Source organism: Oncorhynchus kisutch, linkage group LG19, assembly GCF_002021735.2.
Source record: "Oncorhynchus kisutch isolate 150728-3 linkage group LG19, Okis_V2, whole genome shotgun sequence".
Lineage (NCBI taxonomy): Eukaryota > Metazoa > Chordata > Actinopteri > Salmoniformes > Salmonidae > Oncorhynchus > Oncorhynchus kisutch.
In genome coordinates this window covers 21,132,971-21,185,476 of record NC_034192.2, presented here as the reverse complement: position 1 = coordinate 21,185,476, position 52,506 = coordinate 21,132,971, and the positions used below count along the sequence as shown (strand labels likewise).

At 42.2% G+C, this 52,506-nt stretch overlaps 1 protein-coding gene across 1 annotated transcript; it reads right to left on the bottom strand.

The window, feature by feature from the left end:
* Nucleotides 1-4,424: 4,424 nt before the first annotated feature.
* Nucleotides 4,425-36,460, bottom strand: vtnb (vitronectin b). The gene is made up of 9 exons (XM_020468598.2): nucleotides 36,184-36,460; nucleotides 35,700-35,816; nucleotides 35,187-35,402; nucleotides 22,847-22,986; nucleotides 22,031-22,187; nucleotides 6,295-6,450; nucleotides 5,909-6,155; nucleotides 5,421-5,521; nucleotides 4,425-4,807 (listed from the first exon to the last, which is right to left on the bottom strand). The coding sequence occupies exons 1-9, from the start codon at nucleotides 36,239-36,241 to the stop codon at nucleotides 4,647-4,649; spliced, it is 1,353 nt and encodes a 450-aa protein (XP_020324187.2). The 5' UTR covers nucleotides 36,242-36,460; the 3' UTR covers nucleotides 4,425-4,646.
* Between the last annotated feature and the right edge of the window lie 16,046 nt (nucleotides 36,461-52,506).

The window sequence follows — 52,506 nt, the reverse complement described above, 5'->3', positions numbered from 1 at the left end:
GCTAGGTTTAGGGGTGTGTCTAGTTAGGCTTGGCTGCCTGAGGCGGTTCTTGATCAGAGTCAGGTGCTTCTCGTTGCCTCTGATTGGGAACCGTATTTAGGTAGCCTGAGTTCGCTTTGTCTTTCGTGGGTGATTGTTCCTGCCTCTGTGTAGTGTTCACCAGATAGGCTGCAATTAGGTTTCACGTTCCGTTTGTTGTTTTTTGTATTTATTAGTTATTTCATGTATCATCACTTTTTCTTCATTAAAGATCATGATTAACCACCATGCTGCATTTCGGTCCGACTCTCTTTCGACAAACGAAGAACGCCGTTACAACCTGTTTCATTGTTAACTGCTCAACACAGAATAGCTGGATGTATTTGTTATTTTATTCAGCTATGTACAATTTTATTTTTCATACTATAAAATGATTTTTAAAAATTATGCCACGGAAATCTAAACAAATAGCAAGTACAACTCAGACCACACTTTCTTCATATCATGTTCCTTTAGACCTGTCTAAAATAAATAATGGATGTATTGTGATGGTGTAGGCTTTGGATTTATTAGACTTTTAAAAATGTAGATGCTCCGAAGGTGTGTAGGAAGACGCATAGCCTACAAGCCATCAGTGGCTTGTAGGCTATGCGTGGAAGCCAGGAGATGCTAAATGTGTTTATGTTATTTAACTGTCAATTACCATGAAACCGGCAGTTATTTTCTTGACAATCACCTGCTGACAAAATGTCATACCAGCCACAGCCTATCACATTCTCTTGCTCGCTTGAGAAAGGCAATTTGGCCCTGTCATGCAAACTAAATCTCTTGCGTCATTTGTAAATTATTGTCATTTGTGAATAACCTTGTGAAGTACAGTGCTATCTGAAAGTATTTGTAGTCCTTAACTTATTCCACATTTTGTTGTGCTACAGCCTGAATTCAAAATGGATTAAATATATATTTTTTAATCATAACCATCTACACACAAAACCCCATGACAAAGTGAAAACATATTTTTAGAAATGTTTGCAAATGTATTGAAAATGAAATACAGAAATATCTCATTTACATGCAGTATCAGACATTTTTCACACACCTTTTACTTATTCCACATTTTGTTGAGTTACAGCCTGAATAAATTTAAAAAATCAATTTAGATGCTGTGTCAGTGGCCGACACACAATACTCCATAATGTCAAAGTGGAATTGTGTTTTGAGACATGTTTCTTTTATTAATAAAAAATGAAAAGATGAAATGTCTTGAGTCAATAAGTTTTCAACCCCTTTGTTATGGCAAGCCTAAACAAGTTCAGGAGTAAACATTTGCTTCACAAGTAATAATAATAAATTGCATGGACTGTGTTTAATTTTCAATACATAAAAAAAGCTTTAGGATAGAGGAAACAATAAATGCAGGTGTTTGTAAATGTCACGACTTCCGCCGAAGTCGGTCTCTCTCCTTGTTCGGGCGACGTTCCACGGTCGACGTCACCGGTCTTCTAGCCATCGCCTCTCCACCTTTCATTTTCCATTTGTTTTGTCTTGTTTTCCTGCACACCTGCTTTACATCTCCTCATAATTACTATGTGTATTTAGCCCTCTGTTCCCTCCATGTCTGTGTGGGGTATTGTTTATTGTCAAGGTTGGCACGCTTCCGGCTGGTTTACGCCGGGTTTGGTTTTGTACCTGTGCTTTGTAGCAGCCAGTACTTTGTGCTGCCTCACTTGTTCTGTGGATATTAGTTTTTGTGACGAGGTTGCATCTGTTCTAGTAATTGCCTCAGTAAAGTGCTTTGTCCACTCATCTCTGCTCTCCTGCGCCTGACTTCCATGCACCAGCAACACCCACCGTTTGACAGTACACATGCATACACACACACTCTCATTCAAATAAACACATACAAGAACACACACACATACACGTAATAGTGCCAGACATGCACACAAACATATACAGTTGGCATTGCTGTTATGATTTTAGTTGTCCTTGATGTCCTTTGTTTGAAATGTATTATATATATTTTTTGCATTGTTGTTGTTTTCTTCTGCCTTTTCCTTTTTTCTCTTTAGTTCATTGTCTTGGTTGTTGGTGCATTGGAGGGGTTCTTGGGGGTGGGGAATTGAATTAATTGTATTTTTTACTTTTTATTTTTCTTCCTGGGGGGTCTGTGGGAGGTGTCTCGAATGGTTGAGGGACAGCTATTGGGGAACTGTGGGGGGGGGATCTTGGAGGGTTCGGGTTCATGTTTTTTGGCCTGGTGGCCCTGGATGCTTCTGTGTGTCGCTCTGAATGGGAATCTGTTGGATGACTGGTATGATGTAGTTGTTGAGCGGCTTCACTGCAAGTATATAGTATATTTTGATTATTCAATAAATACATAAAAAAAAAAGAAAAAGACAAGGATATGATTGTGGACTACAGGAATAGGAGGACCGAGCACGCCCCCATTCTCATCGACAGGGCTGCATTGGAGCAGGTTGAGAGCTTCACGTTCCTTGGTGTCCACATCACCAAAAAACGATCATGCACACCAAGACAGTTGTGAAGAGGGCACGACAAAACCTTATCCCCCTCAGGAGACTGAAAAGATTTGGTATGGGTCCTCAGATCCTCAAAAGGCTCTAACAGCTGCACAATTGAGAGCCTGGTTGCATCACTGCCTGGTATGCCTGGTATGGCAACTGCTCCGCCTCCGACCACAGAGGATAGTGCGTATGGCCCAGTACATCACTGGGGCCAAGCTTCCTGCCATCCAGGACCTCTATACCAGGCAGTGTCAGAGGAAGGCCCTAAAAATTGTAAAAGACTCCAGCCACGCTAGTCATAGGCTTTTCTTTCTGCTACGGCAAATGGTACCGGAGCGCCAAGTCTAGGTCCAAAAGTCTTCTTTATTTTTTAAAATTTAAAGCTTCTACCCCCAAGCCATAAGGCTCCTGAACAGCTAATCAAAGGGCTACCCAGACCGCTCTTTTACGCTGCTGCTACTCTCTGTTTATTATCCATGCTAACTCTACCTACATGCACATATTACCTCAATTACCTTGACTAAACAATTACCTCGACCGCACATTGACTCTGTACCGGTACCCCCTGTATATAGCCTCACGAATGTTTAATTACTTGTTACTTTTATTTTCAATTATTTACTCATGTATTTTTTTTACTTACCTAACACTTATTTTTCTTAAATCTTCTAAAAGAATAGTTGGTTAAGGTCTTGTAAGTAATCATTTCACTGTAAGGTCTACACCTGTTGTATTCGGCGCAGGTGATTTGTTTTAACAAACTTTCAAAGGAAAGATACTTCTTGGCAGGGAAAAAAATCATTTGAATATATGTTGGTTTTGACATGTACCTGTCATAACCAGCCATAAAATAATGCAATATGTGTCACAACAAGTGTAAATATGTGGGTCATGACAGTGTTATGACAGATTATGACAAGTTATGTCTGCTGTTATGACATGGTTAAGGGTGTCAAGTAAAGTTTTACTAAAACTGAATTTAATACATTTTGAATTCAGGCTGTAACACAACAAAATGTGGAATAAGTCAAGGAGTATGCATACTTTCTGAAGGCACTCTAGCTCTACCTCGCCCTCCCTGAATGAGAGAGGTGCACACTGAGTCAGACAGGTTTAGGTACTTTAACAATTTTCCTAAATTTGCCGTTGTTCCACTTTAAGGAGACCAGAGTATTTTCCAGGTATCATAGGCATCTTAGTGCACGTTCCCACAACCACCTATTTAAATGTCTTTACAATGCAGAGGGCCAAACAGAAAACAATTGAGATAAAGCAAATCTTCAATCTCTCACATGACCTCTACATTAGGTTCCCTCCTATGCTGCTGTCACCAATCAAGCCCATTCACATGATTTAGGAGATGAGGAAATAGGAGGCAAAGAAGGAAGGACGATGTTGAAGAGAATTGGAACGTAGCCAGAGCTAAACTGGTTCTGTGCTGCCACTTTGATACTTTGACCAGGGACCTAAAATAAACAAGCCCAATCTCTCTACTTGAGGTAATTTCTTATAGTGTGTCTGAAATGACACCCTATTCCCTACATAGTGCATTACTTTTGAGCAGAGCCCAATGGGCCCTGGTCAAAAGTAGTTGACTATATAGAGAATAGGCTCCTGAGTGGGGCAGCGGTCTAAGTCACTGCATCTCAGTGCTAGAGGCATCACTCCACAAATCTGGAATCAAACCAGGTTCTTTCACAACTGGCCGTGATTCGGAGTCCCATAGGGCGGCACACAATTGGCCCAGGGTCGTCCGGGTTAAGGTTTGGCCGGAGTAGGCCATCGTTTTAAATAGGAATTTGCTCTTAATTAATTAACTGACTTACCTAGTTAAAGGTTAAAACATTTGTAAAAAAAAAAATAGGGTGCCAAAAACTGATTAACCATATATTAGAAAAAGAGAGGACACAAGGCAACTCAAAGATACAAATCATGAATATTTTATTTAATCATGTCAACCTAAATAGACAGTGTAGACCGATGTATCAGGTTGACCATCTTTAGTCAATACAAACAATGCAAGAATGACTACTATAGTATGTTTTTCATTGTGCGCTACCATTATGATTAGATCATCTGTATTGAACTTATGTAACTTTGTAATAAAAGTAATCATCAGCTTGTATTGTCTATCGCTTTTCATTTCTTTTCTGCCATTGGCTCGTAATGTCTGTCTATCTCTTCTCTGTCCGGGCCAGACTCCTGTTTGCAGCCCAGCCAGTACTTGGCAATGGATCGTGGGTAGGGAGGGCTGGCAAAGTCAATGTGTTTGGTCTGGAGATCCACCCTGTAGTATTTATCTGGTGGCAGAAAACAATCAAATAAACTGATGATCAGAACAAGAAGGTGTGTGTGTGTGTGTGTGTGTGTGTGTGTGTGTGTGTGTGTGTGTGTGTGTGTGTGTGTGTGTGTGTGTGTGTGTGTGTGTGTGTGTGTGTGTGTGTGTGTGTGTGTGTGTGTGTGTGTGTGTGTGTGTGTGTGTGTGTGTGTGAGAGAGAGAGAGAGAGAGAGACCTGGGTCCACATATCTCAATTACTTTTATATCCATTTAAAAGGAAGTATTCACATATTTTTTATTTTGAAAAACAAATAGTTGAATACTGGAATGTATTTGGAAATACGATATTGGTATGTATTTGAAAATACTCACACTGTGCTCTGCCTCACATGCATTTAACCCATGCATTTGAAAAAAGTATTTGAAACAAGTATTTCAAAATATTTTCACATTTTAGGCTATTTATAGAAAACTATTTGAAAATACTTTCAAATACTTCCAATAGAGGTAGTTGATTCGGGCCACATACACATGTATTTGAACCCAGGTCTGGTGTGTGAGTGTGTATGTAAGTTTGTGTGTGTGAGTTGGATGCCTATGTTTGTCTGTGTGCGTGTGTGCATGTGTACTGTTACCTTTCTTGAAGAAGTAGACGTTCTGGACAGGCAGTGTCTTGTCGTGTGTAGTGTGTGTGTAGTCACTGTAGTCAGAGTCATATGTGAAGCCTCCTCCCATCCTATCACACACACACACACACACACACACACACACACACACACACACACACACACACACACACACACACACACACACACACACACACACACACACACAAAACCACAGCTTAAAATCTCCTTTATGGTCCATATCTTTACCCCTCACTAATGTGTGGACAACCAAACATCATCAAATCATCACATATAGAGATATTAAGATAATTGGCCTTAGAAAAGACTTGGTAAAAAGCACTGAGTTGGGCAGGCTTTTATTCCAGCCCAGGTCTAACACACCAGATCAGGTGGACACAGTTGCTGCTGTGTGATATGAGTTAGTACAGTACCAGTCATCAGTGCTGGGATGGCACAAAAGCCTGCACTGCATTAGGCTAGAGTACTAAACCTACCAGTCGTGGTCATCTAAAAAAAAATCCTCAAAGTACGCTGAGCGACTCTGTCTGGCCCTGCCTCTCTGACCCCGCCTCTTATCCTTCCTCCACCTATTGGCTCGTCTCCTGGGGATGGGGGATGGGGAGGGAGTGGGAGTGGGTTTAGGGCTGATGTAAAGACGGCCCACCATGGCAGCGTCTATGGGGGACTTGATCCCCACCCAGTCTTTATTGATGAACCGTGGGCCCTTTTTGTGGCCATGCACTGCAAAAAGAGACAGTAAGAGTTACTTTAAATTAGGCAGAGTTAAAGACACTTTGACAAACACACACAGACAAGCATGCATGCACACACGCACGGAGACACGCGCACACACACACACACACACACAGCTGGGTCTTACGGCCTTGGAAAAGCATTGTGAAAAGGTTCTCCCAGGTATCATCACAGTACAGGTCAGTGTAGCGCGTGAAGAGCACAGAGGGGGACGACTTAGTCAAGCGCACACACTCTTCGTGAGACGGCTGGTGCTTAAACTCATACTGGTAGTACTGGTCCCCTGTATAGGGAGAAAATAACGGTTATATCAATTCAAGTCTATTAAAGCAATTCAAATCATTTAGTTAAATAAAGGTTAAATAATAAATAAATAAATGTAAATTGCAACCCAGAAATCCGGGAACATATCCAGTTCTGTGAATATAACATTATACAATGTTTCTTTTACAGTGCCAAAAACATTCACCTGATGTTACAAGAGCATTCCAAGAAAATAACTTTTAAAGAACATAAAAAAGTTTAACACATTTATTTAGGTTGTGGAAACATTATGGGAACATGACAAGAGATATGTTCCCAAAACACAAAACCTGTTCACTTGAGCCGATCATAACAAGGTTTTTATTAGTGTGCGAAAATTAGGGTGGTTCCCAGAACATTTAATTAGGTTGTGGGAACAGTGTGGGTACATTACAAGAGATAGGTTCCCAAAACACAAAATATGCTCAGTTGTGATGACCTTCATACAATGTTTAATCTAGGTTGCACAGGAAATTAATTTAATGCCTGGTCTACATTATTTAAAGGTTTCCAGAAAATCATGACAGAAATATACAGCATGACGGAAATATGATGCCAAGTTTTTGAACTACCAGTAATTGTTTTGAGAAGATATCATTTATAAAGCGTTCTATGCATTTGAACAACAGCATAAATACACCTATTTCTGCTGCACATGCTGCCACTGTTTTGAACAGATTAGATTATACTATTTTTTATTTATTTATTTCACCTTTATTTAACCAGGTAGGCTAGTTTAGAACAAGTTCTCATTTGCAACTGCAACCTGGCCAAGATAAAGCGTAGCAATTCGACACATACAACAACACAGAGTTACAGGCTATTTTATAGGCTATTTTATAGATGACATCACCGAAGTCGAGGATCGGTAGGATGGTCAGTTTTACGAGGGTATGTTTGGCAGCATGAGTGAAGGATGCTTTGTTGCGATATAGGAAACCGATTCTAGATTTAATTTTGGATTGGAGATGCTTAATGTGAGTCTGGAAGGAGAGTTTACAGTCTAACCAGACACCCATTTGTATTTGTAGTTGTCCACGTATTCTAAGTCAGAGCCGTCCAGAGTAGTGATGATGGACGGGCGAGCAGGTGCGGGCAGCGATCGGTTGAAAAGCATGCATTTAGTTTTACTTGCGTTTAAGAGCAGTTGGAGGTCACGGAAGGAGAGTTGTATGGCATTGAAGCTCGTCTGGAGGTTAGTTAACACAGTGTCCAAGGAGGGGCCAGAAGTATACAGAATGGTGTCGTCTGCATAGAGGTGGATCAGAGAATCACCAGCAGCAAGAGCAACATCATTGATGTATACAGAAAAGAGAGTCGCCCTGAGAATTGAACCCTGTGGCACACCCATAGAGACTTTCAGAGGTCCAGACAACAGGCCCTCCGATTTGACACACTGAACTCTATCAGAGAAGTAGTTGGTAAACGAGGCAATCAGGCGAGGCAATCATTTGAGAAACCAAGGCTGTCGAGTCTGCCAATAAGAATGTTGTGATTGACAGAGTCGAAAGCCTTGGCCAGGTCGATGAATACGGCTGCACAGAAATGTCTCTTATCGATGGCGGTTATGATGTTGTTTAGAACCTTGAGCGTGGCTGAGGTGCACCTATGACCAGCTCTGAAACCAGATTGCATAGCGGAGAAGGTATGGTGGGAATCGAAATGGTCAGTAATCTGTTTGTTAACTTGGCTTTCAAAGACCTTAGACAGGGTAGGATAGATATAGGTCTGTAGCAGTTTGGGTCTAGAGTGTCACCCCCTTTGAAGAGGGGGATGACCGCGGCAGCTTTCCAATCTTTGGGAATCTTAGACGATATGAAAGAGAGATTGAACAGGCTAGTAATAGGGGTTGCAACAATTTCTGCAGATAATTTTAGAAAGAGAGGGTCCAGATTATCTAGCCCGGCTGATTTGTAGGGGTCCAGATTTTGCAGCTCTTTCAGAACATCGGCTATCTGGATTTGGGTAAAGGAGAAATGGTGGGGGCTTTGGCTTGTTGCTGTGGAGGGTGCCGGGCAGTTGACATTTAGAATGAGCAGCCATCTCATGAACGAAGGAGTGCACCAAGGAGAACTCAACAGGCATGCAGATGCAATAAGTGAAAATACAATCTAAATGAGATAGCTAATATAATGTCACAAAGAATGATGCGCTAGCCAGTTAACTTTCATTCTGAAATATCTTCATATTTCCGAGTTAGTAAGACATTCATTTAGATAGACTTGAAACTGGCACTGGAACTAACTAGTGAGCAAGCTACCAGGTAGATAACTGGTTAATTTGACCCCAAAAATTGACCAAATTATTTCTCAATGTTTCTCAATATACAGTAGCTGGCTAATTCATTTGATCATGCTTTTTGATACACCAGGTTTTTTTCTTTTTTTTTGTCCTGGATTGCAGGAAGTGATTTACTGGGCTGTTCGCACTACCCTCTGTAGTGCCTTGCGGTCAGAGTCCGAGCAGTTGCCATACCAGGCAGTGATGCAACCAGTGAGGATGCTCTCGATGGTGCAGCTGTATAACCTTTTGAGGATCTGAGGACCCATGCCAAATCTTTTCAGTCTCCTGAGGGGGAATAGGTGTTGTCGTGCCCTCTTCACGACTTTCATGGTGTGCTTGGATCATGTTAGTTTGTTGGTGATGCGGACACCAAGGAACCTGAAGCTCTCAACCTACTCCACTGCAGCAATGTCGATGAGAATGGGGGCGTGATCGGTCCTCTTTTTCCTATAGTCCACAATCATCTCTTTTGTCTTGATCACGTTGAGGGAGAGGTTGTTGTCCTTCCACCACACAGTCAGGTCTTTGACCTCCTCCCTATAGGCTGTCTCGTCGTTGTCAGTGATCAGGCCTACCGCTGTTGTGTCATCGGCAAATTTAATGATGGTGTTGGAGTTGTGCCTGGCAGGACAGGAGGGGACTGAGCACGCACCCCTGAGGGACCCCTGTGTTGAGGATCAGCGTGGCAGATGTGTTGTTACCTACCCTTACCACCTGGGGGCAGCCCATCAGGAAGTCCAGGATCAAGTTGCAGAGGGAGTTGTTTAGTCCCAGGGTCCTTAGCTTATTGATGAGCTTTGAGGGCACTATGTTGTTGAACGCTGAGCTGTCGTCAATGAATAACATTCTCACATAGGTGTTCCTTTTGTCCATGTGGGAAAGGGCAGTGTGGAGTGCAATAGAGATTGCATCATCTGTGGATCTTTTCGGTTGGTATGCAAATTGGAGTGTTTCTAGGGTGTCTGGGATGATGGTGTTGATGTGAGCCATGACCAGCCTTTCAAAGCACTTCATGGCTACAGACGTGAGTGCTACGGGTCGGTAGCCATTTAGGCAGGTTACCTTAGTTGTTCTTGGGCACAGGGACCATAATGGTCTGCTTAACTTTTTATGGCTGTAGGGACAGTATTGAGTAGCTTGGATGAAAAGGTGCCCATTGTAAATGGCCAGCTCCTCAGTCTCAGTTGCTAATATATGCATAGTATTAGTAGTATTGGATAGAAATTACTCTAAAGTTTCCAAAACTGTCAAAATATTGTCTGTGAGTATAACAGAACTGATATTGCAGGCGAAACCCTGAAGAAAATCAAAACAGGAAGTGGCTTCTATTTTGAAAACCCCATGTTCCATAGCATCCCTTTGCTGGATTTAAAGGGATATCACTTCCTCAAGGTGTCAACAGTCTTCAGACATAGTTTCAGGCTTTTATTTAGAAAAATGAGCCAGAACGATAACATCAAGTGGTCACATAAGTTTTGCTCGCGCAACAGAGTTTGTATAGTTATTGCTTTTCCCTCTCCTACTGTGAAAGACATTTGCACTTGATATATTATCGATTATATATTTTAAAAACAACCTGAGGATTGATTATAAAAAACGTTTGACATGTTTCTGTGGACATTATAGAAGCTATTTGGAATTTTCGTCTGCGTTGGCGTGACCGCTCTTTCCTGTGGATTTCTGAACATAACGCGACAAACAAACGGAGGTATTTTGGATATAAAAATAATCTTTATGGAACAAAAGGAACATTTGTTGTGTAACTGGGAGTCTCTTGAGTGAAAACATCCGAAGATCATCAAAGGTAAACGATTAATTTGATTGCTTTTCTGATTTTCGTGACCAAACTTCCTGATGCTAAGTGTACTTAATGTTTTGTTGTGCGATCGATAAACTTACACAAACGCTTGGATTGCTTTTGCCGTAAAGCATAATTTCAAAATCTGACACAACAGGTGGATTAACAAAAGGCTAAACTGTGTTTTCCTATATTGCACTTGTGATTTCATGAATATACATATTTGTAGTAATATTTATTGAATGTAGCGCTATGCTATTCAGCGGTTGTTGATGACACTTATCCCGATAGGGGGATTGCAGCCATAACAAGTTAAAACATATTGGTATTACAGACTTGAAAATGTCAGTGAATCCACTTGCTAGTTGGTCAATGCATGCTCGCAGTACACGTCCTGGTAATCCGTCTGGCCCTGCGGCCTTGTGACTGTTAACATGTTTAACACCTTAGTGTTTCTCCACCGTATGTGCAACAGGAACCAGCGCCTTGTGTTGGGCACTTATTGTGCAAATGTATAATTTGGAGATCCGCCACAAAAAGGATTCTGATAATGTATTGGCAGATGCTTTGTCTCGTGTTTAAAAATGTATGATTTTTGTATGTCTCGTTATGTTGCCTTTGCTCATTGAACTTGTTGGTATTCGTTGTAAATACTTTGGTCGCAATCCTTATAGGGTTGCTCTTTTAAGGGTGGGAGTGTTATGGATACATGTATCCTGTGTGTATTTGTTTTCTCTCCTTCTGGCCTAGTCACAGGTGGCAGTCATCAGTTGCCAATCTGAAGACACCTTTTCCCTTACCCAATCACAATCACAATCAGTTGTCTCTTGTCCGCTATCATGTGAGTATGTATTGCTGTGGTGTATGGCTGTTTGTTTCTTGGTGGGAAAAGGGGATACCAAGTCAAGTCACCCTTGGGCATACATTACCCGTAGGAAAACTTTGTCTAAGTACCCAAGTTAGAACTGGGCGGACCACCCACTGTATTTTATTGGTAAGTTAGCTAGCTGTTCTTTACCCAGTAAGATTAGCTTAGGGGCTTTTTCGCATTACCGTGTGTTTGAAATAAACCTAAAGTGTTTGACGGTAGGTTTAGGTTGTCTGTGAATTTCTTTTCGTTCTCACTATTCCTTTTCACTATTATTATTTGCATGAGATATGTTACGGGTCTCGTTTCCATCCCCCCTAGACTGCAAGGCCTAAGGGGTTCGTAATATAATTAAACCAAAAATACATGTAAAACGTCTGCCTTCTTCTCCGGTGCCATCTCCTTCTACTCTTGCTGGATGTAGTTTATTGGTTTATCAGGTCATACGCACCCATGACTGTTATTAATTTATAAGTTAATTACAATAAGGTTTTTGCTTTAGCGCCATCTGTAACTGACAGAGGAGTTCCAGTCTCACATGCGGAAGTAAGCCGTCTGGTGCAAGAGACTCATTGGGAGGGTGACTAGAGCAGTCCCAGAAGTTCTGACTGAGCACATATTTGAGCGCCCCAGGACGGTCCATTTACTTTGTGCTGTTAAAGTGCATTCAGAAAGTATTCAGACCCCTTGACTTTATCACATTTTGTTACGTTACTTATTCTAAAATGGATTAAATTGTTTTCTTCCATATAAATCTGCACAAAATACCCCACAATGACAAAGCAAAAAACGTTTTTTAGAAATGTTCGCAAATGTATTTAAAGAAATATCACATTTACATAAGGAGTCAGACCCTTTACTCAGTACTTTGTTGAAGCACCTTTGACAGCAATTACAGCCTTAAGTCTTCTTGGGTATGACGCAACAAGCTTGGCACAGCTTTTGGGAGTTTCTCCCATTCCTCTCTGCAGATCCTCTCAAGCTTTGACAGTTTGGATGGGGAGCTTCGCTGCACAGCTATTTTCAGGTCTCTCCAGAGATGTTAGATCGGGGTCCAAGTCCTGGCTCTGGCTTTGTGCTTAGGGTTGTTGTCTTGTTGGAAGTAGAACCTTCGCCACAGTCTGAGGTCCTGAGCGCTCTGGAGGAGGTTTTCATCAAGGATCTCTCTGTACTTTGCTCCGTTCATCTTTGCCACGATCCTGACTAGTCTCCGAGTCCCTGCCGCTGAAAAACATCCCCACAGCATGATGCTGTTACAACCATGCTTCTAATTAGGGATGGTGCCAGGTTTCCTCCAGACGTGATGCCGGGCATTCAGGTCAAAGAGTTAAATCTGGTTTTCATCTAACCAGAGAATATTGTTTCTCATGGTCTGAGAGTCTGTAAGTAACTTTTGGCAAACTCCTAGTGGGCTGTCATGTACTGAGGAGTGGCTTCCCCCTGGTCACTCTACTATAAAGTCCTGATTGGTGGAGTGCTGGAGAGATGGTTGTCTCATCTCCACAGAGGAACTCTGGAGCTCTGTCAGAGTGACCATCAAGTTCTTGGTCAACTCCCTTACCAAGGCCCTTCTTCCTCGGATTGCTCAGTTTGGCCAGGCAGCCAGCTCTAGGAAGAGTCTTGGTGGTTCCAAACTTCTTCCGTTTAAGAATGATGGAGGCCACTGTGTTCTTGGGGACCTTCAATGCTGCAGACATTTTTTGGAACCCTTCCACAGATCTATGCCTCGACACAATCCTGTCTCTGAGCTCTATAGACAATTCCTTCGACCCAATGGCTTGGTTTTTGCTCTGACATGCACTGTCAACTGTGGGACCTTATATAGACAGGTGTGTGCCTTTCCAAATCATGTCCAATCAATTGAATTTACCACAGGTGGACTCCAATCAAGTTGTAGAAACATCTCAAGGATGATCAATGGAAACAGGGTGCACCTGAGCTCATTTTCGAGTCTCATAGCAAAGGGTCTGCAAATTTATTTAAATACGTTTGTTTTTTTATAGATGTGCAACAATTTATAAAAACCTGTTTTCACTTTGTCATAATTCCATGTAAATTGATGAGGAAAAAATGAATTTGATCTATTTTGGAATAAGGCTGCAACATCACAAAATGTGGAAAAGGGGAAAGGGTCTGAATACTTTATGAATGCACTGTACGTAGCCTTAGAAATAAGTTTAATGAAATAAATAACTTCCTAGCATCAGATAACATTCATATATGTCACTCACCACCTGGATTCAGTCTCATGTAGCAACATTTGAAAATTGTGTTTTTACAATGAATAAAAGTAGAGACTCAAAATTTTATATTATACACTGCATTTGAGGAACAACGGGAAAGTAATTCTGCTTTGAAAGTTGATCAGCTTGTAAACTCTCTTTTGAAAAAATGGCCTTTGAATGTTTTGGTATCTAGTGAAGAGCTCTTCTTGGTCTACACCCATTCAGTATCGTTCACACTCTTAAGCTTTAGCCCCCCCCCCCCCATCTTGTTTCACTCTCGTAGTGCACACTTGACGCTCTGACCGATAATTTGTTTACCTATGGATAACAGGAAAACAGCCTAACCAGCGCTGCTGGCAACAATTTCATTATGCTTTTTTGCAGACATTTACTGACACTGGGCATATTCAACCGGTGTTGTACATGCGTCACATAACGTTAGCTAACGAGCCAGCCAGCTAATGTTAGCTAGTTAAATAACAATGAACACAGTGCCAACAATGCCACAGTGCTGGGAGCTAACCAACCAGGTTCAATATCAGCTAGCTAACATTAGCCTCTAACTAGAAAAGCAAACGGCTCTGGGATATGAATAATAACGTCAGTAAGGGAGCCAGCCAACTAAACATACTGACTAATTTCTAGCCACTTTAATAATGAAAAATTGATGTAATAAATGTATCACTAGCCACTTTAAACAATGCCACTTTATATCATGTTTACATACCCTACATTACTCATCTCATATGTATATACTGTACTCTATACCATCTACTGCAACTTGCCTATGCCGTTCGGCTATCGCTCATTCATATATTTTTGTATGTACATATTCTTATTCATTCCTTTAGACTTGTTTGTATGAGGTAGTTGTTGTGAAATTGTTAGGTTATATTACTTGTTAGATATTACTGCATGGTCGGAACTAGAAGCACAAGCATTTCTCTACACTTGCATTAACATCTGCGAACCATGTGTATGTGACAAATAAAATTTGATTTGATTTAGATAACAGCACACTTGAGCTTGAAATAAAACCAATTTTTCAAAACTAAAAATGTGTAATATCTGAAAATGTAGCTAGCTAACGCTAGACTGCATGATGGACACGTCTCCCTGTCAGGAATGCCATACCATGGTTGCCCTTAGTTTGAGGATGTAATCCAGAGACAGGTGTTTTCTCCATCTCATTAGCTCTAATTCCACTGATTTCAAAACTTGATCCTCCAGAAAGTGGAGAGCAACACTCATGCAGCTAAACTACACAATTGTCACGTTCGTCGTATCGGGGAGACCAATGCGCAGCGTGATTGGAATACATTCTTCTTTTATTTAACGAAGAACACTTAAAAAAAACTAACAAAACAAACGTGACGCTATAAACAACTAGTGCTGACATACAACTACACAGACAATAACCCACAAAACCAAAATGGAAATGGCAACCTAAATAGGATCCCCAATCAGAGACAACGATAAACAGCTGTCTCTGATTGGGAATCATTTCAGGCCACCATAGACCTACATTTACCTAGACAATACCAAAACCCCATTGATATACAAAACCCCTAGACAAGCCAAAACACACAAACCGCCCTCGTCACACCCTGACCTAACCAAAATAATAAAGAAAACAAAGATAACTAAGGTCAGAGCGTGACAACAATACATTTAAAAAAAGACGCGTTCAACAGGATTACCAACACAGACTGACGAGCTCAAATAGAGAGAAGCCCTCTATATGGCAGACCAAGGTTGTTTACTTTTTCTGTGGTTTAACCAACAAGGCTCGTAATTTAACAATTGTATTTGTATTTACAGATGGCATACAAGTTTGTTACTAAGGCACATGAAAGTTCATATGTTCAAGAAGGCATTCCTGCCAAAAAACGCATTATGATAAAACATATATTTTTACACTCAAATGGCTCTCCTGTGAAGTTGTGACTTGCAACATACGCCTAGTTTCCTGAATCGTGTCACATATTAGCCATTTCTCAGACTCACTTAAATAATTCATTTGATGATACAGCAGTACCAATACAATGATATATAACATCTATAGAAGAGACAGGAATGCTTATGGGGTAGGTGTTGCTGTTTACACAATCGTTTAAAAGTTCGGGGTCACTTAGAAATGTCCTTTTTTTTTTTTTTTTTTTTTTTCACCTTTATTTAACCAGGTAGGCTAGTTGAGAACAAGTTCTCATTTGCAACTGCGACCTGGCCAAGATAAAGCATAGCAGTGTGAGCATACAACAAAGAGTTACACATGGAGTAAACAATTAACAAGTCAATAACACAGTAGAAAACGAAGGGGGGGTCTATATACAATGTGTGCAAAAGGCATGAGGAGGTAGGCAAATAATTACAATTTTGCAGATTAACACTGGAGTGATAAAAGATCAGATGGTCATGTACAGGTAGAGATATTGGTGTGCAGAAGAGCAGAAAAATAAATAAATAAAAACAGTATGGGGATGAGGTAGGTGAAAAGGGTGGGCTATTTACCAATAGACTATGTACAGCTGCAGCGATCGGTTAGCTGCTCAGATAGCTGATGTTTGAAGTTGGTGAGGGAGATAAAAGTCTCCAACTTCAGCGATTTTTGCAATTCGTTCCAGTCACAGGCAGCAGAGTACTGGAACGAAAGGCGATGATCTTTAGGGATGATCAGTGAGATACACCTGCTGGAGCGCGTGCTACGGATGGGTGTTGCCATCGTGACTAGTGAGCTGAGATAAGGCGGAGCTTTACCTAGCATAGACTTGTAGATGACCTGGAGCCAGTGGGTCTGGCGACGAATATGTAGCGAGGGCCAGCCGACTAGAGCATACAAGTCGCAGTGGTGGGTAGTATAAGGTGCTTTAGTGACAAAACGGATGGCACTGTGATAGACTGCATCCAGTTTGCTGAGTAGAGTGTTGGAAGCCATTTTGTAGATGACATCGCCGAAGTCGAGGATCGGTAGGATAGTCAGTTTTACTAGGGTAAGCTTGGCGGCTTGAGTGAAGGAGGCTTTGTTGCGGAATAGAAAGCCGACTCTTGATTTGATTTTCGATTGGAGATGTTTGATATGAGTCTGGAAGGAGAGTTTGCAGTCTAGCCAGACACCTAGGTACTTATAGACGTCCACATATTCTAGGTCGGAACCATCCAGGGTGGTGATGCTAGTCGGGCATGCAGGTGCAGGCAGCGACCGGTTGAAAAGCATGCATTTGGTTTTACTAGCGTTTAAGAGCAGTTGGAGGCCACGGAAGGAGTGTTGTATGGCATTGAAGCTTGTTTGGAGGTTAGATAGCACAGTGTCCAAAGACGGGCCGAAAGTATATAGAATGGTGTCGTCTGCGTAGAGGTGGATCAGGGAATCGCCCGCAGCAAGAGCAACATCATTGATATACACAGAGAAAAGAGTCGGCCCGAGAATTGAACCCTGTGGCACCCCCATAGAGACTGCCAGAGGACCGGACAGCATGCCCTCCGATTTGACACACTGAACTCTGTCTGCAAAGTAATTGGTGAACCAGGCAAGGCAGTCATCCGAAAAACCGAGGCTACTGAGTCTGCCGATAAGAATATGGTGATTGACAGAGTCGAAAGCCTTGGCAAGGTCGATGAAGACGGCTGCACAGTACTGTCTTTTATCGATGGTGGTTATGATGTCGTTTAGTACCTTGAGTGTGGCTGAGGTGCACCCATGACCGGCTCGGAAACCAGATTGCACAGCGGAGAAGGTACGGTGGGATTCGAGATGGTCAGTGACCTGTTTGTTGACTTGGCTTTCGAAGACCTTAGATAGGCAGGGCAGGATGGATATAGGTCTGTAACAGTTTGGGTCCAGGGTGTCTCCCCCTTTGAAGAGGGGGATGACTGCGGCAGCTTTCCAATCCTTGGGGATCTCAGACGAGATGAAAGAGAGGTTGAACAGGCTGGTAATAGGGGTTGCGACAATGGTGGCAGATAGTTTCAGAAATAGAGGGTCCAGATTGTCAAGCCCAGCTGATTTGTACGGGTCCAGGTTTTGCAGCTCTTTCAGAACATCTGCTATCTGGATTTGGGTAAAGGAGAACCTGGAGAGGCTTGGGCGAGGAGCTGCGGGGGGGGCGGAGCTGTTGGCCGAGGTTGAAGTAGCCAGGTGGAAGGCATGGCCAGCCGTTGAGAAATGCTTATTGAAGTTTTCGATAATCATGGATTTATCAGTGGTGACCGTGTTACCTAGCCTCAGTGCAGTGGGCAGCTGGGAGGAGGTGCTCTTGTTCTCCATGGACTTCACAGTGTCCCAGAACTTTTTGGAGTTGGAGCTACAGGATGCAAACTTCTGCCTGAAGAAGCTGGCCTTAGCTTTCCTGACTGACTGCGTGTATTGGTTCCGGACTTCCCTGAACAGTTGCATATCACGGGGACTATTCGATGCTATTGCAGTCCGCCACAGGATGTTTTTGTGCTGGTCGAGGGCAGTCAGGTCTGGTGTGAACCAAGGGCTGTATCTGTTCTTAGTTCTGCATTTTTTGAACAGAGCATGCTTATCTAAAATGGTGAGGAAGTTACTTTTAAAGAATGACCAGGCATCCTCAACTGACGGGATGAGGTCAATGTCCTTCCAGGATACCCGGGCCAGGTCGATTAGAAAGGCCTGCTCACAGAAGTGTTTTAGGGAGCGTTTGACAGTGATGAGGGGTGGTCGTTTGACTGCGGCTCCGTAGCGGATACAGGCAATGAGGCAGTGATCGCTGAGATCCTGGTTGAAGACAGCGGAGGTGTATTTGGAGGGCCAGTCGGTCAGGATGACGTCTATGAGGGTGCCCTTGTTTACAGAGTTAGGGTTGTACCTGGTGGGTTCCTTGATGATTTGTGTGAGATTGAGGGCATCTAGCTTAGATTGTAGGACTGGCGGGGTGTTAAGCATATCCCAGTTTAGGTCACCTAACAGAACAAACTCTGAAGCTAGATGGGGGGCGATCAATTCACAAATGGTGTCCAGGGCACAGCTGGGAGCTGAGGGGGGTCGGTAGCAGGCGGCAACCGTGAGAGACTTATTTCTGGAGAGAGTAATTTTCAAAATTAGTAGTTCGAACTGTTTGGGTATGGACCTGGAAAGTATGACATTACTTTGCAGGCCATCTCTGCAGTAAACTGCAACTCCTCCCCCTTTGGCAGTTCTATCTTGACGGAAGATGTTATAGTTGGGTATGGAAATCTCTGAATTTTTGGTGGCCTTCCTGAGCCAGGATTCAGACACAGCAAGGACATCAGGGTTAGCAGAGTGTGCTAAAGCAGTGAGTAAGACAAACTTAGGGAGGAGGCTTCTGATGTTGACATGCATGAAACCAAGGCTTTTTCGAACACAGAAGTCAACAAATGAGGGTGCCTGGGGACATGCAGGGCCTGGGTTTACCTCCACATCACCCGCGGAACAGAGAAGGAGTAGTATGAGGGTGCGGCTAAAGGCTATCAAAACTGGTCGCCTAGAGCGTTGGGGACAGAGAATAAGAGGAGCAGGTTTCTGGGCATGGTAGAATATATTCAGGGCATAATGCGCAGACAGGGGTATGGTGGGGTGCGGGTACAGCGGAGGTAAGCCCAGGCACTGGGTGATGATGAGAGAGGTTGTATCTCTGGACATGCTGGTAGTAATGGGTGAGGTCACCGCATGTGTGGGAGGTGGGACAAAGGAGTTATCAGGGGTATGAAGAGTGGAACTAGGGGCTCCATTGTGAACTAAAACAATGATAACTAACCTGAACAACAGTATACAAGGCATATTGACATTTGAGAGAGACATACAGCGAGGCATACAGTAATCACAGGTGTTGAATTGGGAAAGCTAGCTAAAACAGTAGGTGAGACAACAGCTAATCAGCTAGCACAACAACAGCAGGTAAAATGGCGTAGACTAGGCAACGGGGCCAACAGATAAAACAAACAAGCAGAATGGAGTACCGTGATTTATGGACAGTCCAGCGTGCATCAGCTATGTAGCCAAGAGATCAGTGTCCAGGGGGCAGCGGTGGATGGGGAAGGGAAGCTGGACTGGCGAGTGTTATCCAGGTTAAAAAAAACGAACAATGACTAAATAGCTTGTAGCTAGTTAGCTGGTTAGCTTCTGGAGGTTCTTGAGTGTGTTCTAAAAATAAATAAAAAATAATAGCGATTCCGTATCACATTGGGTGAGGCAGGTTTCCGGAAGGTATAAACAAATTAAAAGTCAAAAGAGATAGAAAGTAAATATGGGTCCGGTGAGCGTTTGGGACGCGGCGATTCAGGCGGTTAGCAGGCCTGTGCTAACAAGCTAACAGTTTGTAGGCCCGGGCTAGACAAGGTAGCAGTTAGCGGACCGGAGCTGGACAAGCTAGCAGTTAGCAGGCCGAATTAGCAAGCAGGGAGATAGCGAGGGCTAGAGAGTTAGCCTTTGGGGGACGTCGCGATGGGGTGAGTCTGTTTATTCCTCTTCATGCGGTGACATCGATAGACCGGTCGTGGGCCCGGGTATTGTAGCTCAGGAGTATGCTACGGTGGTAGCGCAGGCCGGGCTAGCTTCAAGCTAAGTGGGTGGAAACGCTAGCCAGGGGTAATCATCCGGGGTTGCGGTTTAGCTAGATAGCTAGTTGTGAAGATCCAGCGTATTTGGAAGCTTAGGTTTAGCAAAATGTTTTTAAAGGGATAGCTATGTAAAAAACGAAAAATATGTAAAAAAAAGAAAAATATGTAAAAAACGAAAAATAAACTAAATATAAACAAAATATACAGGGACACGACACGACAGGACGACTTACTGCTACGCCATCTTGGATTCTTTTTTTGAAAGAAAAGCAATTTTTTTTGTCCATTAAAATAACATACAATTGATCAGAACTACACTGTAGACACTGTTAATGTTGTAAATTAATATTGTAGCTGTAAACGGCAGATATTTAATGGAAAATCTACATAGGCGTAACCGAGGCCCAATATCAGCAACCATCACTCCATAGATTAGGGCCTAATTCATTTATTTCAATTGACTGATTCCATTATATGAAATGTAACTCAGTAAAATCTTAGAAGTTGTTGCATGTTGCATTTATATTTTTGTTCAGTATATAAGGTTGTATTACATCATTGTTTATAACAGGAACATAAACTATGTATAGCTTCAAAATATATAAAAAAGCTGTATGCCTATGTACTGAACATTTAAAGAACAGACTAAATGTGTTCTATATGTATTAGGCTAGGTCACTTGTAGGGATAAGGAGCAGTTTCACGGACACATATTACACCTAGGAAGGTTTTGTGCACCCTGATAGAAACCTTATCTGAATGTCAGAACAACTGCACAGTTTTAGTGTTTTAGTAACCTCTTAGGTAATCTTGTGTCTTACCACACAATGCTTCCACAAACTAAAGAAACATTCTCTGAACATTTAGAGAACAGATTAAATGTGTTCTAGGAACATTCTTGTGATAGCAGGTGAATTTGCTTTACACCGTAAAATATTTTTGAATCATCTGCACAACTGGATATTTGTGTGTTTTGGGAACATATTTTTGTGATGTGCCCACAATGTTACAACCAGATTGTTCCCACAACCTAATGAAACATTCTGGGAACTTTTAATGAACAGACTAAATGTGTTATAGGAACATCAGGCGAATGTTTTATACAAACATGTTATAATCATCATCACGACAGGACAGTTTTTGTGTTATGAGAATTTTTATTCATTTATTTTATTTATTCAACCCTTATTTTACCAGGTCAATATTACCAGGTAAGTTGACTGAGAACACGTTCTCATTCACAGCAACGACCTGGGGAATAGTTACAGGGGAGAGGAGGAGTGATGAATGACCCAATTGGAAGCAGGGGATGATTAGGTGGCCATGATTGTATGAGGGATTATAGACAGGACACCGGAGCAAACACCCCTACTTTTACGATAAGTGCCATGGGCTCTTTAGTAACCACAGAGTCAGGACACCCGATTAACGTCCCATCTGAAAGACAACACCCTACATAGGGCAATGTCACCAATCACTGCCCTGTGGCATTTGGATATACAGTATTACATCATATTACATTATTTATTTATTTATTGACCAGAGGAAAGAGTGCCTCCTACTGGCCCTCCAAATCCACTTTGCCGCAACCTAACAAAAGTTCTGGGAACTTTCACAGAACCATTTTTGGTTTTCTGGGAAGTCAGTTCAAGTTAAGTGATTAATCCCCTCAAGGGTTTCATCACAGTACACTATGTTTCAGGTGTTTCACAGATTACCAGTATTCTGCCCATTGGGCCCACATTGGTTGAATCAACATTGTTTCCTCGTCATTTCAGTTAAATTAAGCTGAACTAATGTGGACAAGACTTTGAATTGATGTTTGTGCCAAGTGCGTGTATGTTACCTTTGAAGAAGTAGACCTTCTCTTTGCCATGGTGACCGGGTGCTGGTATGGCGAAGGCAGCGTCGACGTCAGTTGGAACCTTCTCAAACCCTACAGAGATGTCCCGAGGGTAATCGGCATCCAGAACATCATCCTCAAAACGCCAATACTTATTTCCCTGAGAGGAGACAAGCGAAAGCAAAGCAAAGCAATGAATCAAACTAAATAGTCAACGTTAGTTTCATAGGCCATATTTTCCTGTTAATTTGGGATTGATTCCAGCAGAATCTAGCATGCACCTGACACCTGTGCTAATTAGATATCTAGCATGCACCTGACACCTGTGCTAATTAGATATCTAGCATGCACCTGACACCTGTGCCAATTAGATATCTAGAATGCACCTGACACCTGTGCTAATAAACAGCTCAAGTTTAGACCAATGTTTCCCAAACCTCTCCTTCAGCCAGCCCAGTTATTTATTCTTAATTCCAGAACTAGCATTGCTGATTCAACTAATGTAGGGGTTGATGATGATGGGACCATTTGAATCAGCTGTGCTAGTTCTGGAATACATCAAAGCAGTAGACTGGCTGGGGGTACATGAGGAAAGGTTTGTGAAGCACTGCTTAACATTACTTTTGAGATGAGAAAACGTCTGACATACTTTGACTTTGAGATGAACTATCCCTTTAACAGGGCGCTGTGTCAGTGTTGTGAGTGGTGTGGAAAGGTGGTAGCTTAAAGATGCAAGACACTGTATTAGTGTTGTGAGTGGTGGGGAAGATGTAGGATACTATGGCAGTGTTGTGAGTGGTGGGAAAGGTGGTAGCCTACTTTGAAGATGTAGGTCTTGCCCTGACAGTTGATGCGAGTAAAGGCAGCATCTATAGGTCCTCTGATGCCCCACTTGTCGTAGATCAGTTTGGGGTAACCGGGGACAACCGCCCTCTCATCGAGCTCAAAGAAATAATCACCTGTAGGAGACAGCATGTTTGTTCTCACCACGACAGGGAGACAGAACAAGTCATAGAGAATAAATAATGGAGAGAGAGAGGGAGAGAGGGAAAGAAAGTGAAACAGAGAAGCAGTGAAAATTTAGACATAAAGAAGAAGATAGTGTAGGAGCCAATTTCCCATGTTTTGTGTTCTATTCATTTCATCCTCACACCTCCCTGTTCTTACCTGTTGTGCTCCTGGCTGCTCCCCCTTGATTTAGATTTGTCTGCTTTAGTTATACTGTATATGGCTGCCAGGGGATTGTGTGGGTGGGAACTAGCGTACCTGGGAGCACAGACAATTTTCAACCATGCTCTTTTTGTTTGATTCTGGATTATTGAAAATAAGGTATTCTTTCGGGGGGGGGGGGGGGGTGCATTGGAATTATCCTCAGGTCCCTAGTAGTGAGTGTCAATGACTTTTGGGGTATTTGCCACTGAATTCAAGTTTAACATTTTGAGATGGATGGACCCAACTGGACGAGGTTACCACAGTGAGTAAAAGAGACAAATAATGGATGTGCAGAGGTATCTGCCGAAACAATCGCTGTCTAAACCAAATAAGTTGTTGATTGCTTGCCTCTCAGAGGGTTCACTGCTGTGTATGTAATTGTGGATTTGGTTTGGATTATGGGCAGTTCTCGCCAGAATTGGCACCTGTGCTTGACAACGTTACGTTCCGAAAGATCAGTGGTGTGTATTCATGGTTGCCAAGGGAAGCCAGGCTTCCACCAAAAGTTGACCAATAAAGAAATCTATCTTTTATCTCTCTGTGTTTCATTATTTTCCTTAAATTCACAAGAAGCTGAATGCATCTCACCGGAGAAAGCATCCGAGCGAGTGTTGGCCATCTATCTGTTACTGTCTGATCAAAAAGAGTATGACATTGCTGCCGCCTGCAGCATTGAATGCAATGGAAACCAGAGAGCATTTGGCGTCTCTTGATAAAAAATTTAAAATAAATCATAGCCAATTAGCGTTGGGCTAAACTGAGTGAGATCAACTGTGAATGGTCCTGTTGCACCAAAACAAAAAGTGTCAAGAAAAGCCCGTTTGGACTGGCTTCACACCAATTACAAGCCAAACGTAATTTACAGAATAAACTTGAATTGTTGCATCTCGTTGTGTCGTTGTCCTCCGGTGGCTAGCTAACTAACTAAAATCGTCCCTTTGTAAGTTATTTATACATGTTTCTGCCACCATGTCTAATAACCGAAAAGAGCTTCTAGATATCAGGACAGCAATTACCCACCCCATACTGGAGGAATTATTTTTCTTCAACAAGTCGGACGATAAAGGATTTACTTCACACGCCCGGCAAAGCCCTTATCTCCATCATTAGTTGGAGACAGAGGTATCATGGACGAAGATCTGGGTGCCTTGATAGGATCCGTCACCAAGAGGGTAATCTACCTTTACCATTGGTCCTATTAGCCAATGTACAATCAATCGTTAAGAAAATAGACAAACTACGATCACGTATATCCTAAAAAATGTAAAATCTTATGTTCACTGAGTCGTGGAAGAACGAAATCATGAATAACATACAGCTGGCGGGTTATATGTTTTTCTGGCAGGATAGAACAGTGGCCTCCGGTAAACAACTGCTGGTGCATGAAATCTAAGGAAGTCTCAAGGTTTTGCTCGCCTGAGGAAATATCTCATGATAAGCTGTAGACCACACTAATTACCAAGAGAGTTTTGCTCTGTATTTTTCGTAGCTGTCTACATACAACAACAAACCGATGCTGGCACTAAGACAGCACTCAATTAACTGTATACGGCCATAAGTAAACAGGAAAACACTCGTCCAGAGACGGCGCTCCTAGTGGCCAGGGACTTTAATGCAGGAAAACTCAGCATGTTAAATGTGCAACCAGATGGGGAAAAAACCTCCAGACCACCTTCACTCCACCCACAGAGATGCATACAAAGCTCTCCCCATCCTCCATTTGGTAAATCTGAACATAATTCTATCCTCCTGATTCCTGCTTAAAAACAAAAACTAAAGCAGGAAGCACCAGTGACTCAGTCAAGAAGAAAGAGGTCAGATGAAGCAGATGCTAAGCTACAGGACTGTTTTGCTAGCACAAATAAAATAAAATGTATTTATATAGCCCTTCGTACATCAGCTGATATCTCAAAGTGCTGTACAGAAACCCAGCCTAAAACCCGAAACAGCAAGCAATGCAGGTGTAGAAGCACAGACTGGAATATGTTCCCGGATTCCTCCGATGGCATTGAGGAGTACACAAACATGGATTACAGGCAACATCGCACTGAGCTAATGGGTAGAGCTGCCGCTTTCAAGGAGCTGGACTCTAACCCGGGAGCTTATAAGAAATTCCGCTATGCCCTCTGATGAACTATCAAACAGGCAAAGCGTCAATACAGGACTAAGATCGAATCGTACTACACCGGCTCCGATGCATGTCGCGTGTGGTTGGTCTTGCAAACTATAACAGACTACAAAGGGAAGCACAGCCAACTATAGCCCAGTGACACGAGGCTACCAGGCGAGCTGGCAAGTAACACTGAAGCATGCATGAGAGCATCAGCTGTTCCAGACGACTGTGTGATCACACTCTCCATAGCCTTTGTGAGTAAGACCTTTCAACAGGTCAACATTCACAAGGCCGCCGGGCCAGATGGATTAACAGGACGTGTACTCCGAGCATGCGCTGACCAACTGCCAAGTGTTTTCACTGACATTTTCAACCTCTCCTTGTCCAAGTCCGTAATACCAACATATTTCAAACAGACCACCATGGTCCATGTGCCCAAGACCACTAAGGTAACCTGCCTAAATGACTACCGACCTGTAGCACTCACATCTGTAGCCATGAAGTGCGTTGAAAGGCTGGTCATGGCTCACATCAACACCATTATACCAGAATCCACCTGGACAAAAGGAACACCAATGTGAGAATGCTATTCATTGACTACAGCTCAGTGTTCAACACCACAATGGCCTCATAGCTCATTACTAAGCTAAGGACACTGGGACTAAACACCTCCCTCTACAACTGATCCTGGACTACCTGACGGTTCTGCCACCAGGTGGTAAGGGTAGGTAACAACACATCCGCAACGCTGGGGCCCCTCAGGAGTGCATGCTCAGTCCCCACCTGTACTCCGTGTTCACTCAAGACTACATAGCGAGGCACGATTCCAACACCATCATTAAGTTTGTCGATGACAACAGTGGTAGGCCTGATCACCAACAATGATGAGACAGCCTATACGGAGGAGGTCAGAGACCTGGTCGTCTGGTGCCAGCACAACAACCTCTCCCTCAACTTGATCAAGATAAAGGAGATGGTTGTGGACTACAGACAAAAGGAGGACTGAGCACGCCCCCATTCTCATCAACGGGGCTGCAGTGGAGCAGGTTGAGAGCTTCAAGTTCCTTGGTGTCCACATCACCAACAAACTATCCAAACAACTAAGACAGTCGTGAAGAGGGCACAACAAAGCCTATTCCCCCTCAGGAGATTGAAAATATTTGGCATGGGTCCTCAGATCCTCAAAAGGATTTATACAGCTGCACCATTAAGTACCTCAATGGACCGTAAAGGTAATCACTATACAAACTATAACGCTCCCTTAAGGAAATTACAAATATTATGGACACTTTAGAAATAGTGGATATTTGGAGACAAAACAAAAACCAACCTAGTGAGATATACATGGAGGAGACTAATCAAACTAGTCACCTTGACTACTTTCTTGTCTCTTTCTTTCTTGCATCAAAGGTTAAAAATAGGTTATAGGAGACAGAATGTGATCGAGTCATCATCTAATTTGCATTCACATAACTCTTATAGATTTGAAATGTGGATGGGATATTGGAAATGTAATCAAAGTTTACTCGAGGACAAATGATTTTTTAACTAAGACAAAATCATTTATAACAGATTTTTCCAGTATAATATAGGTTCAGCATATCCCCTTATTGTTTGGGATACCCTTAAATGTACCTTCAGGGGTCATTCAATTCATTATTCATCAATCATAAAAAAGAAGTTTCTGACTAAAGAGACAAGACTAACAAGGGAAATATTTGAACTAATAGTATAGGTAGATAGCAATAAAAACAATACTACAGAGATACGAAATAAGTTAGAGGAAAAATGAAAAGAACTTGAGGAACTTATTTCAAGAACAATCTAATGTAATCTTTAACAAAATAAAGCACACTTGATGGAATATGGAGAAAAATACACAACATTCTTCCTGAATCTTCAATACAGGAACACTAACAAAAATAATTTGCAGAAACTCGTTACTGAAGACAGAGTCATCTATGATTCCCCGAATTATATTTTAAAAGAGAAAGCAAATAATTTTAGGCAGATGTTCTCTTTTCCGTCTCATCCTTTCCGACTGAATGAAGATTATGGTAAGGAATTCTTTAAAAATAATATAAAAAATGTCAAATAAAAAAATGTACAGAAAGTGCGAAGGCCAAATTACAGAGGAAGAAGTTTTTGAGGCTCTTAAATCCGTTCAATCTGTAAAAATCCCAGGGCTTGATGGCATACCGGTAGAGGTATATCAAGTATTTTTTGATATACTAAAAGCTCCATTGTTAGATTGTTTTAACTACTCCTATAGAAATGGTCGTCTGTCAGGTACTCAGCGGGAAGGTTTGATTTCACTATTATTAAAACAAGACCCAGATGGCAAATACATTTTTAGATCCAGTCTAAAAAAAAAACTGGAGGCCTCTTACACTTCAGTGTTGTGACGCAAAAATACTAGCAAAATGCATAGGACTCAGAATTAAAAGGGTTTTACCAGGTATTGTTCATCCTGATCAGACAGGCTTTTTTTACTTGACGATACATTGGAGATAATATACCACAACTACTAGAAATAATATAACATCATGAAACAGGAATGGTATTCATAGCGGATTTTGAAAAGGCATTTGTTAAGTAAGAGTGGATTTTATTTATAAATGCCTGTATTTTTTCAATTTCAATAATTCTCTTATAAAATGGGGAAAAATAATGTATAGCAACCCCAGGTGTAAAATAGTGAATAACGGCTACTTCTCAGAGAGTTTGTCAAGAGGAGTTAAAAGAGGGTGTCCGCTGTCACCATATCTATTCATTATGGCCATCAAAATGCTAGCTATTAAAATCAGATCCAATAACAATATTAGAAGATTAGAAATCCAAGGCTTAAAAACAAAGGTGTCCATGTATGCCAATGACTCAAGTTTTATATTATGTCCGCAAGCTAGATCCCTGCAATGTCTCATTGAAGATCTAGATACATTTTCTGTACTCTCTGGACTAAAACCTAATTATGATAAGGGTACAATATTATGTATTGGATCCGTAAAAAATACAACTTTTACATTAACCTGCAGTTTACCTATAAAATGGGCTGATGGTGAAGTAGACATATTCTGTATTCATATCACAAAATATATAAATAAGCTCCCCACAATGAATTTCAATAGAAAACTTGTAAAAAATAGACAAGATACTGCAACCATGGAGAGGTAAATACCTGTCTATTTATGGAAAAATTGCCCTGATTAACCTCTTAAGGTATAAGGGGCAGCATCTTCACTTTTGGATAAATAGCATGCCCAATTTCAACTTCCTGCTACTCATGCCAAGAATATAAGATATGCATATTATTAGTATATCTGGATAGAACACACTCGGACGTTTCTAAAACTGTTTGAATCATGTCTGTGAGTATAACAGAACTTATTTAGCAGGCAAAATCCAGAGGACTAACCGTTCAGATTTTTTTTTTTTAGGTCTCTGTCTGTTCAGTGAGTTCTCATTGGGAAACGATATTTCTTAGGTACTTGTTTCCTACCGCTTCCACTGGATGTCCCCAGTCTTTGGAATTTGGTTGAGGTTATTCCTTTGTGCAATGAAGAAGTACGGCCATCTAGGAAATGGGTAAGACTGTTGAGAGTTGCGCAAGACTTGAAAAGTAGTTAGTTTTCTCTCGTCCTCTATTGAAAACAGATAGACCTGTCTTCAATTTGATCGATTATTAATGTTTAAAAATACCGAAAGTTGTATTACAAAAATAGTTTGAAATGTTTTGGCAAAGTTTACAGGCAACTTTCGAGATATTTTGTAGGGATGTTGCGCAATTTGGAAGCTGTTTTTTTCTGGATAAAACGCGCCAAATAAATTGACATTTTGGATATATATGGACAGAATTGATTGAACAAAAGGACCAATTGTGATGTTTATGGGACCAATTGGAGTGCCAACAAAAGAAGCTTGTCAAAGGTAATGCATGTTTTATATTTTATTCTGCCTTTTGTGTCGCGCCTGCATGGTTGAAATATGCTACTCTGTCATTGTTTACTGTTGTGCTATCATCTGATAATAGCATCTTATGCTTTCGCCAAAAAGCCTTTTTGAAATCTGACATGTTGGCTGGATTCACTACGAGTGTAGCTTTAATTTGGTATCTTACATGTGTGATTTAAAGTTAAAATGTTTCCGTTATAATGTCTTTAATGATATTACCAAACAACAACTGGTTTGACATGATTATCGTTTGGAGCCCCACCAACCATTTCCCACATTATTTATGTTAGAAATAGTATTTCAATGTACAACCTTTTGATGTTACAGTATTGAAAAATCTCTCCGTGGTATCAAATGGATTTTTTTACTTTAATTTCTGCAGAGTGAGAGAGAGAGTTCCTACAAGGTATTTACGACTGTCATTAAACTGGCAAACTTTCCCCACTTCCCCCCTTCCTCTCTGGTGGGGGGGGGGGAGAGAGAGAGGGGGGTATCTCTCTGATCCTCACCCAGGAGGTAAAGTCATGACATGGATTACTAGAGTTTTGATGATTTGGAGAAACTCCAAAGTTTCCAATGATTTCCAATGAAACTCCAAAAGTCCAATGATTTGGAGAAACTCCAAAGTTGAGAAACTCCAAAGTTTCTCTTCCCTTCTGAATTGGCTGATGTATTTTATAAATTAATCTTCAAATAATAGACATTTAACCTATTTGGCGCAGGCATGCAGCAAGCGACCCACCTCGACAAAATCCAGTGAAATTGCAGAGCGCCAAATTCAAAATACAGAAATAGTCATAATAAACATTCATAAAAATACAAGTGTTATACATCGGCTTGAAGATTAATTTCTTGTTAATCCAGCTGCTTTGTCAGATTTCAAAAAGGCTTTACGGCGAAAGCATACCATGCGATTATCTGAGGACAGCACCCAGCTTACAAAAGCATACACACATTTTCCAACCAAGTAGAGGAGTCACGAAAGTCAGAAATAGCGATAAAATTAATCACTTACCTTTGAAGATTTTCATCTGGTTGCAGTCACAAGATTCCTAGCTACACAATAAATGTTTGTTTTGTTCGATAAAGTCCCTCTTTATATCCCAAAAACTCAGTTTTGTTGGTGCATTTTGTTCAGTATTCCACTGGCTCAAAGGCGGTCAAAACACAAAGACATCTTAATAGTACCGGTAAAGTTCGAAACATGTCAAACGATGCTTATAATTAATCCACAGGTTGTCAATTGTCTAAATAATCTATAATACTTCAACCGGACAATAGCATATTCAATAGAAAGGAAAAAGTATGAAGGGCGCGCGCAAATCAGCACTGTATGCTTCTTCAGTCCCCTGACAGAAGGTCTCATTCTTCATTTTTCAAAAAACAATCCTGAAGCAATGTCTAAGGACTGTTGGCATCTAGTGGAAGCCATAGGAATCTGGGTCCTACAATCTGGGTCCTAACCCATTAGATTTTCTTCAGGTTTTCGCCTGTCATGCCAGTTCTGTTATACTCACAGGCATTATTTTAACAGTTTTGGAAACTTTAGTCTTTTCTATCCAAATCTATTATATGCATATCCTAGCATCTGGGCCTGAGTAAAAGGCAGTTTACTTTGGGCATGTCATTCATCCAAATTCCCGAATACTGCCCCCTGTCACTAAAAAGTTAATAAGTGTGAAGCATAAAGTGAATAGCAAACAGAAATTGTTAATAAATATTAAGAGGTAACTTTGTTAGGGTAAGAAAGTTATGTTGGTTTTGTTATGTTTTTAAACCTTGCAATTTGGGGGTAAAGCTGAACATTGTTTGAGAGTTAGCCGAGTGTATTAGCAGTAGAGATTGAGAATGTCTACCTATTTGGTAGAAGGGTCCTAGTTGAGGGAACAGATATGAAGGCTAGTGAAAGTAACAAAGTGAATGGTGGTTATTAGTGGCTTTCAGATATCACTCTAATAATGCAATATCTTAGTAATTTGAAGAGTAAATGTTTCACATGAGGAACAGTGGGATTGAGCATTGGGACTGATATTAAATTAGAGGCCTCCATCTGGTGTTCGGGTTAGAGATTCGTTTCCTGTGGAACAATAGATAGCCACCAGTATTCACTGAACTCAAACAAGATGTAAGGGACACAGTGGGGACATTTGGTACAGAGGTATGAAGAATTGAATAAGAGATGTTTTGGATAATTCTATAGTTTGGGTAACACCAGTGATTTAAGTAAGAAGGTAATGTCATCTAAAACAATAATCTCCATCATTACGTGGAACTGTGTCCTAAATTGAAGTAAATCTAAGTAAATGTTTTTAGTACCGAATATTGAGTTGATAAGCCAGCACAATTTTTTTGAAGGTCCTAGCAGATTAGTTAAACAACAGGTTTCATATTTTGACTAGTTTATGTCCCAGGGAATGTTAGTACATAACTGTATGTCAATGCAACTGGTCAAAATATGAAGATTACAAAAGAGGGGCTCTGGGATTGTTTACTTTAGAAAGTGCCTATTCAGCTTTACGGGACACCATATCATCTGATGTGTCTGAAGTATAATTCTCTATACGTATGGTTTTATCAAGACTTCCTGCCCAAGATGCAGTAAACTCAATTAAGATTAAGACATTTTAGGACTGATTAAGATGTGCAAACTAAGTACATGTTTATTCTCTTTCTTCCAGGACTGATGGAATGTCTACTACCAAGTTTTTTTGGACATGCTTATCAATGACCTCTCCCTTCAAAAGGCTTCCTGAGGAAAAGATGCACAAAGAGCACAAAAATGAAATGTTATGAAGTATCTATTGTCCGAGTTTTGGTTGCACACATGTACATTCTCTTGATAATAAATGTACTGAAAAACCCAATGTAAACCTGATACACGACATTTTTGTAATGTTTGAAATAGCTTTCTAAATAATGTCTGAGGTACAGGGAAAGAAACACTAACTCAATATGGGTTGACTGACCTCTGATCTGACTTTCTGGTGAGGCCTGACCACCCTTACTAGAAAGGCTAAGAATATTTGGTGACACTTAGATGTAATATGGAAACACTAATAATTAGGAAGAAGGTTAGATAGAATTTAGCAATAGTCCTATGTGTGATTCGGACAATGAGAAGGACAGAGAGAGAGTGCTGCTTCTGAATGAGGGACACCTGTCTCTAGTCTATTTTACGGGATACAATTATTTTCTTCAAGAAAGAGTTATACTTCTAATTTGATTTGTTAATTTTTTACCTAACAGGCAGTGTTGTTGTTTTTTTGGGATGCATGAATCACGATATGAGTCATGTGCCCAAAGGGGGAATTACCAGTGAGCATGGAGAGTGATCCCGTCAAAACTGCTCTCATGCCGCTCGTGTACTGGTAGGAAAATGGACAAGACATAAATGGACAGTAAAGGACAGTGGTGGCTCAGGTAAAATGGGAAATGATCAAGGGCCATCCACTTTCAACACGTGTGCCATTGGGAGGATGAACTGTAAAACTACCTGAAGAAGAAAATGAAGATGCCAGAAGAATGAATGCCATGAAGGAAGGGGGTGGTCAACTGTGCCCGTAATTGATTTAGGCTTGTCCATGAACAATTTTTTGCAGTAACAGGTTGTTTGTGGAGGTCTGCACACTGTGAAGTGTATAGTAATTTAGACTACAAATGCATTGAGATACCAATCTGTCATTACCACAAATGGGGGCTGTGATGAGAAAAATGAATGCTAGAAATATAAGATGTATATACTGTATGTCAATGTAAATGTACATTCTGCCTGTATTGGTGTGTGTTAAGTTGAGCGTCTTAAAATTCAGGTGAGAGAACCAACGTGAAGCACTAAGGACTGTCATTCTAAATTTAGGTTGGATAATTTATCAATAGTTATAATTATGATTTGGAAAGGCAAGGCTTCTAGAGACAGAGCGATGCTCCTAAAATGTGAGGATAGCCACTAGATTGTAGCTTGGGCTAAACTTGTCCCAATCTCATTCTTATCAAGGTTGGTCTGAAACTGTTATGTGTTCTCTCTCTTCCCTGTGAAGTCAATGTGGTTTCTAGGTCGTGTGGAACATGTGAGGTCGTGTGGATCCAGATAAGGGATTGTTGGAAACTGACACCGTTTTTACAACTGACTAATTGATTTAAGCTCGTTTTTAGTATGTTTATAACTATGTAAGTGAGGCAATTAATGTGTTATGGGTTAGATGGAATGATTTATGTGCAAATGTGTTTGTGGCCTGAGGCAAACTAGAAGGAGCCATGAGCAAAAGGGACTAATGCCGGCCCGGAGTAGAGGCCCAGAAGTAGATGGTCATTGTGGAATGAGTGTCCTGCTGGGCCCTGGTTGGGTCCGGTTAAGTGGTGAACTTCACTATAGCATTAATAAGAAAAAATGCCTTTAAAGACAATGACCAACAATGTGCCCTAGACCAAATTCTGGAGATCTAGAGACATAGAGAGAATTGTCAATGCTAAAAACAATTGCATAAATTGGCTCTGCAAAACAGAGAGGATCTTGACTATGTTTTGGAAGGTCTAGGGGTCACTTGTGCAATCATTGCCAATGAATGTTTTGCTTTTGTCCCAGATCACTCTTCTAATATGACATCTCGCCGAATACGTTGAAACTTTTCTAAGAATAATTCCTAATAAATACGGTTGTGGCGGTCACAAAATTTTGTCAGCCGGTGATTGTCAAGCAAAAAAACGTTAATATAAACACATTTAGCATCTCCTGGCTTCCACACATAGCCGACAAGCTACTGATGCAGACCTTTGGAACATCTACATTTTAAAGAGTCTAATAAAGCCATGTAATATAGCTTATACCTTCCAAAAAAATACATCTAAAAAAGAAACATCTAAAAAAGCATGATATGAAGAAAATGTAGTATATTTCAGAAGAACAGAATAGCATACTCTGAGTGGTCCTTGTGTTATTAAGTCCTGATCTGGCTATCGTGAGATATTGGTTGGTCACATGCATGAACCAAACGTCAATTATGAATTAATTTAGAATGATGAATAAGATAAATCATGCCCATGTAACGCGTCTGTAAGCAGTTTATAAGAGATCTAACGGGACTTCCCTGATAGTACACATCTGTCAGGAGCTCTATGGTGCATCAAGTTTGTAGGAACCTCTCCAGTTAACTATTAATAAACAATTATTCATTTAAGATTGACTGAGTGTCCGTGTGTCGTTACTACCCAGCATGAATCTGCTGGCAGCTAACCAACCAGGTTCAATGTTAGCTAGCTAACGTTAGGCTCTAACTAGAAAAGCAAATGGCTCTGGGATACAAATAATGTCATACACATAATGCTAGCTAGGGAGCCAGCCAGCTAATGTTAGCTAGCTAGCTAACAGTACACTTTAGCTTAAGACATGTAGCTAGCTAGGTAAACAATGAACGTAACTAGGTAAACAATGTGTCACACACTTAATGTTAGCTAACAAGCCAGCCAGCTAACGTTAGCTAGTTAAACAACAATGAACAGTACCAAATCATGTCGTTACTCCCCTGCATGAATCGGCTGGGAGCTAACCAACCAGGTTCAATGTTAGCTAGCTATGCTTTATTTAGGCTCCCTGGACATTTATGAAAATGTAATTGTTTTGAGACTTGCAGCTATAATGTAGGAGCCATTTTGAATGTTTTGTGTTCTATTCATATCATACCTATACCTAATTAGGAGCACAGGCAATTTTCAACCGTGCTCTTTTTATTTGATTTCGGATTATTGAAAAGATTGAAAATAAATGGACTAAACGTATTCTTGGACTCATATTTTTTACTGGATTGCGGGCGTTGGAATTATCCCCAGGTCACTAGTCAATGGCATCAAGAACTTTTCTGGTATTTGCCCTTACACATTCCCCCTCACCTCTGAAGGCGTAGATGGATCCGTTCTTGAGCTGGAGGAAGGCGTCGAAGGGCTTCCCGCTGCAGGGCACTGCCTCTGGATCAGGGGGGAGGGTGGGGGTATGGGTGGTGGTGGTCGGGGCCAGGGTGGTGGTGGGGACAGCAGTTGTGTTCACTGCTGTAGTGGGGGTGTTCACTACATCGTCCTCTGGGGCATCAAATGTGTCACCGCGGGCAACTGAGGAGGGAATGCCACAGATTTATATTAGAAACTTTATATGGACAGTGGTTTGATTCTATGTGGCATTTTTTTACTTGATCAAACTTCATTAAACTAACCCTGGTTGTGTCCAAAATGGCATCCCATACCCTTTATAGTCCACTACTTTTGACTTCGGGCCTGAAGTAGTCAAAAGTAGTGCTCTAGAAATTAAATAGGGTGCCATTTCAGACACATCCGTTATAAATATCATATACATAAGATCATAATTTCCAGGGAGCCATAATATCATGAGAAGCAGAGCATCTTTCTTACTCTTCCTAGGGCAGGCACTGTCGAAGTCCATGCAGCAGCTGCTGTAGTAGCGACACATGGAGTCACACTGGCACTTGGCCATGGGGTTGAAGCTGTGACAGCGACCCACACACGACTCTGCACAGGAGGGATGACCCAAAAACAGTGGTTACCTTAGAACAACATTCTGATACAGCAATGTAGGCTAGACATTGACAGAGGCCCTTATATGAATGCCCAAAGTAGTGGTCATCATACATAGTAGCTACAGACGTTGTTTTTATATAAAAGGTATTCAACTGTGGTTACTCAGTCCTTTAACTTAGTGTGACCACACATATTTTTTGAACAGACGAAGCTGGGCTTGAAGTATGGTTACTGGGCAAGCACGTTAAGTAACTAACCAAAGCAGTAGGCTACCAATAGCTGAATTATACAAACATTTGGCAGCACACGGGTAGAGTAATGGACATTAATTAATTTAATTTAAAAATGTTTTACTTACCCTCTGCAGCAAACGCAGAGGCCAGCGTGAGTGCCAGCAGAACAACTGACAACTTCATTCTGTCTCACTCAGCAGGAGACCACACAAACCGGAGAGCAGTAGAAACTGGTGCTCCTCTGTCAAGTGGAAATGTGAAAATACACAAAACCAAGGGTTGCAAATCCAGAGTCAGTAGATACATAACTCTAGTCTACAGTTTCCTGTTGTACTTTGCTTGGTAAACAAACCCAAGTCAATTTCACATGATGGGATGGCCCACTTTGGAACCACTGCATTGTGGGCAACACAGCTGATCGATCAGGGGCTCCAAAAGTCATTCAGCCTAGTTGTTTGTTTTGTGAGCGGATGGTCAGTTAGCCATTTGCTGTTATAATCATTAAACATGATTCCAATAGGAACAGCAGTGTTTGTCTGTGAAACATCGGGTCGTGAACTCACGCAAGCGCTTTATGCACAGATTGCCACTTTTCAACAGTGCACATTGGTATGAATTAATAGACTTTACGACAGTAAAGTGTGCATGGCAGGCATATGATCAGTGTAAGTCCCTATGTGAATCTAACCTCTGTGTAACGACCTATTGATTTGTGGAGTGGAACAACAACCCTAGGCAAATATGGGAGCCAGAGCTTTCCAACTCAGTGTTAGCCCCGATGACCCGGCCGGCGCAATTCTCTATAATTTTTCCAATGACGATGTTAGAAGAAGAGACTAAATAATTGAGCCCACCAACCTACAGCATTGGACATGATCATATTCCGAAATTCCGAATGAATTAGCCAATCACTGACTCCAAGTAGGCTACAGGCTATTTCCCAAACGTTTGGTTATTCTAACTAGCCTCATATTATTGTACATAAAAGTTGTTTAATCCATGATGGTATATTGTGGCCACAACAAAACAAAAGCGTCATCATGATAAATATTCCTATCGCGCCTTTTTTGTTGAGCAATAGAGATGCACTTTTGATTGAGTCCAGGACACCATGCCCAAACGTCCACGTGCGCCATCATGAGCAAATTGATGTTGTCCCCCCAAACCCAACGCAACCACGACATACAGGTTGAAATATCAAAACAAACTCTGAACAAATTATATTAATTTGTTTAAAAGCATTAAATATTTATGGCAATTTACCTAGCTAGCTTGCAGTTGCTAGCTAATTTGTCCTATTTAGCTAGATTTCTGTTGCTAGCTAATTTGTCCTGGGATATACATTTTGAGTTGTTATTTTACCTTAAATGCACAAGGTCCTCTACTCCGACATCTAATCCACACATAAAAAGGTCAACCGAATTGTTTCTAGTCATCTCTCCTCTTTCCAGGCTTTTTTTCTTTGGACTTTATATGGCGATTGGCATCTAACTTTCATAATAATGGTTTATAGAAGAATATACCCATGTGCCACCGCCTCATTCTGGGTGATTGAAAGATGAACTGAGGTCAGTTGTGGTAATACACCTTATTATGAACAGTTATTACAAATTGTGCACGCGTGAACGAGCAATATATGCCTGAAAAAGGCCTGGAAAATGTTCTTATTTTATGGTGACAATAGCGCCCTTATTTGCTGTATAGTTTTGAAGTTTTGGAATTAGGCCAAGACAGTATCTAAAGGAAATAGCAATACATGCCAAACTTGATCAAATGTCTTAGGAGGGGTTGGCAGAATGTTTTCTTTTGTAGTATCATATTACTTACAGTGGTAGCATACACACTTCAATTTAAAGATCAACTGTTTATTTACCTGTTGATAGAAACTGTAGTAGGCATACTTACAATGTTATTCTGCACAAATATAAACGTCAACTAGCTGTTCACCGTTAATGGAAACTTAGGTGTACAATACAGTGGAGGCCTACACACTTCAATGTAAACATCACCTAATTGATCACTGTTAATTGAAACTACAGTAGGGTGCAGGCCAGGCAGAAGGCTGTTAGCCAGCCTGCCAGCTTAGTGGAGTCTGCCACTTGCACTGTCAGTGTATTCAGCTCAGCTATCCCCATTGAGACCGTGTCTGTGCCTCGACCTAGGTTGGGCAAAACTAAACATGACGGTGTTCGCCTTAGCAATATCCCCGGAATACAAACCTCCTCCATTCCTGCCATTATTGAAAGAGATTGTGATACCTAACATCTCAAAATAGGGCTACTTAATGTTAGATCCCTCACTTCCAAGGCAGTTATAGTCAATGAACTAATCACTGATCATAATCTTGATGTGATTGGCCTGACTGAAACATGGACAAAGCCTGATGAATTTACTGTGTTAAATGAGGCCTCACCTTCTGGTTACACTAGTGACCATATCCCCCGCACATCCAGCAAAGGCGGAGGTGTTGCTATCATTTACGATAGCAAATTTAAACTTACAAAAAAAACTAAAACGTTTTCGTCTTTTGAGCTTCTAGTCATGAAATCTATGCAGCCTACTCAATCACTTTTTATAGCTACTGTTTACAGGCCTCCTGGGCCATATACAGCGTTCCTCACTGGGTTCCCTGAATTCCTATTGGACCTTGTAGTCATGGCAGATAATATTCAAATTTTTGGTGACTTTAATATTTACATGGAAAAGTCCACATACCCACTCCAAAAGGCTTTCGGAGCCATCATCGACTCAGTGGGTTTTGTCCAACATGTCTCTGGACCTACTCACTGTCACAGTCATACTCTGGACCTAGTTTTGTCCCATTGAATAAATGTTGTGGATCTTAATGAATTTCCTCATAGTACTGGACTATCGGACCACCATTTTATTACGTTTGCAACTCAACAAATAATCTGCTAAGACCCCCAACCAAGGATCATCAAAATTCGTGCTATAAATTCTCAGACAACCCAAAAATTCCTTGCTGCCCTTCCATACACCCTCTGCCTACCCAAGGACGTCAGAGGACAAAAATCAGTTAACCACCTAACTGAGGAGCTCAATTTAACCTTGCGCAATACCCTAGATGCGGTCGCACCCCTAAAAACAAAAAACATTTCTCATAAGAAACTAGCTCCCTGGTATACAGAAAATACCCGAGCTCTGAAGCAAGCTTCCAGAAAATTGGAACGGAAATGGCGCCACACCAAACTGGAAGTCTTCCGACTAGCTTGGAAAGAAAGTACCGTGCAGTATCAAAGAGCCCTCACTGCTGCTCGATCATCCTATTTTTCCAACTTAATTAAGGAAATTGAGACCAATCCAAAATGTATTTTTGATACTGTCGCAAAGCTAACTAAAAAGCAGCATTCCCCAAGAGAGGATGGCTTTCACTTCAGCAGTAATAAATTAATGAACTTCTTTGAGGAAAAGATCATGATCATTAGAAAGCAAATTATGGACTCCTCTTTAAATCTGCGTATTCCTCCAAAGCTCAGTTGTCCTGAGTCTGCACAACTCTGCCAGGACCCAGGATCAAGGGAGACACTCAAGTGTTTTAGTACTATATCTCTTGAACCAATGATGAAAATAATCACGGCCTCTAAACCTTGAAGATGCATACTGGGCCCTATTCCAACTAAACTACTGAAAGAGCTGCTTCCTGTGCTTGGCCCTCCTATGTTGAACATAATCAACAGCTCTCTATCCACCGGATGTGTACCAAACTCACTAAATGTGCCAGTAATAAAGCGTCTCTTGAAAAAGTCAAACCTTGACCCAGAAAATATAAAAAACTATTGGCCTAACAATGTATACAAAAATGCTTCAGTCTGGTTTTAGACCCTATCATAGCACTGAGACTGCACTTGTGAAGGTGGTAAATAACCTTTTAATGTCGTCAGACTGAAGCTCTTCATCTGTCCTTGTGATCCTAGACCTTAGTGCTGCTTTTGATACTATCGATCACCACATTCTTTTGGAGAGATTGGAAACCCAAATTGGTCTACACGGACAAGTTCTGGCCTGGTTTAGATCTTATCTGTTGGAAAGATATTAGTTTGTCTCTGTGGATGGTTTGTCCTCTGACAAATCAACTGTAAATTTCGGTGTTCCTCAAGCTTCCGTTTTAGGACCACTATTGTTTTCACTATATATTTTACCTCTTGGGGATGTCATTCGATAACATAATGTTAACTTTCACTGCTATGCAGATGACACAAAGCTGTACATTTCAATGAAACATGGTGAAGCCCCAAAATTGCCCTCGTTAGAAGCCTGTATTTCAGACATAAGGAAGTGGATGGCTGCAAGCTTTCTACTTTTAAACTCACACAAAACAGAGATGCTTGTTCTAGGTCCCATGAAACAAAGAGATCTTCTGTTGAATCTGACAATTAATCTTGATGGTTGTACAGTCATCTCAAATGAAACTGTGAAGGACCTCGGCGTTGCTCTGGACCCTGGGCTCTCTTTTGACGAACATATCAAGACTGTTTCAAGGACAGCTTTTTTCCATCTACTTTTTTCCATGTATTGCAAAAATCAGACATTTTCTGTCCAAACATAATGCATAAAAATTCATCCATGATTTTGACACTTCTAGGTTAGACTACTGCAATGGTCTACTTTCCAGCTACCAGGATAAAGCACTAAATAAACTTTAGTTAGTGCTAAATATGGCTGCTAGAATCCTGACTAGAACCAAAATAATTGATCATATTACTCCAGTGCTAGCATCCCTACAATGGCTTCCTGTTAAGGCATGGGCTGATTTCAATGTTTTACTGCTAACCTACAATGCATTACATGGGCTTGCTCCTACCTATCTTTCCGTACATACCTACACATACGCTACGGTCACAAGACACAGGTATCCTAATTGTCCCAAGAATTCCTAAGCAAACAGCTAGAGGCAGGGCTTTCTCCTATAGAGCTCCATTTTTATGGAATGGTCTGTCTACCCATGTGGGAGACGTAGACTCGGTCTCAACCTTTAAGTCTTTATTGAAGACTCAAATCTTCAGTAGGTCCTATGATTGAGTGTAGTCTGGCCCAGGAGTGTGAAGGTGAACGGAAAGGCACTGGAGCAACAAACCTCCTTTTCTGTCTCTGCCTGGCCAGTTCCCCGCTCTCCACTGGGATTCTCTGCCTCTAACCCTATTACAGTGGCTGAGTCACTGGCTTACTTGTGCTCTTCCATGCCGCCCTTAGGAGGGGTGCATCACTTGAGTGGGTTGAGTCACTGACGTGGTCTTCCTGTCTGGGTTGGCGCCCCCCTTGGGTTGTGCCGTGGTGGAGATCTTTGTGGGCTATACTCAGCCTTGTCTCAGGATGGTAAGTTGGTGGTTGAAGATATCCCTCTAGTCGTGTGGGGGCTTTGCTTTGGCAAAGTGGTTGGGGTTATATAATGCCTGTTTGGCAATGTCGGGGGTTATCATCGGATGGGGCCACAGTGTCTCCAGATCCCTCCGGTCTTGACCTCTAGTATTTATGCTGCAGTAGTTTATGTGTCGAGGGGCTAGGGTCAGTCTGTTTTATCTGGAGTATTTCTCCTGTCTTATCCGGTGTCCTGTGTGAATTTAAGTGTGCTCTTTCTAATTCTCTCTTTCTTTCGGAGGACCTGAGCCCTAGGACCATGCCTCAGGACTACCTGGCCTGATGGCTCCTTGCTGTCCCCAGTCCACCTGGCCATGCTGCTGCTCCAGTTTCTACTGTTCTGCCTGTGGCTATGGAAACCTGACCTGTTCACCGGACGTGCTACCTGTCCCAGACCTGCTGTTTTTCACACTCTAGAGACCGCAGGGGAGGTAGAGATACTCTCAATAATTGGCTATGAAAAGCCAACTGACATTTACTCCTGAGATGATGACCTGTTGCACCCTCGACAACTACTGGGATTATTATTATTTGACCATGCTGGTCATTTATGAATGGCCATGTTCTGTTATAATCTCTACCCAGCACAGCCAGAAGAGGACTGGCCACCCCTCATAGCCTGGTTCCTCTCTAGGGAGTTTTTCCTAGCCACCGTGCTTCTACACCTGCATTGCTTGCGGTTTGGGGTTTTAGGATGGGTTTCTGTACAGCGCTTTGTGACATTAGCTGATATAAGAAGGGATTTATGAATGAATGTGATGTGTAGGCCTACTTACAGCGTTAGCTGATCTTTACATTGAAGTGTGTAGGCTACCGCAGTAAGTATGCCAACTGTAGTTTCCATTAACAGGTGAACAGGCAGTTGATCTTTACATTGAAGTGTGTATTCTACCAATGTAAGTAGATATACTGTAGTTTCCATTAACGGCGAAGTTAGTTTAAGCCTATACACTTCAATGTAAACAAACTAAGTAGACTTAATGTAACCTACAGTAACAGGTGAACAGACAGCTGATCTTCACATTGACATATGTAGAATAACACTGTAAGTACGCCCATTGTATTGTCCAAGAACAGATGTTTGGAGAGTTTGGAGTTAGCTGAGTAGAACGCATGACGGCGCACGACCCGGCTTATCTGGGTGTGAGGTATGAACATCCTGTAAGAGGGAGGGATCCAGAATGTGACGACGGCGCACCCAGCAGCGCTCCTCAGGCCCGTATCCCTCGCAGTCCAGATACTGCCAACCTCGACGGCGCACAGGTTGGTATAGGCAGGACGGTCGATGAGCCGAGGGGGTGGAGGAGCAGCTGTAGGAGGGGACTGGAGCAGACTGGTTTAATTAAGGATACATGGAAGGTGGGGTGAATTTGAAGAGAGTCTGGGAGTTTCAGATGAACAGCAGAGGGGTTTATGACACGATCAATCTCAAAGGGGACAATGAGTGAGGGAGATAGTTTTTTGGAAACCACTTTCAGGGGCAAGTCCTTAGATGAAAGCCATACATTTTGGGCTTTAGTGTAGACTGGGGCTGAAGCACAGCGACAGGTTAGCTTGGAATTGGGTCCTGGCGGAGGCACGAAGAGCAGCTCGTCCAGGGGTGACAACAACGGCCCATGTGGTCCAGGACTGAGGGCACAGCTACTTTGACCTCTTGGGCAGGGAACGATTGAGGTTGGTAAACCAGAGCACACTCAAAGGGAGACATACCCGATGAGGCATTGATGAGGGTGTTGTGGGCATATTCCACCCAGGGTAGCTGGGCACTCCAGGAGGAAGGGTTAGCGTATTGCAGTTTCCAACTCATGGTTGGCCCGCTCGGTTTGGCCGTTGGTCTGGGGTGATATCCAGATGAAAGGCTAACATTAATACCCAGAGCTGTGCAGAAGGCTCTCCATACCTGGGATGTAAACTGGGGGTCCTCTGTCAGAAACAATGTCACTAGGGATGCCATACTGCTTCAAAACATGGGATACCAGGTCAGCAGTCTCCCGGGAGGAAGGAAGCTTGGAGAGGGGAATGAAGTGAGCCACTTTGGGGGGGGGGGGGGGGGGTAAAAAAATAAAAATAAACAAGGTCAATAGTGAGGATGACAGAGTTACCATTTGATGGGGGAGGGCCAGTGATGAAATCCAAAGCTGTATGACCAGGGGTGACTGGGTATGGGAAGAGGCCGAAGCAGACCAGATGTAGCACAGACTGAGCAGGCTGAGATGAATTCCAGAGCGTATTTCTCCATGGTGGGCCACCAAAATCACTGACGCAGGAAGGCGACAGTCCGGTTCATGCCAGGGTGACAGGTGAGTAGAATGGGCCCATTGAAGAACATCAGAATTAACTGAATCTGGAACAAGCAGAGCCTGACAAGAACTGTTTCAAGGATCAGGCTGGTTTAGGCAGAGCCTGACGAACAAGTGACGCAATCTCCCAGGAGACAGCAGCAATGACGTAGGAGGATGGCAAAATGTTTTCTAGCTCGGAACTTGTGTTGTCTGCGGTGAACTGATGGGAGGGCGTCAGGCTTGGTATTCTTAGATCCAAGGCGATAAGTGAGTGAAGATGCTTCTTCCCAAAAAATAAAGAAAATGCCCACCTGGCCTGCCGAGAGTTCAGATGTAAGCTAGATTTTTGTGATCCATCCACACAATAAAGGGCAGGACCAAACCCTCTAACCAGTGACAACACTCCTCAAGAGCCAGATTAACGGCCAGGAGATCCCGGTTACCTATACCTCAATTTCTCTCTGCAGGTGAGAGCTTGCAGGAAAAGGCGGCACAAAAACGTTGAGACAGGATTGCACCTATCCTGGTGTCAGAAGCGTCCACCTGGAGGACAAACTGGAGTTCTGGGTCTGGCTGGGTAAGGATTGGAGCAGAAGTGAAGCGGTGCACGAGTTCCCAGAACGCTGCCTCTGCCTCAGGGGAATTGACTGGAGGTGAGAGGAGCTGCCAAACGACTGTAGTCACTGATGAAGCATCTATAAAATTGGCAAACCCCAGAAAACACTGTAACTGCTTCAGAGTCGCAGGCAACACTGTGACTGCCCTAACCTTGGCAGGGTCCATTCGTAGCTGTCCTTGAGCAATAATGTAACCGAAGAAGGACAGAGGAATCATGAAACTCACATTTCTCAGCCTTTACAAATAGCTTATTCTCCAACAGCCTTTGGAGAATGTGTTGCTTGTGAGCCTCAAGGTCCTTTGAAAAAAGAAAAAGAATGTCATCCACATAGACAAAAACAAATAGCACAATGACATCCCTCAGGACATCATTAACCAGTCTCTGAAAAACAACAGGGACGTTAGTGAGACCAAAAGGCATGACCAAATACTTGAAATGTCCAAGTGGTGTGTTGACCTCTGTTTTCCACTCGTCGCCCTTCTCTGATACAGACAAAAAGCATCATGAGTGGCAAGAGCAGCATGAATGGCAAGTGATATTTGTTCCTGGCAGTGATACTATTCAACCCACGGAAGTCTATGCATGGCCTCAGTGACCCATACTTTTTCTTGATAAAGAAAAAGCCAGCTCCCATCGGAGAGGAAGAAGGCCTGATATGTCCGACAGCCAGGGAGTCCTGGATGTATTCTTCCATGGCATCTTGCTCGGGGAGAGAGAGGTTAGGCAACATGCTACTAGGGAGAGGAGGCTGAAGCTCGATAGCACAGTAGTACGGCCGATGAGGCGGCAGAGATGGCGTGTGGTGCTTACTGAATACAGGAGGTAGACTGTGATATTCTGGAGGAACAGAAGACAGGTCTGAGGGTTCTGGAATGGCCTGGGGTGCAGACAAGGCAGGCGGAAGGGCAGAATGTAGACAATTGGAATGACAAAATGTACTCCAAGTAGTTATCCTTCTGGTGGACCAGTCAGTCTGTAGATTGTGTAGCTTTAACCATCGATGACCTAGAGGTGAGTGAGAATAGTCGATTATGTGGAAACTGATCTTTTCCTGGTGATTTCCAGAGAGACGCAGGATAACAGGAACAGTTCTCTCCAAAACACAGAAGAGTAGCTTTCCATTGATAGCGTTGGCATCCAGAGGTGAATCGAGTGAAACAGTGTCCAGACAGAAATCGGGACAGAAATCTCTCGTCGGCGCCTGAATCAATGAGAGCAGGCAGAGGAGAAGCCTGGCCCTGCCACACAAGGTTTGCCTCAAGGGGTCTGGGAGATGATGGGCAGGCGATTTGGCTCAACAGTATATCCCCCACTACTGCTGAGCCCCCGCCTTTTCTGGACACAGTGAACAAGTGGAGACCAGGTCACCAAACTGGCCACAATATAGACAGCTCCTAGTACTGATACGCAGCTGCCTTTCCTCTGGAGATAGACGGGTCCGGTCGAGCTGCATGGGTTCAGGATTAGAAGATGCAGTTGGAGAAGGAGAGCAAGGCACTGAAGCAGATGTTATGGGACATGCAACCCTACCTCCCCTCTCCCTCTGACGCTCAGAGATGGTTGTCAATGTGGATAGTGAGAGAAATTAGTTTGTCAAGTCCATCAGGCTCCTCTCTGGACACCAACTCGTCTTTGAAGGTCTCAGTGAGTGCGTTCCGGAATGCTCCCTGAAGGGCTTCGTCATTCCAGCCACTCTCTGTAGTGAGGGTGCAGAACTCACATGCCATTTCAGCCACACTCAGAGCCTTGACGACGGGACAGAAGTCGTATAGCGGCATCTTTTCCAAAGACCGGTTGGTCGAAGACCTTCCTCATCTCATCTGTGAATCTACCGTAGGAGAAGCAGATAGGTGACTCTCCCACACTGTAGTGGCCCAAGAAAGCGCTGCTCCACAAAGGTAGCCAATGAAAAAATAAATATTGGCTTGTTCATTAACATAAGAGTAGGGCTGTTGCACAAATACTAGTGAACATTGCACAAGAAAGGCTCTGCAAGCGCCAAGATTACAATCACAGCGCTCAGGAGTCGGAACGAAAGGCTCTCGGGGGAGAGAAGAGGGAATTGAGATTGGTTGTGTACTCCGGTCGGAGGTTCGGACCTGTAGGTCAGACAGGCTCCGCGAAAACTCCTTGATGTTCTCCAGCAGGGCTTTGTCATGTTGCTCAAGACGGGCGCCTTGTCCAACAAGAGTTTGACGAGTAGTGGAGTCTGCTTGGTTCATCTCTTGGCCAGATCCTACTGTTAAGCGACACAAGGGAACCCAAGAGCAGACTCAGATGAGGAAACGGGAATGAATGAATCAAAATATGTATTGTCAAAACAAGGAGATATGGGAAAGCTCAGATGAATTGCAGATAAAAAAACAGATGGGGTGAATGAGTTAGCTGAGTGGAACAGGGTAATTAGGTCCTGAGGGGAATCCAAGGTAGTGGTGGTGAGTAAAATCCAGAGCAAGGTAGTTGGGTGGTGAGATGTGGAACAGGAGACAGGAGACCGATACAGATCAGTAAACTGCAACGAGAGGATAAACATTGTCAGGCAGGGAAACAGGCACAGCAGAGTAACAGGATCTTGAATAATCATAACTGATTAATCTCTGACTGAGCAGAGATTATGGTCTGGAAGAGTGGAAGTGGCAGAACTGAGTTTTTGTAGAGGTCTTGATATGGAACGAGTTGCAGCTGGTAGGGATCTGCTCTGACTCCAGCACACCTGTCTCCAACCACACAATCACACAGAGAAGGAGAGAGAGAGCGTGTACAGGGGGAGTAACTGCAGGTCAAGAATACACCGGATGAACACACGAGGGCGTAGCAGGAGCAGATGTGACACGTACTTCAGAGTGTTTTCTATCCAAATCTACTAATAATATGCACATCTTATCTTTTGGGGATGAGTAGCAGGCAGTTAAATTTGGGCATGCTTTTCATCCAAAATTCCAAATGCTGCCCCCTATCCTAGATATGTTTTAAGTATCAAAAGTAAATGTAATTGCTCAAATATCCTGAAGTATATTTTAAGCCAAATACTTTTAGACTTTTACTTAAGTAGAATTTTAGTGGGTGACTTTTAGTTACGTCATTTTCTATTGAAGGTATCATTACTTTTACTCAAGTATGATATTTGGATACTTTATCCACCACTGCTACAGGCTATTTCACGACATGAGTAGCATATGAAACCATCAAAGTCAGAAAATATTAAGAACTTATTCTGCAATGATCATGGAAATGAAATAGGAAGTATATGCCTATTTCAAATAGTTTTTGAATGCGAAAATGTTTGCATCTTGTTATATTATATTTAGCTAGACTACTTGTTTTTTTGTTATAAGATTGTAATATATTCCAATTGCACAAGGCTGCTTCTTTTGCCTTCTTGCAATGCTTCAACAAACTAGAAACTGTGTGTTTATGGTCTACTGTTTGCGGGAGGATAAGCACAACTCATGTCCAGTTTTTATAAATGCCAAATTTTGTGTGAAAAGTGGTGCACGCATGTTTTGGGGCAACACACGTTTATATGTGAGGCACCAGGAGATCAGTGATGAATGATGGATTTGCGTGTTGTCACAAAACAAATGTGACATTCTTAGAGACAGTGTTACATTTTCAATGTAATGCATCTCAGTAGAAAACAGTGCTTTCACTCAATGTAGAAACCTAACATTCTTTGTAATTTCAATGACAGGTATTTGTTTCAACATTTTATCTTATAATGAACAAATGTCTTTACATGTTAGTTTCTAGAGCACAACATCTGCCTCAAAAGTAGCTAGAATTCATATAGGCCCAATAAAGGCTGCATCTCAATGTAATGATGAGTCAGAAGCAGGTGCAGGTGAAACATTTTAATAAAACAAAACCAGGAACACGACACTAACATAAGGCAGAACGCCGATACACAAGAACAATATCAACTGGTGAGTGAACCTGGGAGAGTGACATATAAAGGGGAGAAAATTATGAAGGTAATGGAGTCCAGGTGTGAATCATAATGATTCACAGGTGCACGTAATGATACGTGCCAGGTGTGCGTAATGATGAATCCCAGGACCGGTACTCTGGCAACGTCGTACGCCGGAGGAGCAGGAGCAGACGTGACACTCAATCAATAATACATTTTAAGTGGTGCTCCTAAGTTTTTAAGTTGGGAGTGCCAGTGCTACCAATAATATTTGTAACAATTAGAGCCTACACATCTGTGTGTGTGTGTCTGAGTGTGTGTCTGAGTGTGTGTGTGTGTTTCACAAAGGACTTCCTGGTCAATGGCTCGGTCTCTGATCACATGGAGGGGTATTCATTACGCCGATTCCGTTGCAAAATGGTTCTTAAACAGAAGCAAACGGAACGAAGCCGGGAGGGACCTACCAGAGTTTGTCCAACAGAAACTCTAGTTTTTAGTTGCAAAACGTCAGATCTCCTATTAGCTATAGATGAGTCCCTCTGAGCATAGAGAAACATTTCATTCAGACATTACAGAACATTGCAGTACCCAAGGCCTTCAGGACTACTGGGAACAATTTATATTAGTCAATGAGGAAGTGACTTCAATCATTGTAAGGGCCTGAAGTTTTCCGTGAACACTTACCTGACCAGGAAAAACTTTAGGCCATTGTTACATTTTCACTGTGGGTGTACTTTGTCTCTCCGAGGGATGTTCCTGTGGGTTTATGATGTTATGTGAGTTCTGGATGGCAACCACATATCTGTAATAATGTTCTATTAATAATTTGAACATATTTTGTTAGGTGCGACGGCCATGGGTTGCAGAGTGATAAAATGGTAGATGCGTCCCAAATGACACGCTATTCCCTACATGGTTCACTACTTTTGACCTGGGCCCATTCCCACTGTGTAGGGAATAGGGTTCCATTTGGGACATTACCTATACGTTTGGTACAGTACAGTACACTCAGTGAAGGAGCAGGGATTTGCGCCTGTTATTACTCACATATTACGCAATCTACACTGTCCCTGCCAGTTCATGCCGTCTCTGGCATCCATTGAGATATGCTAAGAACCTATACGCTAACAATGCCAGAGTTTAATATAGGTAGTGTGGTGCCTGGTAGTAGGTTGTAGATGTTCTGTGCTCTGTGTGGGACAACTTGAACAGGTATATGACAAAGGGAAGAGCCTTGAGTTGTCTGCTGGCTGGACTGAAGTTAGCACTCTATAATAATATAGCAGGTAGAAATAGAGTGCATAGAAGAAATGTGGAATAGAGTATATTCTTGTTACAATCAGATTTCTTTCAGTGTGACTTCATGTTCTACCAATCAGGTCCATCCCACATTGTCCTATGATTGGCAGCTTACAGACCAGGTAGGGTCATAGTCCTGTCAACTTATCTGAGCTGCTTGTAGAGGGAGAGGTTGGGACGCGGGCCAGCAGATACTCTGGTGCTTGGTGACTGTCTGGGACATATCATGGTTATAGTTGTTTTCCAAAGGACAGGGACTTTTTCCTCACCCTAGTTAAAGGCTTAAGAGTTTTTCCTGGTCAGGTCACATGCTTATCTATGGTATTGTTATGATATAAGGGAATGGTTAGTGTGAGATCATACACACACTTTCCAGGATACACTGCCACACTCCATTCCCCACGTGGCAGCCACTGGGTATAGGTGCTGAGCCACTGCTTGATAAGCACATCAGATGCTGCCAATTAAGGTGGTTGTCAGTCAGAGTGCCAGCTTGGAGAGTCGTGAGGTTGTTGGTTGGTTGAGAAGGGTCTATCTGCACACCGCCACTGCAATTGAGGCTGCAAGCTAGCTAGGACACAGTCACACAGTGTCTTTCGCCCCCCGCCTGCCGAGCTCTGCTTTCCTGCAGTTATTTTAACGTTATGGTGAGGGTAATCACTTCCAAGCAAGAGTTGGGTTGGCTTCACTAGCTAGCTACTTCCATCTCTGTAAATTAACAGAACTGATGGGAAAGCAGTGCTCGGCAGGCTGGGGCAAAGGACAATGTATTCCGGTGTCCCCAAGCTAGCTAGCAGCCTCCTTCTTCGTTGGGGCTTTTTGGTAGTGGACATCCAATGTTGGTGCATTACCTCCACCTTCTGTACTGGTGTGGGCCAGAGACAGCGCTAGCAGCCTCATTGGCAGTGGGCGTGGAATGTAGTAACCGCAGTCTACACAAAGGTTTGGTTTGGTGGCAATAATGCCTTTCGGTTGTTTTTGAGTCTTTTATTTTGGGCATGCCTTTGATATTTTTCCTTTTTGTATATATTTATGTTTCATCCCTACCTGAACAAATGATAATGTGCTTGGGCTGGACGACCAAGAGGTCAATAGAGACAGAGCTGGGCCTAGACCAAGGTAAGGTTTCCTAGGACCAGTAGACAAGCAAGTGCAACAATATCTACAGGCTGGTTATTGGTTTCGTAACAGTAGGATAAGCATACATTAATTGAACATTCCAAATGGTACACACAATAAGCCGGTCACTCGTCTGTTCTTCTAATTCTGATTCTATGAGTTGTACACTTTTGTTCTAAACTTTGCTTTGAATGGAAATGTCACTTAATTCTAATCTTATAATTATATTTCTTGGTTCTGATGCAGGAGAAGGACCAAAGCCAAATCATATGTAACCAAAACAGATAAGTAAATAAACAAATTGCTTTGTTGTTTTCCATCTTTCTAGCTCCGACAGCTGGTTGTAAATACTCTGCAAAGCAATGGTAGCCCATAAACAAGTCATAATCAGACATAATATTGACAAGCTTTGAGAGACACATACGTTACTCTAGTCTACTGAGTCATTCATTCAGCTTTCTTTGTGTACCCCCTATCCACCTCTCACCTCCATCCGATATGGCCTCTGTCTCTCTCTCTCTCTCTCTCTCTTTCTAGTCTAGTCTAGTCTGGTGGATATTATAAATCTTTATAATCTCTCTCTCCCTATCCCAGCCCTGTCCAGCGCTCCAAGCACCACCCATGCTTGTTACATAGCAGTCAGTGTCTCCATAGACGACAGTTCACATGTCCTCTTTCCTCTTTTGTACTAAAGCCTGTGTTTTAAAAAGAGGGCAGGACAAATCACATACATTAATTGAAATGTGCTATATAATTCCCAGGTATTATTTATTATTATAATATAAAACTTAAATCACATATACGATATCTGGCAGGCACTAAAGTCCAGAGTTCATTTACATTCTACCAGACACTGGCCAGCTTATCCTATGATAACAAAACATAAAATTAACCAATGTCTAACGGACCTGGGTTCAAACACTATTTGAAATCATTTGAAATACTTAATCTGTGCTTGATTGAGTTTGGCAGGCAAATGGAACAAATAACATAGTCTCAAAACTGTAAACCCTGCCCATCAGCACTCTTAGATAAAAAGGTTTATCGGCTGGGACAGCATAGAAGAACCCTTTGAAGTACCCTTTAGGTTCCAGGTAGGACCCTTCAAAGTTCCATTCGTAACCCTGTCCACAGAGGGTTCTACATGAATCCCAAAAGAGTTATACCTGTGATAGACTGTACATTCTAGCTGCCTATTAAACCAGAGGTTGATCCCTCTGAGGATAGGCGTCACCATATAACAGCACTTAAACAGCATTTAATGCCCTAAAATGACATTCCTGTGGCTAAGGCCGATGGCTGTAATTCAGCTATTGTCACTTTAAAGTGATAAAGATGTCTCCTCAATGATTCACTATGGCCTTGCTAATTGTCTATTGTTTACAATGTTATAGAGATGAATGATTGATGTCTTAATGTATTATGGTGTTGTGGTCACAGACTTCCGCAATGTCACTGTGCTGTTTGTTGCATTTTCTCCTCCAAAAAGTTAAGTGTAACAGGCTAGAGTGTATTTCGTTTCATTTAAAGGTTTGTATGGGGTGTATTAACAAACGGCCTGCATAGGTCCGGATAAATACATATGTGTTTTACTGTGTCTGTAAATCGCTATCTCTGCAACACAGATTGAGTTGCTATGTCTCTTCTCATGGAAGCCTTCTCGTTCAGAGGAAAAAGCAAGCTTCAGGCGCTGCAGGAGGTGTATTTACTATGCTCTCTTCCGGGACAATGTTGACCAACCGGAGTTCTGTCGCTTCTGGTGGATAAGCGGATGATACTGTCACCATTCCTGCTGCCCGGCCATGGAAGTGTGTCACTCACCGTAGGCAAAATGGAGGGAAGCTGC

Excerpts from the sequence above, each read along its gene's own strand:
- vtnb (XM_020468598.2), bottom strand. The coding sequence starts at position 36,241 with ATGAAGTTGTCAGTTGTTCTGCTGGCACTCACGCTGGCCTCTGCGTTT. Across the intron at positions 22,188-22,846 it reads GCAAGACCTACATCTTCAAA|GGAAATAAGTATTGGCGTTT; the intron begins GTAGGCTACCAC and ends GTCTCCTCTCAG. Across the intron at positions 5,522-5,908 it reads TTTTTAGATGACCACGACTG|GATGGGAGGAGGCTTCACAT; the intron begins GTAGGTTTAGTA and ends TGTGTGTGATAG.